This window comes from Coptis chinensis, chromosome 2 (genome assembly GCF_015680905.1).
Source record: "Coptis chinensis isolate HL-2020 chromosome 2, ASM1568090v1, whole genome shotgun sequence".
Lineage (NCBI taxonomy): Eukaryota > Viridiplantae > Streptophyta > Magnoliopsida > Ranunculales > Ranunculaceae > Coptis > Coptis chinensis.
In genome coordinates this window covers 64,493,893-64,565,981 of record NC_141457.1, presented here as the reverse complement: position 1 = coordinate 64,565,981, position 72,089 = coordinate 64,493,893, and the positions used below count along the sequence as shown (strand labels likewise).

Below are 72,089 nucleotides of genomic sequence, written 5' to 3'. Positions count from 1 at the left end.
TAATTTCATCACCCCCCTCCCTAAATATTTATTCATTAAAATTAAAGAAAATACAAATTATGATATTAAAGAAATCAAATTTAATGATAAAATGCTTACCATATTTACACGATGAGAGATGTGAGTTTCATGGTTTTTAGCCAATGTAGCATGTGTTAGTGGATCGACTGGGTCTAGAAATTCAATTACTAGAGGGTTTTGCAAATTATAGACTTCATTGAAGCTTTCATCCTCATCGACGTTTAGCGCTAACGTCGACTCTTGTGTCAATCTACTAACTGATTTTCGACTGAAAAATCATTTACCTTTGTTACTCATTTTACGTGGCACCTGCAATTCATTCAACAATATCATCTTTATAACTTCAATTTAAACAAAATGCACAATTTCAAACTAACATTTTAAAACATCAATTCCAACATTCTAATTCAACAAACAATTCAACATTAAACTAATCGAAATAACCTCACAATCAAAATAACTCACAATCAATCAAAATAAACTCAATAAAATCGAATTTCAAAGTTGTAATAATTCATACCTGGTGAATGCATATCAAAATAATCTAATAGAAATTGAGGTGAGAGAGAGGATGTAACGAGATTAAGAGGGAAGAGATGTGAGAGAGAAGAGAGAAATGGAGAAAAGAAAGACATTCATGTTTTTAGTAACTGCCCTATACAGACAGCATAGTTTCTGCCGTCTGTTGCAATTTAATAGTTTTGCCGTCTGTATTCCGAACTTAACAGCTGCTAAAAAGTGTGATTTGAATGTGATAAGAGCCCAAAAATGTAGTTTCAACCCCTTTATAGTATTATATTTAGGCCAATTATGTTTATAATAAATAAAAGTTAGTAATGTTTACGTGTTTTTGTGTATTTCAGGTCTTGAAATCAATTATGTGAATAAATATGTCACTTTTGTAAGAGAAATGAGTCAAATTGAATGCTAGAGAAATTATATGATCAAAGCTCAAGTTTCAAGGAGAAAAGACATTTTTAAAGCCTAGTCAAAGCTGAAAAGTCAAAGTCAATGCTGGTAGAAAAAAAGTAGAAAAGTCAACAGAACTTTCGTAGGCCGTATCTTTGGACTCAGACCTTGGAATTGGGCCTATTATATGTCAAAACGACCAGCTCGGAAAGCGATTTCTAATCATCTAAGTCTTGATCCAATCAGAGTAGTAAAATGGACGAAAAGAATGTTGCAGTAAATTTCCACAGAGAAACCCTTTTTGGACTTAAGTAATTAGGTTTTGGGCTTGATTTAGTGGCCCCAAACACAGCTCCGACGCCCATGCACGAAATTATAAACCTAACCCTCTCCTATATAAAGAGGGTTAAGGCTAAACAAAACTTGGCTACTCCACTATTTAGTTTAGTTGTAAATTATGGTTCTCTCTCTCTCCCTCCCATTAGTTAGAATACTTTAGCTCTCTCTCTCTCTCCTTTCTTTAGTTTAGTATAGTTTAAGTAATTAGGATTTATAATTGTAGCTGTATACTCAAAAATTACAACCTATGAACTTTCTTGTCTAAGACGTTATTTTCTCTCCTTTCTCTTCTCTCGGTCTCCTTTTTTCTTTTCACCTCCTTTTCTTCTTTTTTTTTTCTCTCTCTTTATAACCTCTCCTCTCTCCAACTTCTCCTCTTTTCCTGTTCGTTGATCTTTCCTTCATCCTACGTCTTCACTCTTTCCACGTGTGTCCTCGGTATTCTCGGTAGTTCCTGACAATTAGGGTTTCGCAGACTTGATCCGCTGTAGCATGTCCTTTCTTCACTATCTCGCATCTGGTCCACCCACTACCAATAATCTCCTATGTCACGAATATGACCACTACAGATGCCATCTCTCGGTCCGATTAATGGTTCGCGGACAGGTAATGGGGTCGAGAACCAGCTTTCTCCATTCGCGGTATATGCCTATTATTTTAAACTGCTCCATCTCTTTTGTGGAACGTGTTCCATCTTTATTGCCACATAGGCCTAACGCATGCGTATCTGAACTTGGCTTTTAGAATTTCGAGAACCCACTTGTCCTATTTCCCTTGGTTCTTTTCCTAGCAATTACTCTTTTAACCCTATTGCTTCAAATCCCGCTCAAACTTCTCATTTCCTCAAAACCCAAAACCCTCAGTTCATTTTCATCTTCCCCTTTTAGCTCCTTCAACTTCTTCCACTTCTTCAACTTCTTCTCCATTGTTCTTCAACCTCGAGGATCCTTCCAGCACCATTCAAGTTCCCTCCCCGTTACTCCGTGCCTTGGCTAACTTGCATCATAGGTTCATTCTTCAACCTCGAGGATCCTTTCAGCACCGTTCAAGTTCCCTCCCCGTTACTCCGTGCCTTGGCTACCTTGCATCATAGGTTCGTTCTTCACCTTCTTTCTTCCCATCATTTAATTTCTATACACATTTTTCGATACTGTTCCGCATTTTTCTCCCCTCTCGTAGCTGTTATTCTTTCCCTTTGCTTCAAATTTCCAAACTTTGTGTATATTTTGCCATGTCGGGATCGGGATCGGGGGATACCTCTGCCACCAGATCCGATGGATCTGAGTCCTCTACCTCCAGATCTAGCAACCACACCACTGATAGATCGGAATCCCCGGCTTTTGACTTCGCCAGTCCAGCCGCCGTACCATCTACTTAAGGGAGGAAAGCTTCTTTTCCTCCTCCCCCCTCCTATTACCGCAGACCTAATTTAGAAGCAGTTAAAGCTGCTTATGGCATCCCGGGTGACGTGGTATTAGAGCACGTGTCTGGCATCGCCCACTTTCCACACTTGGTACCACCGCGACCCGGTTGTCTTGTCTCTGCTGTAGGCCAGATAATGGTGGGTTTGCGGTTTCCCTTGACTCTTCTCGATATCGAGGTATGCAATCATTTCAACATGCCGCCATGTCAAGGTATATGTAACTTCTAGCGTGTTATGTACGCCGCTAACCATTACAACAAAACCCACACTCCTAAAATCTAACTCCGCGACATAATCACTCACTATTATGTTGAAAAGAGCACCAAATTCTGAAGTGTAGGGTATCTGTCTTTCTGTACTCGTCTGTGGAAGAAGTCTTTTGTCTTCCGCATTACAACTTCTGATAAGGTGTGGCACTACTATCCATTGTATGTGTCTAGAAGTTTTATTTCCACGCACCTTCCTTCAAAAGTTTCTCTAAGGCACCTCAATTTCCTTAAAAGTGGTGAGTAAAAGCATTTGATTCGCAGTACTTCTGTGTAACTTTGTTTTTTTAATTTGTCTTTCTTTCTGTGACCCAGGCTGGAAACCAGATTCGCGATCTCAACTCTACGCCGGCATTTTCTCTGAAAATTTCCAAGGGATCCACGATCTAGAGAGTAATCAGTGTGAGGTTCTCGGTATAGACCCCGAAAAAGCCAACCCTCTTTTGCTTGACCCTTCTCTCAAGGACATAGGTAAATACCAAGGTCCCCTCTATCGTCTGCCACCCCCAAAAGAACGAAAGCCCAAATCCTCCCCACCTCCCAAAAGAAAATGCAAAGCCTACAAGTCGTTCGGATACACCACCAAGATCTACTACTCGCAGGCTGTCGCCGCTCAATCCCACACTCAATCCCAAACTACCACTCCAGATACCGCCCCCTCTTCGTATTCTGGTTTAGTAGACTGGGAAGATGATTTTGCTCACCCTTCCTCTCCTGTTCCTGCGGCTACCATGGTCACCAACAAACTCAAACTATGGGCAAGCGACTCAGACAGTGATGAGCCCGTTAAAGTTGCGGCCAAGGGCCTTCCAGCAAAAAAGGCCAGGACCGCGCCTCCAGTCCCCTCTGAAGCACATGTTGATTCAATGAGGTCCTTGGCTCCAGCTCGCCGTCTTGGGAAAGACCCCCACTCCTCTGGCTCTCTTTCTTCTGGTGTCACCGAAAACTGGCACCCCGAATTCAAGGCCAGAGATCGCGATGTAACTACTTGTGATTCAGCCCTAGATAACCCAGCTGTCGCGGCTTCCTTATTCTTCAGCTCTCATATTCCTAGAGACCAAGCATACGACGACTCTGGCTCATTTGCCTCTCACAGAGCATCCATCTACACTGGCTGAGAAACGGTGTTCTCTTCTTTCCTCTTTCTCATTTTTTTTTCCTTATATCCCTTTTTAACAAATATTTTTCTTCAGTTGAGTCTGGACGTCGGTTATGTGGTGCGCGGACTGACCAACACCTTGGAAGCTCTAGAGGTCATGAAAAAGGAGATTAATGGTCCTGATGGTTGGAAAGCCAAACATGCCAAGTTGGAGAAGGATAGGGATGATCTTTGGATCGTGGTGGTGAAGGCCCAAAAAGCTCTCCAGCAAGCTGAGGACAAGCACCGCGACTATATAGCGGGGATCGCTTCCAAACTTGAGAGCCAGAAGGAGGCGGATAAACTTGCCACTCAAGCTGCTGTGGACAAGGCTGTGAAGGATGCTGCGGACCGATTTCGGAGCCTAGCTGAGAAGAAAATTGCTCGTGAGCTTAAGCAACAGCTTGAAGAACTCACTACGGTCGGTCGTCTACTTCCCATTCTCGATCTAGTTCATGACACTCAAACTTCTGGTCCAACACCCGAGGCTGCTACACCAGTGATACCCCTAGCTTCTCCCCATGCGGTCACTTCCCTAATTGAATTGGTTGATGATCTTACCACAACTATGGACGTGGCTGAGGATTCCTTCCAGAAGGACACGACCGAGGGACAACATTGACGCCCTGAACTTTGTATTTATGAAATTTGTACTTTTGTGCTGTCATACTTAGTTGTTCTTTAGAAGTTCACATACTCTGAATTTAGCTCTTCTGTGTTTATATATTTACACTTTAGCCTGGTTTCTGGGTATGCCCAGCAGGTCATTAACACAAATCCATTTTGCCTTTCAATATTTACTCCCCACCCCCAGTTTCATAAATTGTGATTACAACTTCATTAGCCGTGTGGGCGGTCGTAACACCGCCTTACTTCCAATTACTTCACTTTGAATCTTTTGGGTATCTATGAAGTCTTGTGGGGGCATCTCAATTTCCCTCTACTTTGATTTACCCATCTAGTCCATGAAGGGTTCATCCCCCCCCCCCGCTTTCTTGTTAGCTGTGAAACCTTGTGGGGGCAGCTCATTTTGCCTCCAAGTTGATTTGGACATCTAGTCTGCGAAATGCTCATCCCCCCCGCTTTCTTTGGTCAGCTGTGAAGCCTTGTGGGGCAACTCACTTTGCCCCCAGGTTGATCCCCCCCCCCCCGCTTTCTTGTTAGCTGTGAAACCTTGTGGGGGCAGCTCATTTTGCCTCCAAGTTGATTTGGAGATCTAGTCTGCGAAATGCTCATCCCCCCCGCTTTCTTTGGTCAGCTGTGAAGCCTTGTGGGGCAACTCACTTTGCCCCCAGGTTGATTCGGACATTTAGTCCATGAAATGCTCATCCACCCCCTCTCCCTTGGACATCTAGTCCGTGAAAGGCTCCTCCCCCCTGCTCTTTTGTCGACTGTGAAGCCTGGTGGGGGCAACTCATTTTGCCCCCAAGTTGATTTGGACATCTAGTATGCGAAGGGCTCATCCCCCCCACTTTCCTTGTTCAACTGTGAAGCCTTGTGGGAGCAACTCACATTGCCCCCAGGTTAATTTGGACATATAGTCCGCGAAGGGCTCATTCCCCCCCGCTGTCTTGTCAGCTGTGAAGCCTGGTGGGGGCAGCTCATTTTGCCCCCAAGTTAATTTGGACATATAGTCTGCGAAGGGCTCATTTTTCCTCATTCAATACACATGTCAAAATTGGCAGAAATGCGCTATTTATTTCAAGGATCTAATAATCAAAACACAAGATATCATTCCTAGGCTCCATAACTTAATTTAAAAACAAGTCTCTTCTCTCTCAACTGAAAAACTAAACAAGGCCTCCGCTATGAATTTTTTTCAACATTCTGATGTTCCATGGTTTCGCTATCCTTTCCCCTGTTGCAGTCTGTAACCTGTAAGTTCCAGAAGTGCCCTTCTCCATCACGACATATGGTCCCTCCCAATTGGGACCCACTTTACCTTCATTTTCTTTCTTAGTTGCTGGTGTAACCCGACGCAGCACCCAATCCCCAACCTTGAAGGTTCGCGGCTTCACTCTCTTACCATACTGTCTTTGCAACTTCCAATGATATTCCTCCAGCCGTATGCGCGCTATTTCTCTTCTTTCCTCTACGAGATTCAATTCAGTGGCTAAGATTTTCTCATTCATTCCCAATTCCACAGCTCTAGTTCTTGTTGTTTTCTCTATCATCTCCACTGGTATTACTGCCTCTACCCCATACGCCATTGCGAATAGTGACTCATTTGTGGAAGTCCGCGGTGTTGTGCGATAAGCCTACAATACATGATTCAGTTCGTCAGCCCATGCTCCTTTCCGCTCCTCTAGTTTTCTCTTGAGATTGTCCATTATGATTTTATTTGATGACTCTGCTTGCCCATTTCCTTCAGGATTGTAGGGGGCTGAGAACCCCTGCTTCACTTTGAATGCCTGAAGAAACTCTCAGACCTTTCCCCCAGTAAATCGAGTTCCATTATCCGCGATAATTGTATGTGGCAACCCGAACCTGCATATGATATTCTCCCACAAAAATTTCTTCACATGTTCTTCCTTAACTTATTGTAATGCCACCCCTTCCACCCATTTGGTAAAATAGTCGGTAGCAGCCAACATAAACCTCCGTTTACCGCTTGTCATGGGTAGAGGTTCAACTATATCCAGGGCCCACATGGCGAATAGCCAAGGGATGAACACATTGTGCAACGGCTCAGGTAGCGAATGTATCAGTGGTGCGAATCTTTGGCATTTTCACATCTTTTTGTATACTCTGTGGCATCTCTCTTCATATGGGGCCAAAAATACCCCTGCAATATTAATCGGTGTGTTGTTGTTCGCCCAGCTGAGTGACTTCCGCAATCACCTTCGTGCACCTCAACCAAAATTTCTTGAACTTGCTGTGGCCCTATGCACTTTAGCATTGGTCCACTAAAATTTCTCCTATACAACTCCTATCTAGTAATGTGTATCTTTGACTCACCTGTTCCATTTTTCGTCTCTCCTATTTGTCTTTTATCTCCACTCCCCTCAGAAAAGTTTTTATGGGTGTCATCCAACCTGGATCCTTTTCAGCGGTAAACCAAACACCTTCCTCTTCTGAAATACTTGATTTAGTCAATACCCTCACTTTAATAGACCTACCCTTTGTCCCTGGCAGTACTGTAGCCACATAAGCCAATGCGTCAGCATGTCTATTCTCTCTGCGATCTAAGTGGGTAAATCTGATCGTACGGAACTTGCTTGCTTTCCTTCGTAGAACCTCCAAGTATCTTGCCATCCTTGTGTAGCGAACCACAAACCCCTCATTCACTTGACAAATTACCAAGTTAGAATCAGAGTACACAGACAATTCACTCACCCCCAGATCCTGTGCCATATCCAATCCTGCTATCACTGCTTCATACTCAGACTCATTATTTGAAGTTGCAAATCCCAGTTTCATCGACAACTCTAGCCGAGTGTTCTCTGGAGTTACTAGGACCACGCCAATTCCAGACAATTCCGTTCCCTGTATTTGTAGCGGAGCCATCCGCGAAAACCCTCCACCCGTTCCGTGTATCCCAAGGATCCAAAGGATCGCGATTCTGTTCCCCCTCTTGTTCCATGACCATTTCCTCTCCCCACGTTGGGTCCTCGGCAGGGAACTCTGCCATTGCTTGTGCCTTTTCTGCTATTCGGATTTGGTACTGAATCTCATAACAACTGAGCATCACCGCCCATTTTAACATTCTGCTTGATTTCTCTGCCTTCAATGCTTGCTTGAGGGGCAGATTCGTTATTACCACCACTGAATGAGCCTCGAAGTAAGGCTTCAACTTTAAGGCAGGAAATACCAAAGCCAAAGCGTATTTCTCAATTCTGCTGTATCGGGTCTCCGCTTCCAGCATGGTTTTACTCTGAAAGTAAACTGGCTTTTCTATTTTTTCAACGACTCTCACCAGGACTGAGCTTACTGCGTATTCCGAAACTCCCAAATATAAATACAGTTTCTCCCCCTACTCCGGTCGCGACAGTAAAGGTGCCTTTCCTAAATAATTCTTCAAATCCTGAAAGGCTTCTTAACATTTCGCAGTCCATTGGAAATCAGGCGTTTTCCTCAATAGACGATACAGTGGTCGGCACTTGTTCGACGATTTGGAAATAAATCTGTTAAGTGCTGCGACCCTCCCAGCCAACCATTGCACTTCTTTCACATTTTGAGGGGATGACATTTCTACCAATGATCTAATCTGATAGGGATTCGCCTCTATTCTGCGGTGCGTGACTATGTACCCCAAGAACTTTCCTAAAGTTACCCCAAAGGTGCATTTCTCAGAATTGAGTTTCAGCTAATGCGTCCTCAGTATGCGAAAAGTTTCTTGGAGACCTTCTAAGTGTTCCTCTCCTGACATGCTTTTTTCCACCATGTCGTCAATATATATGTCCATCCCCTTCCGAATCATGCCTTCAAACATTTTTTCTCCTAACCACTGAAATGTAGCACCCACATTTTTTAAACCAAAGGGCATCCTGGTGTAACAGTAGGTACCCCCCTCCACCACGAAGGTTGTCTTTTCCTGATCGGGGTCGTACAATTCGACCTGATCGTACCCCATCGACGCGACCATGAAAGAAAACATTTTGAAACCTGCAGTCATGTCCACTAACTCGTCCACTCGCGGCATAGGGTAACAATCTTTCTGACACTCTTTGTTCACATCCATAAAGTCAACACACATTTTGACTTTGCCATTCTTTTTTGGAACCGCAACCACATTAGACAGCCATTTCGTGAACTCTACATCCTTTATTATTCCCGCCCCCTTCAGTCGTATAACCTCCTCGCGAATCCCCTCAGCGTACTTGGGTCTCACGCTTTTCATCTTTTGTCTCACAGGCTTTCCATCTTCATTCATATGTAAGTGATGACAGACAAACTCTGGGTCTAAACCCGCGATATCCTCAATCCCCATGCAAATATATCTGTATTCTTTGCCAAAAACTGCACTAGCTTACTTTTCCATTCCTCAGGCAAGCCGGATGATAATAGTTAAAAGTGAAATAGTTTTACCTACGAATAAATGATAGAATTTGAACGCAAGTAAAACTAAAACTGAACTAAGTCTACGGGACTATTTATCAAAGATTTTAACTCTCAATTCTATCGAAATAGAGTTGGAGTAAAATATTCGTTCCACTCCTAGTTCTTTAGAATTAGCGTTTCCTAAGATTATCAGTCTATCCAAAGTCAATGAGAGATTTACGAATTTATACTACAATGCAAATTATACTAACAAGATATGAATTTATACGATTATGGAATACTAAATTGATACTATGATAAGGAATTAGGGGGGATTGATTCCACCTTAACTCGACTTAATTAACTAGCGAAGATTCGTCATAATCCGAATTGCAATGCTTTCGCATAGCAATTGGTTCTTCCTAATCTCTAGTTGTTCATGGTAATCTCTACCAACTAACATCTAGCATGTAAAACAATCAAACCCATTCTCATTGTGAACAAATCGTTTCTAGAATGGAATGGAAATTACGACTACTCTACGCTAACACAAATCAAGCTTCATCAAGGTTTCTTCAACCCCCTCTAATGGAGGTTTAGCCTAGAATCATTATGCTATCATTTTCCACTGAAATTAAACAAGACATAATATAAAGATTGTAAATTTACTATATTAAATAACGACAGAATTCAAATCTAACTTAACTACTAAGAAATGATTAACAACTAAGTAATTTAATTTAGAGCTAAGTACTTTAATAAATCAAAACCTAAATTATGAAGAACTAACTATTTTATTGATCTAATAAAGAATAAAACAATGATTTAATAACTAAATTAATAATCTACTTTGTTCTAAACTAATTACTTGAACATAAAACTAGATCTAGATCTTATTCTCTAATAGCTACTTTCTACCCTAAGCTAATTTACTTTAGAGCTAAGTCTTGTGTGTTGAAATGGAGGAGACTAGATCCACATTTTCGTGCATGGGCTGAGGAGCTATGTTTCGGGCCGAAAAATCGAGCCCAAAACCCAATTTCTTCAGTCCGCATAGGACTTTCCAGTTGGATTTGACTTCTATAGACTTTTTGTCCACTTCTGCTCAACTGATTGGGTCAAGGCTTAGACCATTAAAAAGCTGATTCCCAGCCGGTTGTTTTGACATAAGGTAGGCCCAATTCCGATGTTTGAGCCCAAAGATACGGTCTTCGGAAGTTCTGCTGACTTTTGTGTGTTGTTTCTACCTGCGTTGACTTTGACTTTTCAGCCTTGACCGTGCTTTACAAAGGCTTTTTCTCCTTGAATCTTGGCCTTTAATCACAGAACTTCTTAGCAACCAACCCTTGCTCCTTTATCTCGCCAAAGTGACACATTTCTACACATAATTGACTTCAATGCCTGAAATACATAAAAGCACGTAATCAACATTAACTCTTATTTATTACTCGCATAATTGGTCTAAAAGTATTATTGTTAAGGGGTTAAAACTATAGTTTTGGGCTCTTATCAAACCACCCCCAAACAGCATTTTGCTTGTCCTCAAGCAAATATGAGAAATTAGAATAAGTGACCAAAAATGGAGTTCTAACTACTCTCGTTTCACCGAGTGCAATTGCATTGACCATATGCAACAAGGCCTTAAACCACTAGAAATTCCCTAGTGGACGAGTTATAGCCTCGTGAGAGTTTTCTAGTGAAGGTACTCACAACTTCATCTATACTACAACGACTAAGAAATAAAACTATTGTTTTCCTATTTATGCCCTCAATTATCTATACATCTCACTAGCAATGAATACAGAATAATCAAGTCGAAACCTAAGCTAATATATGCATAATAATCAATCATCTATGAATAATCATATATACAATGAGTAATACTATGAAATGCACTCGCAGGTCCGTTTATGAAAACTCGGAATAACGTCCTTAAGTAGGTCCTCATATAAATGTCAAGACAAAAACCACTCTGATTTTTCCGCTCAAGTTTCGCTACTCCAGTGTGTAGTGAGCACACTTTACCTTACAATCTCAATGACACACAAGGAAGCTGGAGTCGATCAAACACATCTGCCACTTACTATCACACTAACCTATTCCTAATTGAGCTAGATGTCTTTATTAGGTGTTGTGGGGATTAGGAGATAGTTTAAGAAGGAAGGAAATGGATATTCAAAAAGGACAAGTCTGAGATAATAGAGTCTTCATGTTATGTAACTAGAGAAAACCTCGTTCTTTACTTTTGCTTCTACACTTTGTTTCCATCCTTAGCCATATATATATTTTTTTTTTGGCTTTTGACTCCCTTGATTCTATTTTTGGAGTTCTAACTCTTTATTTTCTTTTATTTATTTATATTTTTTTTATTTGGATGGAAACTTTCTTTTCTTATTTGAAGAGACTAACAAATTCTTGATTTCAAAGGTCTTTCTCTTTTCTATTCTTCATCTATATTCTCAGACTCATTCAAAGAATGGGTAGGCTGATTTTTATTTTTATTTTGTTTTGTAATAGGTTAAAGGATTTGTGGTTTATGAAAGGCTAAAGAAAGGCTCAGAGGGGCGACTAGCGGAAAATAATTTCATAGGTTTGAATTCTTGGCTATATTGATCCAAAGAGGGCCTAAATTCTCGCTTAGGATATGGTATAGTGATCAAGCAAGTGGACATTTGATTTCTCTATCCGGATTTTACTTCTTCCTTGTGTCATTTCTCAAATGTTTTACTCATATAAGACTTTAGGCTATATTCTCACAGGATTTGTAGAATAAGTACTCTAGCCTAGATTTCAGAAACTTACTGCCAACAATCATAGATACTCATGTAACATATTTATAGATAGATGCAAAGATTATTACCTACATATTAACCTAAGTTTCTAAAAACTATTATAATGCAAAAGCTACGTGAGACTTCTAGAGTATTGAGAGCATAGAGAAAGAAACGAATACCAATATTCCTAAGTGTATAGCATAAACTTTTTATTTATATTTTTAATTTTTTTTTGAATTTTTAACTAGAAAACAAATACATATTATACATATCTATATCCTAACATATGCTTTAATTACACGTGTTTCTATGCCCCCCCCCCCCAAAGAAGAAGCATGCTTTGTCCTCAAAGTATTTAAATAAGAAGGATAGGAAATACCATGGAAACGCGTGAAATTCTGGATCATCTGCAAAACAAGGTTAAAATATACTAATATAGAAAAAAAAGAACAGACGCAACTCTATATGAGTTCCATAAAACCTCCATTAAAATACTTTTAAGTTATTATTATTATTCAATTCAATAGTTTTTCTTTTTATTATGTCTTCTTCTCATTCTTTTATTCATGATAGTCCCATGAATCAAAGCTAAACCTCCATTAGAGAGGGTTTCAATGAAGCTTTGATAAGGACTTGATTTGTTAGTATAAAATTGTTAGTTAGAACTTCAAGTTTAGGTTTTTCTTGACTTAGAGATAAGAAGAGGTTAATCTAAACTAGATAATAGTGAGTTTGGCATGAGAATGGGAACAAGCTTTCTCTCATGCTAATTAGTTTATGACTAGAGATAGTATAAAATGATTAGGGATCATAAAAGGCCTAACATTTATGTTTGAACTTTGTGTGAAAACGTAGGGATTAAGGTTTACAACAACTCTATGCTAGCATGTTAAGAAATTAAAAAGTGGATTTCAATCTCTCTCTATTCTTCTCTATATTTTATTCAAGTCATATTCAATTGCTTTAATTAATTTAGTATAAGTTAAATTCATATATTTAGTTTCGTAGTATAAATTCACATCCATAAATATTGTTCTCACCATTGTTTCCTTGTATTTGATTAGTTGAATTCGATTAAGTCTAGAGATTTAAGAGTGGAACGATTCCGTATTCTATATATTGCATGAATTTATATATAAGAGTAGGAAATAAATAGTTGATAACATAAGAATAAGTTAGAGAGATCTAGTACTGTTTTTATGGTTTATCAAATGGCGTCGCTGCCATCTTAAACTCTTTCAAAATAAGAATTCAATTGCTTGAATCCAAGGGGCAATCCCCCATTCTCTACCCACCCACCCTTTTAATTTTTCATTATTGTTTTTCACGTTTCATTACCTTTTAACTTGAGATTCTTATTGTTGATTGTTTTTCAGACGGCCGGTCGGGGAAACGACTAAAGAATTGTTGTCCACCAGTCTGTGGGAGTTGCCTATAAAATTTTCACATATCACTGTGTTTAACTCAAGGGGTGCACGCCCTCCCTTTTGCCTTGTTCAGAACGCGCCCGCTCTCCCTTGTGTCTGCGGAGTCATAGTGAAGAACACTACAGTAAAGGTATTTGTAAATTTCAAAAAATTCCAAAAATTTTTAGGAATAATCCTTAAGGTGTTATTGATTTACTAGAATATTTTTAGAATTGTTCTAGTTGTTTTACTTAGTAAACTAATACTATCTTTACATTGCTGCATTTCAGCTTCCAAACTGTAAGTGTTTAGAAAAACAGACGAGTATGGTTACTTAGACAGTTCCAAAAATTCTAAGATTTTTACAGGACTATCTATAATAAGTCAGCAGTTTACAGTAATTATTTGAAGAGTTTTTTATTTGTTTTGACCACCTAACTAGTGGATTGTTTTCAGTGTGTTTCTGCAGTTTTGCAACATTTAATTTCTGGAACAACAGCCGATAAGGAGGGTTTGTAGAACTCCAATTGCTCTACTATGTTTACAAGAACCCGCTTGATCTGTCAGGAGTCTCCAGTAAACTTTTTGAGATTTTTGGCTTTGTTTTCATTGGTTAACTATTCAGTTGTTTGTATTGTGTCCGAAAACTTTTTCACAAACTTTGCAGGATAGTAGAAGGACTTTTATAACTCCGATTGTTCTAAAATTTTAGCAGGCTACTTACTCGACGTCTTAGCAAACTACTATAAAACTTTCAAATTTTTTGGAGCACGCACGCACCCTATTATACATATATTAGAGCGCGCCCGCGCCCTGACCTCCAGTAACCTAAGTTTGTGTTTTTCTTTAGTTTTCTTTTACAGTGCGCACGCGCGCTAGTTACCTTATATTTGAGTGCGCCCACACCCTATGAAGTAAGCCCGATTTATAGGTTAGTTACAGGTCATATTTTAGTTCGAAATATTTGTTGGTTCGGTGTTCCACACTTCTACAGGACACTGAGATTCGTATTGAAGACACTATTCATAAGCGTAGTAAGGAGGCATTCAGATTCTCCTTCTTTCACTCCTCGTTTCTTCTGTCAGAGGATTCTATTTCTAGTAATAATCAAGCTAATTTTTGCATGCTCATTAGAAATTGCCTATTAGACTTAAAACTTATATGAGATTAAGATCTGGTACGCATAAACCTGTCATATTAGTTGCTCGTAGACGCATAAATAATCACCTATCTAGAAATTTATAGTTAGTGTTTTTGTATATTAACTAACATAGAATATATCTTTAAAACCAATATGGCTTATCAATATGTAGACCAACAATCATGTAGTTATTATGCAAATCCTTCACCATGTTCATGCTGTGGTAGTCCTTACCATTGGGCTTTTCATTGCCTATCATATCAAGAGTTTGAGCCTACTATAGGAAACAATTATAATTATGAGCCTCAATTTTCAAATTTCTATAGTAACGCATATAATCAAGAGTTTCCTAGTCATCCAAACTATTCATGGAGTTCCACTAATAACAATCAACCAGCCATTCAGCCTCAACCTAACCCATCACAGTACGAGATCAACCAGATTCACTCAAACGCCATATACCAAGAGTGCCTCATAATACTTTAGAACCTAGAACGGACAAGATTGATGCTAACTTCACTTATACCAGACCCTTCCACCATGCCAGAAATGACCCACCCATCTAGTTCGCCACCCTTCCTAGACCAAATTTCCCAACAAATGACTGACTCAGAACAAACATTTAGGGAAAAAATAGCCAACAATAAAAAAACGTTTAGAGAACAAAATTCCAAAACCCAAACTATGCTTCAGAATCTAGCCCAAATGATTTCCATGATCCCCTCACCTAACATAGAACTTTCAACCTTGACAGAGATCGACAGACAAGTAGAACAACCTATTCCCATAACCAAACCATTCGACCTAGTTAAGACCTACCCTGAATTTCATAAACCATTACCTTCCCACAACCCTCCCATTAACCATTATATTAACTCGTCGCACTACCTGGATAAGGAAATTCTTGAAGACGACTCTGTAGGATTTGTTTCAGATGACCATGATGCCATTGAGGAAACTTATATTGATTTAGAGGATGAGAGTGAGGAAATAGAAATCAACAATTCTAATCTAAGGCATGAACAAGGTAATGTGCAGGGATTAAATGAAGTAACTTCTTTATCGCAATGTGAATTTCAATTTAGTTTGGCAGCTGAGGAAATAACAATGGAAGAATAGATGAATTTCTTAAAGATAAAACCATGAACCACAACTTTATGGATTCAGTTAAGTTAGATGAAGAATTCTATGATTTCTTAAGAGCGTGTGAGGATCCACCAACTGATGAAGCACCAACCGATCACCATCCACCTGAGTTGCCACCTCCTAAAATCCAACCATCTACCATAACTAAGCCATCCATTCACCCACCTTTTTAGAGGAACCTCGAATTTACACTTGAGCCAATTGCCTCAAAGACCCTCTATAATTTTTTTAACCCTTACGGTGAAGAGTTTTTGCCTAGCACACAATCATATGAGTACACCATTCCTGTAGTTGAGAGCCAAACTTTGACTGAGTGTAGTGATAAACCTAGTTTGTCTTATTTTTCGTCATCTAAGCCTCATAAAAGACATCAGGATCCATACTTCATTCCTTTATCACCTAAAGTATCACTAATTCATCTTTTTGGTCATTCTAACTCTTTAAAATAGCTACAACATGATAGTTTGCATATGTTCATTGATGGGTTGCATAAGTTTTCATTCATTCATCTATATGATTGCTTCTAATTATACAACTTCATTCTATTTGAGGGTGCATTTAGTATCATGTTTTTATGGCTAAACCCCCAACTCTTTCGACTATTAGTTTATAGTTGACCATGTATCATCCATTTTGTGCCACCCTAGTTTCTTGCTTGTTTGGGGGTGTGAACAGTCTAGGGGAATCTGACTTAAAACGACCCAACATTAAGTCTAGAGGAATCTGGCTTTAAAAGACCCATATATTTTTTTTTATAAAATACCACATTCATAGAGTATAGGCCACAAAAATTTTCAAACTTAAAAAGAGTTTTCAAATTTTGTTTGGCCGTATTTTGGTATTTCATTTCAAATCTTTTTGCCACCCTTTGCCTATCATGTTTACTCTAGTAGAGTTTGTGTTAGTTAGTACGTAACAGTTTAGTTGTGCTTCATGTTATCATATCATCTTTATAATATTTCTGTTACAGGTACTGCCAATTTTTGCCACGTTTCTATGGTAAATTCTTTCCTTATATATCTCTTTACACTTTCAGGACAAAGCATTCGATTGTTTGGGGGTGGAATAGAAACATTTGCAAAAATTAAGCACTTTTAGGATGTAAATTACACACTTTTCTTTATAAAATGTTAAAAATCATAAAAATTAGTTAGTTACATAATTGAATTGTGCTATTAAATTATTTCATGAAACCCCTTCTCCCAAATTGTTTAGGGGTTGTATATTTAATTTTAGCAGTACGTTCACATATTAAAATTACATGTATCAATATCGAAATATAGAATCCATAGGCCTTGTTGATTTTATTGGGCTTCATAATGTAATTAAGTACCTTAATTTCATGAAATTCACTATTTCACGGAATTTTGGAAGCTAATCTGATAGGAGCCACGATAGGCGCATGCTTGATTTGTGAACATATGGTATTATTTTATTTACGTTAGAGTCCGTTTATGTCCCAATCGCTATTTATTATTTCATGTTATCTCTATAACAGGAGGAACTCATATAGGAGTTGTGTACGTTTTTATTTCTTTATATTAGTATAGATTAACTTTCTTTTTCAGGTGCTCCCATTTACAAGCACGTTTCTATGGTACTCTCTATTATTTATTTTTATTTCATACTTTGGAGACAAAGCATGATTCTATTTTGGGGTGGTATAGAAACACGTTGTAAATATTTAAGAACATATTAGGTTGTATATTCCGTATTATTTGTCTTATAAAAATTAGAAAAAAAAAAATCAAAAATATAGTTTATGCTATGCACTTAGTGATAATGATATTGTTCCCTTCTCCATGATGATATTAGTCTAGAAATCTCACGTAGTACTTGAATTAATATTTAATTTTTGAAACTTTGATTAATAGATAGGTAATAGTCATTGTATCTTTTCATGAACATCTTGCATGAGTATCTATGATTGTGCTTGACAATATTTTTCTGAGACTTAAGTTATAGTATTTAATACATATCATGTGAGCATCTAGCCAAAAAGCCCATATGAATTAATATTTGAGTGATGGCACAAGGGAGAAGTCAATTCCGAGTAGAGAAATCACATATCCACTTGCTTGATCACCATACTATATCCTAAGCGAGAATTTAGGCCCTCTTTGCATCGATATAGCAAGAAATTCACACCTATATGAAATTTATTATCTGCTAGTCGCCCCACTGAGCTTTTCATTAACCTTTTTTTAAACCACAAATCATTTATCTAATAAAATAAAATAAAAAATAAAAATAGGCTACCTACCTGGATAAGTCTGAGAAATAGGATGAGCGAAGAAAAGAGAAGAAAAAAACATGTGTAAACAAAAATTAGTTAGTTACTTCGAAAGAAAAAGAAATAGAAAAAGAAAAGAAAATAAAGCTTCCAAAAGGATAGAAAAATAAAAGTTAGAACTCTAAAAATAGAATAAAAATGAGTCAAAAGCCAAAACAAATGGGCTAAGGATGGAAACAAAGTGTAGAAGGAAAATAAGAATAAGGTTTTATCTCGTTACATAATATGAAGACCCTATTTTCTCAGATTTGTCTTTTTGAATATCCATTTCCTTCCTTCTTTAACCAATACCTATGCCCCGTACCACCTAATAAAGACCTCTAATATGAAGAACCTAATATGAAGAACCTACTTAGGCACGCTACCCAAATATTTCAGAAAAAGACCTGCCACTGCATTTCATAGAATAGTTCATTATATAGTATTTATCTTAAGATGATTTGGTTATTATGCATGTATTAATTTTTGAGTTAAATTGATGATCCTTGTTTAAATACTAGTTAGATGTATAGATATTTTAGACAAATTAGGGGACAATTACTTTTATGTTTTAGTCGTTGTAGTATAAATGAAGTTTGTGAGTACTTTATCTAGAAAACTCTCACGAGGCTATAACTCGTATACTAGGAAATTCTTAGTGGTTTAAGGCCTTATTGCATATGGTCAATGCAGTCACACTCAGCGAAACGAGAGTAGTTAGGAATACATTTTTGGTCACTTATTTTAATTTCACATATTTGCTTGAGGACTAGCAAAATGCTATTTGGAGGTGATTTGATAAGAGCCCAAAACTGTAGTTTCAACCCCTTAATAGTATTATATTTAGGCCAATTATGTTTATAATAAATAAAAATTAGTAATGTCTACGTGTTTTTATGTATTTCAGGTCTTTGAATCAATTATGTGAAGAAGTACGTCACTTTTGCAAGAGAAAGGGGTCAAATTGCTTGCTAGATAAATTATATGATTAAAGCCCAAGTTTCAAGGACAAAAGGCCTTTTTAAAGCCTAGTCAAAGCTGAAAAGTCAAAGTCAACGCGGGTAGCTAGAAAAAGATAAGAAAAGTCAATAGAACTTTCGCAGGCCATATCTTTGGACTTAGACCTCGTAATTGGGCCTATTATATGTCAAAACGACCGGCTCGGAAAGAGATTTCTAATAGTTCAAGAAGACTTGATCCAATCAGAGTAGTAAAACTGGACCAAAAGGATGTTGCAGTAAATTCCCAAAGAGAAACCCTTTTTGGACTTAAGTAATTAGGTTTTGGGTTTGATTTAGTGGCCCCAAACACAACTCCAAAGCCCATGCACGAAATTATAAACCTAACTCTCTCATATATAAAGAGGGTTAAGGCTAAACAAAACTGGCTATTACTCTTTAGTTTAGTTATAAATTAGGGTTCTCTCTCTCTCCCTCCCATTAGTTAGAATAATTTAGCTTCTCTCTCTCTCTCTCTCTCTCTCTCTCTCTCTCTCTCTCTATAGTTTAATATAGTTTAAGTAATTAGGGTTTATAATAGTAGCCTCCATAAAACCTCCATTAAAATACATTTAAGTTATTATTATTATTCAATTCAATTGTTTATCTTTTTATTATGTCTTCTTCTCATTCTTTTATTCATGATAGTCCCATGAATCAATGCTAAACCTCCATTAGAGAGGGTTTCAATGAAGCTTTGATGAGGACTTGATTTGTTAGTATAGAATTGTTGGTTAGAACTTCAAGTTTAGGTTTTTTTTTATTTAGAGATAAGATTAATCTAAACTAGAGAATAGTGAGTTTGCCGTGAGAATGGGAACAAGCCTTCTCTCATGCTAATTTGTTTATGACTATAGATAGTATAAAGTGATAAGAGATCATAAAAGGCCTAACCTTTATGTTTGAACCTTGTGTGAAAACATAGGAATTAAGGTTTACAACAACTCTATGCTAGCATGTTAAGAAATTAAAAAGTGGATTTCAATCTCTCTCTATTCTTCTCCATATTTTATTCAAGTCATATTCAATTGCTTTAATTAATTTAGTATAAGTTAAATTCATATATTGAGTTTCGTAATATAAATTCACATCCATAAATATTGCATGCTCTCACCATTATTTCTTTGTGTTTGATTAGTTGAATTCGTTTAAATCTAGAGAGTTAAGAGTGGAACAATTCCTTACTCTATATATTGCATGAATTTATATGTGAGAGTAGGAAATAAATAATTGATAATGTAAGAATAAGTTAGAGAGATCTAGTGCTTTTTTTTTTTTATAGTTTATTAGAATGATTTTTTGATTTTGAGCTGCTAAATATGGCTGGGCGTGCTAAAAGGCCTATGTGGCACCTTTTAGCAGCCCATTATAGCAGCCCTCAATTGGACTTGCTCTAATAGGTCAAGATTCATTTATTTATTTGTTTTAGATATAATTTTGATTTTGCAGTTGGGTTTAAGAATGAGGGAATTAAATTTTGATGAGTTACGACTACCAGCATTGTTCAAACAAGCGTTAATAATACATGTTCGAACAAGTGTTAAATTTTGATGAGTAGCATCTAATTCCACTATCAACAAGGTGATACTTTTTTTTTATTATTATATTTAGTTGTAGTTTTTATATTAATTAAGAATTCGTTGTTTGGGTTAATTTTGGATTATGTAGGACATGTACTGGAAGCTATGCATAAGTGTGAGGTTATGGTCATATATCAAGAAAGCACTAGGTTTCTGCCGCTCTGTCCAAGCATCCACAAGTGAATGGTATATGATCCTGTGCAGAACGAGAACCAACACAACTACTAGCGACATTTCCAGAGCCATGACTTGTGCAGCCATATATGGATTATGGAATGAGCGGAACAGTCGAAGATTTAAGTAGAAAGCGCACTCAGCTTTAGCAGTGCGAAATGATATCAGGAAGAGAATGTTACTCTATTTTCTAAGACAGATAAAGAAAGCTGATGATTCCCCAGAAACCAATTATATGCTTACTGCTCTAGGTATGCAAATACAAATCCAGCAATGCACTCCTATCATTTGCAAGTGGACCACCCCACCTGAAGGTACGGTTAAGGTAAATGCAAATGGCTCAGTTACACCAGAAGGTGAAGGGTATGGAGGTACCTTAAGAAATCATGAAGGTACAGTAATCCTAATCTTTACAGGAACTGTAAAAAGTCGATCTGTTATTGTGCAAGAATTGAAAGGTATCGAGTCTGGCCTGATGGCAGGGCATTTTATGAACTGTACAAAAATGATGGTGGAATCAGACTCCCTTAGAGCAGTCCAAATCATAAGCGAAAAGGAGTGTTTCCCATGGTACGCCCTTGACATCCTCAACTCCATTAAGAAATTGATGGCTCAGTTTGACATTATCAAAATATCCCATGTCTTCAGAGAAATGAATAGGGTGGTAGACCTTCTAGCAAGATTGGGATCTAGGAAGGAACATCAAGTTCTATCAAATGTAACTAGTTCTCACTCTACTTTCCTTAACACTCCACCTCTTATGAAAGATTTGAATGTAATAGTAGAGGAAGATGCTAAAGGCACCTTGTATCAAAGAGTTAAATGAATGTATGAATGCAGGTTGGGGGTCGGCCTAACCCCTAAATGTTTCAAAAAAAAAAAAAAGTGTGAGGTTATGGTAAATAAACTTGAGTTGTTTTATGGTAATGAGATTAAGAAGATGTTGCTACCATTAATCTCAAGTATATCCTGGTAATCATTTATTTTTATTTTTATTTTAGTTTTAGTTTTGCAAGTGTGTAGTTGTTTGTTATTTTCATTTGTTTGTAGAGTTAAATGAAATATGCGCGTTCGAGTTGTTTTCTAGAACTATAGAGAAAATTATAGTAGCTAGCTTTTTTCACCTGACGACCTGAATTAGAAAAGACGGGGCTAGAGGCTTGGGATATAGACTTATAGAACAGTTTAGTGCTACCCAAGTTTTCTATTTGGCCCTCTACTGTTACTCCGTTAGCTCACTTGAAGTAATGCCTGGGATTTCGGATTATTGATTTGGAGGAAGTTTATGTACTGTAATGGTATCTGCTTCATGAAGTTTCTACTAAAAGTTGGATTTTTGGTGAGTTGAAAGAAATTAGTTTTATGTATGAGCTTTGTTGGAGCCGCTTCCTATATGGAGTTGGTTCGTATTGTGTTCGCATCCATAACTTATGAAATGTGGTTGGATGAGTTTAGTTTTGTAGAGTGTTCTTTAGTAGCGAAACTCCAGGATTAGTATATTGGTTATAAATAGTTAGATTGAATTATATATCCAGTGGAATGGATGCTACAATGCCCTTAATTGGATTAAGCTCAAGCTATTGAAATTACATGTGGGTATGCCTTGGTAGAAAGAAAAAAGAAAAAGAAAAAGAGGATATATATATATGGGCAACCTTCAAAAAAGTAATTGGCAGAGAGAACACAAAGAAAACAGTTGAATGAGTATTGTTTGCATACCTCCCCAATAGTCACTAGTTCAATTCCCTTCAAGGCCACTGGCGAGGCAGTACCCGGTTGAATTTCCAACCAAGGCCCCGGGATTAGTCGAGGTGTGCGTAAGCTGACCCGGACACCTGGTTAGCAAAAAAAAAGAGTATTGTTTGCATACAGAGCAATGAGAACTCTACTTTGCATAAACAAAATAATTAGCTTCTTTGAAGTTTCCATTAAAAGTGTAGTTTGTATATATTTAATAATGAGAACTCTACTTAACATATGAAAAGTCGTCTTCTTATTTTTACTGTGAAATACTTATGATTGCACTTGTAAGAAATATATTTTTCAAACTTTGGAGTCATTGTCACTTTTGCCATCTTAGGCACAATTATGCTAACATCTCTACTTGCTCTTTTCGGTTTTATACTAAAACAAATATTAGGCTTTTGTTTTTCTTAGTTCATTCCTTGCGTTGTTATAAGCATAGTTCGTGATTTCGACGAAATTCTCGAAATTCTAGTAATTATTTCGGTTTTTGAGAAATTAGGAATTCCGGTTCAAGGGTCGAAAAATATGAAATTTCGGAATGCATTCGGAATATAGTGGAATAGGGCCGGAATTCCGGTTTTTGGATTTTTCAGAATTCCGACAATTTCGAAATCTTGAACTATGGTTACAAGTACCTTCATTGTGTACAAATTTTCATTTGTAGAATGTCTCATGTTTGGAACCCTTAATAGTGCAACTGATTTTGTCGATGTTTTAATCCATATCTCTGCAACTAATTTGTCTAATCATTATATATATGTTCATTAATGTGTGAGTATAATAAAATGATCTATACGCTCAAAATGGAAGAGCGCTCATTAAGTGTGAGGGTGATGGTTCGAATCCATCAAGATCAAATTACAGCTAGTTCTAGATTAATAAAAAATATGGTTTTGATGGTAGTATATATAGATCAGGTAAAACACCTGATTAATGCGGAAGAAGATCAGTTAGCAACAAGAACACTTGATTAAACTGAACTTTTATTTATATTGATGGAAATTTATATTACAGGGGGGAGAGAAAGAGAACACTCTTATCACACTTAAACAAAAAGAAAAATGAAAGGTAAAATGAAAGATGTTCCTCAACAAGGGTGAGGTATCCCTTTTATACTAGTCGGATCTCAAAATATAATTTGGAGTCCGCACAAGAAGTGGCTACGTGTGCTAAAAGGAGTCGCAGTCGACTGGGCCACCTTGACAAGGCATACTTGTCTTTTATTTCTGTTTTAAAAGGATAAGAATACTTTAATGCTCCACTTTTGACTTTAAGGAAAGCAAAAGGTAAAATGTCCCATCCAAGGGTCCCATTTAGACAAAAGCATTGCAAATCCTGCTGTAAGGATAAGAATCCAAGCAAAATAATGCTGATTCTGTTTCTGGTCCTTTTCATGGGCTATCATGTCTGTCCTTATGTTCAGGAGTGCCAAGTTGAGTGTGTAGATTCTCAGCAACTTGGATAAGGATATCATTATCCACATCTTTTGGTTCTGTGTCAGAGGAAAGGTATCCGAGATGATTAAGAAACTCATAAGGTCCTTCTTCATTAATAAGCTTGAAAATGTCCATAGCTTTTGGGCTAAGAGCCAAAGAACTGGTTCTGCTGAATTGTTCATAAAATCTGGTTCTATTGGAATTGTCCAGAGATTCTGTAAGGATCAAGACAATAATCTATCAGATTTAGACAAAAGAGTAAACTTTGGATACTTTTGTATTGAATTATATCTGATAAACCACTTAATCTGATGAAGACCAATAGCATGAATTTCTGCCATTTCTCTAACTCTGTCTTCTGCTGTAATGGTATGAAATTTCTCCTTAGTTTCTGAAAGAGAAAGAGCTTTTGATATATCAAAAGGTCTTTGTTTGTGAATTCGGACCATAAATACTGAAGGATAAGTTTCATATTCTGTGTATTCAGGACATGCTGTGGTAAATTCACAGTAAATAGTTCCATGCCATTTCATCATAGTATTCTCTATGGCTTGGACCAAAGGAGAGGCCAGGAATGTTCTGTCATTCTTTCCAACTTCCAAAGAAACCTCTGTACTGATGGTGATGGATTTAACAAATCCCATCTCTAATAATTCATCAATTAAATACATATCTCCAACCTGAAAATATTGCCAAAATGTGGCTGGAAGGAGGATATGGAGATTTGGGTGCATACTGTGAGTTCCTTCAGTGATATGGACAATCCCTTTAGTAATTAAAAGACAAGTTCCTAAAACAATTGAATTCCAATAAAGAATCCACTTCTGAAAATGTGAAGGAGGGAGGTTCTGAATTACTTCTAGCAAAGGTGCTGGAAGAGATATTTTGGCTTTATTCCAAAAGGATTCTGAAAAGTCTTTGGAGAGAGTACTCCAAGACACACAATCAAGGGATCTCTTTGACTACTGGTTTTATTTTTGAAGTCAGACCAAGGCTTGATTGAATTCTGGTTTATCTTGCTAAAATATTTAGCAGTAGTTTTAAGGATCTAGAGAAGATTCCTCTTATTATTCTGATCAAAGGAATTGATAACATTGTCCAAAATGGACTTCTGAAAGCTATGAAGCTTCTGATGTGTAAAGAACTTATGCCTGTTATCATGGACATAAGGTAACTCTAGATCATCAAATCGTACTTTTCTTTTATTAGTACTGTTAGATTTTCTAGAAGGATTATGCGAAGAACTCGCAATGGTGCTGATATAATCAGACTCCAAGGTTTTACCCTTGTTGATGCTGTCAGATATACCAACAGACTCCTGAGAATAATCCCAGTTAGGGAGTCCTAAATTGTCCTCAAGGATGTTGATGAATTCAACATCAGCAGTATCCTGTAAGGATTCAGAGGCCATTGGGGGCTGCTTTGTGTGATGTCCATATAATGGATTCTCCAATGAACCAAATTGGAGCATTCTGGATTCTATAAAAGACATTAAATTATGTCTTAGATGCACATGATATAATCCCGGAGAAATATTCTCTTAATAATGAAGAGTATGTTGTTTCCAAAATATTTGGATACTCAAAGAAACATCTGTTTTGTGAACTATATTTCACAATCTTGAACCTTCATGTCCTGTAAGGAAAAAGAGATAAATCCGAAGACCAAAGAGTGATCCTCAAAGTTAGTATAAATACCATAATTATCAATTTTATTAATTGGCATAATGGTATTTAAGAAAGGGGTTCCCAGTATAATTTGCTGGGTAAGATCTTTTATTAATAAAAAGGATAGAGGTATATTAACCTCATTCTGACTAATAACAACCTTAGTAAGTTTATGCTAAATAGCGATTTTACTACCACTAGCACTAGTCATAGTTTGAGTAGTAGATTCAAAATATTTGTGAGGAATTAATCCTTCTTGGATGCAATTCATATCTGCACCACTATCAACTAAAGCAATATAATCAGTAAGAATATATTCTTTGTTAATAATCAAAGTTATAAAGATATTCCATTTCCTTGAAAATATAGAGGAAATAAAATTGCAGTGATGGAAGTTCTTATTTGTTTTTTCTGTAATAACTTCTTTGAACTGGTGTTTCTCAATAGCAAACACTTTCTGCTTTAATTGGAGAATCTCTTGGTTAAGATTCTGGACCTCTCTATTCAGGTCCTGAAAAGAGGATTTTGAAGAACTAGGTTTATTGTTTCCTAGACAATTAAAAACCTCTTTCAGATTGTAACCTTTTGAAGGGTCAACAATATTATCCTTTACTGTTTTAAAGCAAGTTTTAATTAACTTTAGCTTAGTGTCTGGATTATCAATAGATTCTATCAGATCTAAAACAGACTGCTGATCATGGGTTAAGACATTAATTGTCAACCCGTTCATATGTAAGATAGCTTCCATGCTATCACATTTTGCTTGCAACATGTTACACTGACATGGTGCCTCATTATCTGAAGAACTAGAATAATTATCTTCTGATTCATTACCTGATTCAAAAGGACTGGTGTTGAGTAAGATCTTACTTAACTGTAATTTAAGATCTTCATCAATCTCCAAATTATTAAGTTTCTGTTTGGTCTGACACCTGTTAGCATAATGTCCAACCTTTCCACATTTTAAACAAGTAACATTAATCTTGTTATGTGGATTTTTATAAAATTCTTTATTAGGTTTCCAATTTCTGTTGAAATCCTTTTTATTCTTTCGAGAGTATTTTCTCTTGGAAGGTTTCTGGGTTTTGTGAGAAGAAATTTTCTTTTTCCTCTCATAAGGAATATCATAAGCAAATTGGTCACAAAATTCTCCTAATTCTTTTCTACCAGAAATATTCTGTTTTTTAAGCTGATGCTGCAGCTTTAGATCATTACAAAAGCTAAGACCTTCCTGAATGACCTGATTAATGAGACTTCCATATGTGTGAGACTCATAAGAAATATTAGATCCTCCATTTAAATCTCTAAGCTTTTTCCTAACCTTTTCTGCAAAGGAGTTAGGGAGACCATCAATAAACTTAGATTTCCAATGCTCACTATTAGCATCATGTAATTGAAGCACTTTGGCTAAGAAGACATCCTTATACCATCTAAAATGAGATAAGGTAGGACATCTAAGATTTTGGAGAATCTCTCTATTCTTTTCAGCTGTCAGGCCATTAGGTCCAATAAAATGATGGACAATAGAAAGACATAAAGTATAAACCGCATAAGATATAGGTATATCTTGGTTTGCTTCTAAATTAAACTCCAATTTGGTAGAGTTAAAGATTTCAAATCTTTGCTCATTAGTGAGAACATTATCCCACCAACCTTTGAGAATACCAACAAAACCATGGGTAATAAATCTACAGACATCCGTATCTGTATTACCATGGGCTTTGCAAACACTCGCATACATGAACATCTCCTGTAAAGTGTGATAAATCTGATAGTCAGATTTAACATCAATATTCCATGTATAAATAGTTTTAGCCTGATAAGACGTTTGGTCATTAAAATAGGCTTCTTCATACAGAATATCTTGGGGAGTAGGACGAGGATAATAATTCCTACTATGGCCTACATGACCCATCTTATGAGTATTTTTCTCATAAGTGACCTTGTTAATATTGGGTGAAACAAAATTTGTTTCGATATCCAAAATCTCATTTGGATTAATATCATCCTCAGAATTAGATTCCTGAGATAAAGTATTAAGATTCAATTTACTTAATTCAGTATATAATTTCTCAATAAAATCATTTTTGGATGACAATTGATCCAACTTGAAGTTTGGAATATCCAAAGGAGGCTGAATAGATGGTCTAATATGACCAGCCGAAATATGTTGTTTTAAAGAAATATTCTTTAAAGGTTATTTATTCCTATTAGAATCTATCCTTGGGATATGTTTAAGGATATTTTCAGTACTATTCTCAATTCTAATTAATTGAGCTCCAATAGTTTGTAAACATAAATTTGTATAATTATTTTGTTTATGAATTTTATTAATATCTTCAATGCGAACACTTGGGTGAGTCTAACTGATTTTGTATCTAGTGTAGATATGTTTGAGAATAAGGTAATTCTCATGCATAGTTATTGTCTAATATCTCCACTACAATATGGATGTTGCACTGTCAACTCTACTGCAACATGAATGTTGCACTGTGAATTACTACTGCAACATGGACATTGCACTATCAACTCTATTGCAACATAGATGTTGCACTGTGAATTATCACTTACCTAAACATTTGTACAACACTTGTGTAAGTCTAATTGATTTTGCATCTAATGTAATTATGTTCGAGAACAAGGTAAGTCCCATGTATAGTTCTTGTCTAATATCCCACTGTAACATGGATGTTGCACTATCTTCTCCTCTCGTGGTTAAATTAGATGCCCTGCAATAGGTTCATAACTTTTGCAAGGTTGTGGTAACTGTAAAAGGAGGATGTGAGTTTGGTCAAAAAACATCATAAAGTAAGTGGGTTTGTTAATTAATATAGGTGATAATTTGAGTCTAGTGTTGCAGTGGGAGTATGTTGACAATGCAACATCCATGTTGCAGTAGTAATAGCCATTACAACGTTCATGTTGCAGTAAAGTTGCTAGTGCAACATTCATGTTGTAGTGGGAGTTGACAGTGGTTATTGCATTAGTATTAAATAGTGCAACATCCATGTTGTAGTAGAGTTAAATTAACAGTGCAACATTCACGTTGCAGTAGAGTTGCCAGTGCAACATCTATGTTGCAGTGGGAGTTGACAGTGGTTCTTATAGTAGTAATAGCTAATGCAACATCCATGTTGTTGTAGAGTTGTCAGTGGATCCATGTCACAGTAGGAGTTAACAATGGCAGGGCCGGCTCTACCCTATAGTAAAATACACAACCGCTTAGGGCCTCACAGCCCAAAAGGCCCCCACTATATTTTTGCCCACAACCCACTATTGTTTTATTAGCAAAAAAAAAAATCCCAATATTGTTTTTTGTTTATTTTACTCCGTTAGATAAATGGTTTTACATTGGAAACTAGAAAATCATGTTAAACCCCTTCGTTTTCCTCGTGTTTTCGTTTTCTCCAACAAAAAAAAACAGGTGCACCTTCATAACTAATTAAAGTTTTTCATCACCCTATAACAATATAATCAAATATTATGAGGCATTGAAGCCAACACTTCAATCTTACCTCTATCATTATTTTGCCTTATTTGGTTTTTCTATATTGTTTTATTTGGTGCAAAATTATGTTTCTTTTTTCTCTCTTGTGCAATTATTTGTTAAATGATTGAAATAAGAAACGGTTGAGATCAATTTTTACAATAATTGTTATCTTCTAAATTCTTTGTTAAATAAACTGATAGTCTGCATTCATGTGAAATAAACTGATAGTTTGCATTAATAGTGGAAGGCCCCATATTTGAACTTTGCTTAGGCCCCTGATTGTCTTAAGCCACCCCTAGACAATGGTTGTTGCAGTAGTAGTAAAAGACAATGCAACATCATGTTGTAGTAGAGTTGACAGTGCAACATCTATGTTGCAATGAGATATCCAGTTTGGGGGGAAATTTCGGGAGAGAAATCAAGATAGAATTTTAAGGACAAAATTACCAATCGAAATTTCGCAAAATTTTGAGAGAAAGTTCACAAGAGAAATTTAAGCCGGGTATCATATTTGACGTTATTTGTTTTGTCTTAAGGGGCAAAGTAGTACTCTAACTAAAAAGTCAACCCGGTAGACTTTACAAATAAATAAAAATCCAGGTGTCTTTTATCTATAATTAAATTGGAACTGTGGGCCTAAAGCTGGGCTGTTGTCCATAAAAAAAACTCTAAAATTTTAATTACGAATTTAAGGAAAATCGGGTAGACCTCATCAATTTTCACTTCTAATTTCGGCTCTAGGACAAATTTTCATTAATAATTTCTGGATGACGTCATCATATGTAAAATTACACAGTTTTCTTTACCTAAGTAAATTTAAAATTTCATATGAAAATGATGTCATCATCCTGGTTCATGTAGTGGACTGAGCGAATCTGAACACCACGAGACCTTTTATCTATTGCCTTCTAAGAGTCCAATCTTTTTATTCTCCCCCCTAGGGGTGTAATACGGGGCGGGGCGGGTCAACTGCGGGTCAAATAGTGATGGGTAGGGGCAGGGCGGGTCTAGGTGATACAAATCCAGTGGTCTCCGATGGGGCAGGGCGGGGCGGGTTGAAGTGTCATGTCTTAGTACCATCACCCGACCTGTTGGGTCAGCTTACGGGGTGGGTTTTGGGCAGGTCATCCGGGTCGGGTGGAAATTACCATTTTAACCCAATTTCACCCAAAAAAAAACTTTCTAATTCTACAAGTAATATATTTTCAATTCACAACATAGAGAAAAAAATATAATCAATCAATAAAAAATAAACAAAAATAAAAAACTTGAACTTGAACCCAAAACCATATTTGCAAATTCGAAACTTCTTTTTCGTGATTTACCATTTGTAAATTGATTATTTTCCATAGCATGATAAAATGAAGATGGGAGCTTAGATCTGTGGTACAAAATAATAAAATATAAACTAAAAGAATTCGAAATTAATACAATGATGAATGATTCATCTTCTCCAAAATTCGAAAGTTGAATATGAACGTTTGATATCTGCCCAATGTTCAAACTTGAATATTTGAAATTGATGTTGAACTCATAAGTATGTGTTCATATCTCCCAAATTCCTACAAAAGTTAAAAGAAAATATAAACAAAATACAAAAATATTAGAGTTAGAGTCTTGAAATTATGCGGGTCAACGGGGTTGGGTCAACGACTTTTGACACGGTGCGGGTCGGGCGGCTTGATGGGTCGGGTTTGAGCATATAACCTACACCTATAGCCCGACCGTGTAAAAACGGTGGCGGGGTGGGGCGGGTCTGTTTTTGGGTTGGTGTGGGTTTGGGTGGCGGGTGAAGACCGGGTACCCTATCGGATGATGGGTCAACGGTTTTTTTTTACACTCCTACTCCCCCCCCCCCCCCACACACACACACACTATAGATGATTATAAAGTCGTCACTATTTGTAATTTCAAGTATACTACTTGTTTTTTAATATGAGGTCGAGGTGTATACGTTAGGAACTAATTCATAGAAAAGAGTTGATAGCCTTACAGGTTACACGTACTTGATCATAGTACAAAATATTAGGATATGGAAAAATATCGACCCCTGATTTATGGATATGTATCGAGGATATATCTCCCTCTATGAGATATATTACATTGGGGCATCTGCAAATATCGTAGATATATCGATAAATATCGACGACTATGTGTGGGTATTTCTGATTGCAAATATTGTGGATATATCGCGATATATCCACAAATATCCACATATATCGAGCAAAAATCCACAAATCATGATCTATATTTTCTTTGAAAGTGGTAATTACTTTTAATATGAACTACTCTAATGCTAAAAAATACTAACTAACTTATTTGCACATATTTAGAATAGTTATATGTCGTTATAAAGTCATATTCTAAGTTTCAAATACAAATTCAAATATTTAAAAAGTCACACAAATTACTACACTGATTGTAACGCCTCAGGATTAAAAGATTAAAGAAAGATTACAGGGCGTTAATAGGACTACATTCAATTTTAATTAAATAAAATCAATGATAAATCATCATTTTTTTTTATAAAATCTGGCAGAGTCTCCTCTGTAATTTCAATATTTAAAACACGTAAACCCTGTCATAACCTGAAAATCAAAACAATACAATTCTCATTGATCAACCTTTCCAAGATATATATATATATATATATATATATATATATATATATATATATATATATATATATATATATATATATATATATATATACTCCACTACTCCACTTTTAACAACAAAATAAATATTACATATATACAAGGGTTTTTTAGACTTTGGTCCTATACGCATAGTTGGTTTATTATACTTTGGTCCAGAAAAGCTTGAATATTAGACTTTAGTCCTAGTTTTGTTTGTTCACCGTTAGTCAACTCAGTTGACTAACAGTCAACATGGTCAATCTGCTGAGTTGACTATTAGTCAACTGAGTTGACTAACGGTGAACAAGCAGAACTAGGACTAAAGTCTAATATTCAAGCTTTTCTGGACCAAAGTCTAATAAAGCAACTATGCGTAGGACCAAAGTCTATATACAACTTACATATCCACTTCCAAGATATTTAACAAACACATAAATAACATTACATATCTACTTCCACAACAAAATACATGAAATAAAATAAAGGAAAGTTACACTACATGAAATAAAATATTGGATTTTATACAAAATGAAATTATAGTACATGAGATACAACAAATTACTACTCTGGTGACATCCTAGACTCACATGTGGACAGATGGTTGATAAACGTAAGGCTTTCTCGGCAAATCAACATCAATAAGCTCGGAATACCTAGTGCTCTTCGAACGAGAGAAGAAAGACATAACTCCTTTGCCTTTGCGAGAACTTTTGCATAGAACATCGGTGTTCTCTCTAGTTGGAGCCCTCCTATCCCACGAACCCTCCTCTTAGAACCTCTGGTACTCATCTCTAGATTGTTGCCTAGCCATCTCAAACTCACAATCATCCTCGTTTGAGTCTTCTCTAGGAGGGTGTGCATACATGGCAACTCTATGATGTTCTTGAGCTTTGTTTTTTTCATTTCTTTTCTCAATCCCAGACTCAACTATTTGTCAGAACATGTCTCGAATTTCCTTTCCACATTTCGAGCATTCTCAACATTTTTGCTCCGTCCGCCAAGATGTACTTTAAGCCTTGTAATGTCACCTGCAGCTAAAATCTTATCACAGTATTTGCACTGTGTTCCATATTTATTTCCAGGGATACGGATAGCGTGGTCCCACCTGATATCGAATCCCTTTGGCATTTCTAATCTCGTTTAACACAAACAAGAATAATTTAATATATACATCGAAAAAATAATTAAATTTGATGATTCCTATTTAAAAATACATGGATCAAGTACATAACCGTCTCGACGAATGCCAAAACAGTTAAATAACATTTACACTCCAAGAAACCAACAACTTAGATACAAATCGATAATAAGGCAGTGTTTTATGGAGCTCTTCATTGGGAAGGTAGTAGATACAAATCGAAAATAATTGTATCTTTTGATATAGGGGATGAGGTGTTCAAAGAGGTGCCACTACCTGATTACAAGGAAGATGAGTTTAATATTACTGTTGGGGTATTGTGTGGGTCTCTTTATGTGGTTCGTGGCTTCTCTAATTTGAGAGTTGATGTATGGGTGATGAAGGTGTATGGCGTGAAAGATTCTTGGACTAAAATGAAGGTGTATAGCATAATGTTTAGACCATTATGCTATTCGAAGAATGACGAAATTGTTCTATTGACGGAGCACTGCACAAGGCTCTCGTTTTGTATGACATGAAAACTAAAGGGGTTAAGATTATTATTCCAAGTAATCCTGTTATCATGGATTGGCATAAGCAGATGCATATGTAGGGAGTCTTGTTTCACTAAACTTTGGTACTTAATTATGTGCAAGGGAAAGGGAACGAGAAGTAAAAGAAGGAGATGGAGCCAAAGTGGCACGCATTCCACTTTTTCAATTAGGAGCATTCATCGCAATTATCTTGACATCATTTTGTAATTAGTAGAGTGTTGATCGTTTGACAGTTAAAGGTGTATTATATAAATGTTTGTAAGAATGGTAGATTCTTAGTAGTTTGTGATATTGTCACACCCTAAATTTCTAGAAAAAAAAAAAAAAAAAAAAAAAAAAAAAACAAAACAAAACAAACAAACAATGATATTCAATCATCGGGCAACCCCAGGATGAAACAAAACCTAATACCATATTATCAAACACGATATAAAAAAAAACTGAAATCAAATGAAAACAAAAGGAACAACTCTTCGTTCGCGAATAAAACTATTTAAGTCATTTCAGCTTGGAAGACAAGTTAGTTCCATTTTCTAAAAACGGCATGTAGTTTCTTCCCAAGTAAGATTTCAATCCTTATATACATTTCCAAGAAACTCATATAACGGTACTAGATATTCCCATTTTCCAAATTAACTCACAATATAAATATCACTTACATTCCACTTATTAAATACACATATAACACTACCAAAAAAATGATTTTACCCGACAGACTCCAGAAAGATTACCCAACGGTTTATAACCATAGGAAGTTACTAACACCTTTTATCCGTCAGGTATTAGTTGGCCATCCATCCGGTAATTTCTCGGGGGTATTCCAATTGTTTTATTATGTCCGACGGTTGCACGAGAGTTTTTAGCTATTGGCTAGTTTGACGGGCTTTAACCATTGTTTGTTTCCAACAGACACCAAAACATGGTAGTACTTCTTAACCGTTGGCATATCTATTCAATTATCAGGCAGCAAAGATTTCACTTCCCACGCTAAAATTTCATGAAAAATAACTAAAATTAAAATAATAAAACCAACTCTAAAACTGTTGAGTTTTCAGCTTCTCCTTCTTCACTATTCACTTCTGCAATAGCTGCTGATTACGTCAGACCATTACCTCGTGAAACTCTTGAATTTCATTGCACCACAGACACCCTTCTCAACCTGAACAAGTAATTTCAATGTTTGAATATTTAGTTGATTTGTTTGAATTTTGACCTCATTCTCACTTCGTTTTCTAGTTTTTGCATGTTTAATCCTTAAAAAATCTTTACTTTCCTTCACTACAAAGCCACCACACATCTCCTCCTCCACTGCCACTACTACCTGTTTGAACACCGGCTTTTAAAAGATGGAAACTTTAGTTATTTATTTAAAGCTTGTGTTCGATAAGTGTAACATGATTTCTTTTCTAGCTGTTTTATTAAAACTTGTGTTTGATTAATTTCAACTTTGAGAATATTCGTCTGTCGCCATAATTTCTGGTAAGTTTGTCCAATTTGATTTGTGTGTTTCGACAAAGGGCTTCTTGCATAATGTCTGATCTTCTTGTTTAAATTGCTTTGAATGACAAGCATGTTCCTTGGTTGTTTTTCTTTGATTTCTGTAAGTGTGTATTCTATATTTTAGTGTCGGTGAAAGTTTAGTATTTTATAGATATGCAATGGCTATCTTCTTTTTTTTGTCTCTTATACGAATTTTGAAAGCTCCATTTGATATATAAGCAACTGTAAGAATGCATTTTCCTTTTTCCCCATATTCTATTTTTCAGTTCCTAATGTGAGTAAAGTGTTTTTATTTTCAACATTGTTTGATGAAACATGTGATAGTTAAGCAGGCTTTATACTAGTGGTAATGCATTTTGTGGAATTAGAAATGTTGTGCTTATATAGCTTTACAATTGTAGAAGTAATTGTAGCAGACTAGTATCATATACCTTCAATGCCGAAAAAATATTCAAATAGAAGAGGTGTATGGAGACTAGTATCATATGTAGCATACTAGTATCATACCTTCAAATCAAATGACTGCATTATATCCTGGATGTGACTTTAATGTTCTTAGATTTGTCGTGAAACTCCTTAACCTGAAGTACACAAATGGGTGGAGTGATAAGAGTTTTACCGTATTGCTTCAACTACTGCGCATGGTGTTATCTGCTGGTAACAAGATACCAGAGAATAACTACAGGGCAGATAAGATGATTAAAGACTTGAAACTAAAATGCAAGAAGATTGATGCATGTAGAAACGACTGCATCTTGTATTGGGAAAATAATGAATTTAAGGTTAGTTGTCCTACTTGTGGTGTTTCTAGATACAAAATTCCAACCATTGAGGATTTGATGAAGCGAACTAGGGTGCCTACTAAGGTCATGCGATATTTTCCACTTACGGAAAGGTTGAAGCGATTGTATAGTGTGCCTTGGGTGGCAAAGGAGATGCGGTGGCATTCTACTGGAGAACCAAAGCTTGGCACGATGAGGCATCCTGTTGACTCGGCAGTGTGGAAGCAAGTCAATTTAAAATATCCAGACTTCTCTGTAGAGCCACGGAATGTTCGCTTGGGACTAACCACTGATGGTTTTACTCCTTATGGCAACTTTGGAGCGCAACACAGTTCATGGCCTGTAATGCTTGTGAACTATAACCTTCCGCCTTGGCTATGCATGAAGTCTCAATTCACCATGCTTTCAACTCTCATTGAGGGTCCAAAGCAACCAAGTAATGATATTGACATTTATTTGCAGCCATTGGTTAAAGAACTCCAAGAATTGTGGCGTGATGGGGTAATGGTTAAAGATGCATTCAAAAGTGAAGAGTTCCATATGCATGCTATTTTATTGTGGGCAATCCATGATTTTCCAGCTTATGGGAATATCTCTGGCTGTAGAACTAAGGGAAGATTCGCTTGCCCTCCTTGTGTTCCGAAAACTGCTTCTATAAGACTTCACCATGGAAGTAAGCATGTGTATATGAGAAGTAGACGATGGCTTCCATTGAGATCCGAGGCTAGAAATAATACAAGAGAAAGCACCTATGATAAGACAAAGGAAGAAGGTGAGCAACCAATAAGGTTGACTGGAGTTGAAGTTAAGAAAATGACTAAGAGTTTGAAAAATCATCAATTTGGGAAACTTGGCAAGAATAAGGAAGGGAAGAAAGGAAATTTGTTGTTTTCGAAGCGATCTATCTTCTTTAAGCTCAAGTATTGGAAACACATTCTCGTTCGTCATAACCTTGATGTCATGCATATTGAAAAAAATGTATGTGAAATTCTTCTTGCGTTGATGTTGAATACGAAAGGGAAAACTAAAGATGATGTCAATGCACGCAAAGATTTAAAGTGCATGAAAAGAAAGAAGAAATATTGGGTGACTAAGCTTGGCGGGAAATAAGTTATGCCTCAAGGTATCTTTTGGCTTCGAAAAGAAGAGAAGAAGTTGTTCATCCAAACCTTGCGCAATCTTAGTGTACCTGTTGGGTTTAGTGGTAATTGGTCTAATATTGTCAAAGAAGATTCAATAGATTTGAGACAAATGAAGTCACATGACTATCATATTCTAATGCAATATTTGCTGCTGGTATTAATATAGCATGCTTATAGAGATGGCAACAGAAAAGAAGCTCGAACAATTATTACTACCATTTGTACTTTCTTTAGTGCTTTGTGTTTGAAGAAAGTAGAGATTGAAACACTTGATGTATTGGAAAGGGGTATGGTCAAGGCATTGTGCGCGCTGGAGAGAATCTGCCCACCATCATTGTTTGTTATTATGATGCATCTTCCTATTCACTTAGCTCATGAGGCTCGCCTTTGTGGGCCTATTTTCTTTAGGTGGATGTATTGTTTTGAAAGGTACGTAGCCTGATTTTTGTTACTTATTTTATTTATTTATTTTCTCATTTTTAAGATTCTATTGCTTCTAAAATACTTTTTTAAGGTACATGAAATATTTCAAGGATTATGTTACCAACAAAGCTCGCCCGGAAAGGTGTATTGCAGAGCGTTACTTGAAGGAGGAGACACTAATGTATTGTGCTGGATATAAAGGAGGAGGTGGTCTTTTAGATAAACTTGATAGGATGGCTAAAAATGAACTTGATGTTTTACCAAATTTTTTGGATAGTGTAGACGACAACCACACTGTCAATGAGGGTGGGCCACTTGGCCCAAGTGCAAAGTATTTATTGGAAGGTATGGAGTATGAACAAGCACGACAATGGGTACTAAGAAGTCATCCCAGTTACGATAGATAGCACATGTAAGTATATCAAGTCGTATTAAAGTTGTTAGAAACTTAACACAATCTAAATTATATACATAATCCTAACTGACTTTATTACTTCAAAAATCATTTAGGAAATACACTAGCTTCATTGAAGACAATAGAACAAGTGTAAGGAGGAGGACTGGGCACACTAGGGTGGCATTGCGTTCTGATGATTTCATCATATGGTTGACAAAATAGCAGGAGTTCCTCGAATCTACTGATGATCACTTCAAGAATTTAGTTAGGGGACCTACACGCTTTGCTACAAAGTACCATAAGTATTGTGTCAATGGGTTTCTCTTCTTCACCAAAGACTATCAGAAAAATAAAAGGAACCAAAACAGCGGTGTTACCACAAGTTGCCCTACAACTTTCCATTCTAGTTCTAAGGATAAAAATCCAATTGATGAAGATGCAGATTACTATGGCGTTCTAACAAACATTGTTCAACTAAATTATCGTGAAGGCTATAAGATTGTTTTGTTCAAGTGTGATTGGGGTAAGTGCACACAACTTGGTGTGAAAGTGGATGAGGAAGCAAAGTTGAGGTTGGTCAACTTATCCAATCAACTCAGTTCGGACCATATATGTAATGAACCATTTATTCTTGCAGAGAAGGCTACTCAGGTTTTCTATTCCCAAGATCCCAAAAATCTTGAATGGCATGTAGTGCTGGAGGTTCCAAGAAAAGTGTATTTTAATGAAGGTGGACTGTGTCTCTCAGAGGAAAGAGTGGTGAATGATTCAGAGATAGGGCCTAACAACCTCGACATTTCTATGGTGGATGAACTGATATTGAACGACCCAGACGACATGTTTGAAGTTGTTGAGAGTAGCAGAAAAAGAAAGAGATCTAGAACATAGTCCATTTATATTTTGTGTTAACTTAGTGGTGTGCATTTTGTGGCATTAAAATTTTGGTAGTTCTTTGATTAAGTGCAACTTTTTGTTTGAACAGGGTATGTCTGTAGTTGAATCTTTTTCTTTTCCGACTGTATTTTTCATGTGTGCATAATAGGCCTTTTATGGAATGCTTTCTCTTGCTAGTTAAATTGAAATTTAAATTAAAAATTAACTGATCTTGATCTTTGCATCATGGACATGCATACTTGTTGTATTATATTACAGCTCTTTGCACATGGACGAGGGACAAACACATAGCAGCTCACATTCACTAAGTGACAGCCTTGGTGATGACTTAGGTAACAAAGATGACTTTTAGTTTTCAGTTTTCCGTACCATTATTTTAATTTTACTATAAAATTTGGTTGATATATGCAGGTGAGACACACATTTCTGGTGCATCAACTTCCTCTTCAAAGGAGACAAGAGGTCCTTCGGTAGGTGTTTTGGAGGAGCTGCCCGAAGGCTATGAGAAGGTAATCATTAAGCTTAATGAGTGGGGTCAACCAGATGAGCCCAAAGAAGAGGTTGACCATTTCATCACCAAGTTTGGTCACATTGCTCGCCGTGACATCCCAATTTGCTATGATAGCTGGAAACTAGTTCGTTTGCATGAGAGCATCATACCCAAAGCTATTAAAACTTTAGGAAGAATGTATGTGTTTGAAAACATCGATACTATTGACATGGATTGGACAATAAGCAAATTCCAAAAAGCGGGAAAGGAGTACAAGCATGAGTTGTTCAAAAAATACGTCAAAGATCAACCTCTTTCCTTTGTGAGGGAACATCCCAAACAAGGAATTCCTCTGCAAGATTGGCGACAATTTGTGGATAATTGCAATTCCGAGAAATTCAAGGTTAATAGGTTTTCTATTTTATTTCATGGTGATTAGGTGTATGTGTTTTGATATAAATTAAAGTGCACTATTAATAACTTTAACATGTGCAGGCTTCTAGTTTGAGGAACACAGAAAATCTTAAGCAACAAAAAAACTCTTCATGTCTTGGGAGGAAATCTGCAGCTGTAGCTAAAGTTGAAATGACAAAGGAGAAAGGGGTCCCTGTGTTATCTATCACTAGATTGGACTAATATATGCACAATCATACAAGAAAGAATGGGGAACACCAAGACCCAAAGCTAGCTGTTAGTATACTGACTTAATAAGACTTGAGATACTAAATTATTTTTAAGATAGCTAGTAATTTGAGATATTTTTGTTTATCTGATTTACTAGGAAAAGCTTAATGGCTACACTGCTTTGCACCCGGAGTCATGAGAGACGTCGGTGAATGATGCCCTCACAAAGGTCTCATATTTAATCATAGTTGTTGTAATTAATTGTTGTTTGACATGATTTTAAGGGTACTAAATCGATTATCCATTAAGTACAGGTTCTTGGGCCAGATTGTAGGTCGTTTTCGAGGCTTGGGTGAAGGAGTATGCAAAACATCAGTGAAGAGGATGAAAGTTGTGGCACAACAGAATTTAGCTTTGAAAGAGATGAACACGGACCTTATGAAGAGGGTAGATGTGCTTCAGAATACAGTGTTGGAGAATTTAGCTTTGTTGAGAGAATTTATGAGCCAAAGAAGAATGCCTATGGCAGATGTTGAATCGCCACGTTCTAGTCACGCTTCCCTGGTAATTATTCGAGTTATTTTTTGAAAAACATCTCTTATAAGGAAAGAATGATAACACAATTTAATTTTGTAGGTTGTCAATGAATATATTGGTAAAGAATGTGATCTGTGTGGTGGTTGGCCACTTAGAGTCGTGGCGAGAGGTATCGTGCAAGATATTGATCCTAATATCGAGTTTGGTAACAGGAGATTGGAATAGGGGAACTTCAAAGTTCATGTGAACATGGTTTATGACAGAGGTGCTGCACTACCATTGCCTCATGATGATTGGAAATCAAAGCTTGGCGAGGTCGCTCAAGGGAGTGTTATCTCGCCCAAAGAACTGCTAATGTTGTAATCATTGGGTCACCTTCTTGAAACACTGCTCATGTACTTAAATGTTTTTATTGGCTTTTACCAGTGCCAAGTACTAAGTAAACTGCTGGCTTTTTGCTATTTCCTTTTGGGTTTCATGGTTGTAATATATATTTTTTTATCACTATGTAGTATGGTTATTAGGAAAGCAATAATTGAGTTGTGTTCTACCAACCCCCTTTGTAACTCTGCCTGTGCTGGTCCCAAGCCCAGATAAAGGAGGAGGGAGAAGGATGGCAGATGTTTTGTTTTGCTAGATTCACCTACGTTAACTGAAGCTGCTGGTGCTATTATAGATGTAAGTAATTTTTTTTCTTTCTTCTACGATTTCTACTTGTTTCTATTCATGGCGAGAAACTCATATTTTACTCCATCCTTATAAGTAGCCCTTGATTCATGATATAGTCCCATCATTTTCTTGACAAGCTTAAAGGCTGGCGTGAACATGGTATCACCGTTAACATTGCCTTGTGGAAGTTCAAGACAACTAAGTACTCTTGCTGCTTGTCATTGATGCTCCCGGACATTGTGACTTTATAATGAGCATGATCGGTGGAACCTCTCAAGCTAATTCGCGCAGTCTTGAACATTGACTCAACTCCTTGGTGGTTTTGAATTTGGATTCTCGAAGGATGGACAAACTTCGTGAGCATGCCAAGCTTGCATTCACTTTGGGAGTGAAGCGGATGATCCGCTCTTGTAACACGGTATTTACTTCACTTTTTTTTTTATTTCCTTTTGTTCATATTACTTTCTTTTTTATCGCAGCTTGATACATTATTTTAGCAAAATTTTCTGCAAATGCTATCGCAATGTCGGTAAAGAGGCAAGAAAGGCGCTAAACTAGTTTCATGCTTTTGAACATTTGACCATCCCCTCTTGGTCTTTGGGAAGTTGTTGTGTTATCGATTCTTGGCTCTTGTTTTGGAGGGAATAACTTTGGTTGTGAGTTCACTTTTAGCTTTGATGGTTGATCGGTTAAGGCAACTCCCTCCAATGATTCAAAGTATTTCATTCTTTTTTAGTAATCGGTGGTTTCACGATTTCTTGTATGTTTTAGTTTCTCTATTTGTATGTGTCTTGTCTTACTTTGGTTGTTAATTGTTTTTTTTGTTTTCGGTCGAGTGAAGAGGCTTGAAACAATGAGGTTACTTCTAGAAGGAAAATAAAAAGTAGACCAACATAAGATAAGTTTGATTGTTAATTTGTACCCACAAAGTAAGTAATATTGAATTTCCATTTCCTCATTCCCACACCTTTTGTAGTGTTTTCGATTTCATTTTTGTTTCTCATTTTTGGTTTTATGCCTTAGATACTTTTTGTTGGATTCTCAACGATAAAACCCGCTGATTTAGATCAAAAGAGAATCGGTTTTGATTTTATCGATTCCCCGTCTCACCTTTTCTTCCTTTCAAACCCGTAATCTCCGTTCCTTTATTAATAAGAAAGATTAATTAGAGATCTTAACTAAACCCGGTTGTATCTTCGTAATCTCCGTTCCTTTATAAACTTATGTACCACAGACGGTATCTTCCAATTGAAGGTTTGTCGCCTTCAATGAAGTTCTTGCTGAATTGCTATTAGGAGCGGACAATCTGTCTATGTACATAAGCGAGGTGCAATCATTTTCTGATATATAATTTTGATTCCTTATTTTCAGGTTGCTCTTTGTTCAAGAACCCCTTGGAGAGATTTTTCATGTGGCTAGGGGTTCCGCTCATCGAGCATCTCAAGAACATGCATTGTCTTCTCCTTGTACCCATTATTATTCAGTGATCATGCAATGGCATGCACATGGATTAGAAGTAAGTTTTACTACGATATTACCTGATTTGTCATGTGGGAAATTTTCTTCCTTAATTTGTTATATGTATGATATACCTGATTTGTTAGAATCATGAACTTAAAAGATCTATTTATCGGTCTTTCACTGCAGGAGGGGAGGGAATTCTGTCGGAGGCATCACACCTTCTTGACATAGGTCTTCTTCCAAATTTAAATTCTGCAACTCGAGCAATTGGTTACAGACAAGTATGGAATATCTAGTCTATTTTTTTTATTGGTTTGCAAATTGGGGACATTGGGACATTAGGCCTCTTGATAGGTGGGAAGGGCATCTTAGTTGCATCAATTGGAAGACTTTTCGGTGTTTCAATGATAGCAGCAATAGGAGTAGGCCTTTTGCTTGCACCTGGCGGGGAATTTGCATTTGTAGCTTTTGGAGAGACTGTTAATCAGGTTTGTTTTTCATGCCTTAGGTACATTTCTTGTAAGTATTATTTCTTACAGTCTGAAAAGAAACTTAAATGCTCATTTGCTCTTTATGGATAATTTCTTCGATGCGAAATTCGTTCGAGTATTGAACGCATACAAGAGAATGTTACATGCATATGTTCTACATGGCTTTGATTCTTTGCGGCTCACCTTTATAGGTCAGAGTAAGACCTTTATGAAACTTAAAATGGGAGATGAAGATGTTTTTAAAGATTCAAGACACCACTTTTAGCACTCTATTCTAATTGTTGGCTTTGAGTCAACCTCAAAATTGTTGGCGTTGTGTTTGCTATCTTCTTATAATGGGAGGACATGGAGTTTCTGAGATGGAGTTTCTGAGAAAGAGAAAGAGAGTGTATGTAAAGCAAAAAGGAGGACATGGAGTTTTTGAGATGGAGAGTCTTTCCGTTGCTTTCACTTGTCATATCTTTTTTGCTCTTCTACATCAAAACTTCCTCCAAGGTAACTTTTCTTCTTTATCTTGTGCTGTTCCTTTTTTGTTGTTACTATATTGATACTTGTTTCTTAAAAGTTTCTTGCCATGAATCTTTATGTATGTATGTAGGCCAAGTAGTTTATTTGGTAAAGTTTATTAGAGTCTTGATGGTTCCTTTGGAAAGAGCTCTACAAAAAACTATGTGAATTGGTGATGATGCTATCTGAAATGGTTCACAACTCCTTATCCTCTCGACGCCTCGAGGAGCTGGTAAGCACCATTATGTCTCAGTATCTTGGATATTCCATAGTATGTAAATGTTATTTTTACAGTCAATGAAGTATGTCCGTACCCCTCCCAACCACACAAACATTACTACTCGTTTGACTATGAACCCTCATATAAAATGTGATTATTTTCAAGCATCGTTATGGATTCCTAAGTTATCTTTAGTAAATAGTAATTCCATGAGCATTTCATTGAGCTGGTGATATAGCAGTAACATTCTCCTTGTTTTGTTTCGGGGAACCAACTCGACCTGCTATCCCAATCTGCGCTTGCTTTGTCGGTCTTTTCGCCAACATCTAATTCAAAATGACTTGCGAATATCGGCTTCCATTGTAGAAGATATCTTTCGGTCTTCAAAGACACCCATCAATTTGCTTGCCTGATTGGATATGGTGTCCTTCAATCTTTTAAAAGATGACCTAGTTTTAGTTTCTTCTAATATATCTCCATTCCAATTTATTCTCTAGATCTTTCAATTTCACTCACATATCAGCAGAAAGCATTATACTGGCACCGTATCAACTTCATGATCATTCTTAAAAATATTTAATGAATTTATTTCTATGGTATTTTTTTCAGTGGTGTATGTCCACACTTGGCACTTGAAAGATGTCGACAGTGGTGATTAAGCAACAAAACTGTGAATCTAATGCGGAATGGAAAAATGCCTACGATCACAATTGAACAAGCACAAAGGAACTTTTCTAAAGGTCGAGAATGGTCTTTGTGTAAGATTAGATGTATATGTTATTATTGATACTCTACTTCAAGTGTTACTATTATTAGATTATTAATTAGTACCATTCTCAAAATGTTTTGTGAATTGAGGCGTGAAGTAAAGGCGAATAGGAATCGTGAATTTCTGATTGTTTTATGTTGATGGGAGTGGAAATGATGAATGCCAAAGACTGACATTCACCAAATTTCCTTTAAGTGGATCAAATCCCACTTAAACAATTGCAGTTGCTATATGTTGATCAAACTTTTTCACCTTATTGGAAGGCATGCACATCTTGATGAGCCTAGAAGAGCCGAATGGGAAGGATTCTCTTTAGGGACAAAAGCGTGGCTGGCTGGTACAATTTTGATCTAACTCACTTTGTAGACTTTTTGAACTCAATCTTCTTTCTTGGGCTCTGTTTTAGTAGAGTATTTATTGCATATCTACTCTACTCAGCAATTTGTTCCACACAAGCATGTTCAAGTAGTAAAACAACTGATTTAAAAATATTTCGCAGGTGGTATAACAACATTGGTTGACATGCCTCTTAATAGTGAACCAAATTTTAGCTCTTACAACAATTGCCTCTTAAGACTCGGGGTGCTTGTTTTGTTGTGGCTCTTTGTCTTTGATTATTTTCATTACCCGATGGGATTGGACCTTCTGAATATCGTTGTCACTATCTTTTTTTGTCAATTGTTAGTTAGTTTACTATGTAATTACCTCCAATATCGTTCTAGAGTCTTAGCCTCTTAGGTCTCACTTCCCATTGATGTATTCATTACTTTGGTACAAAACTTGTTTTGGTGGGTTTAGATGACATATGGTTGGTATTTGTATTCATTCTCCTTTCTCAAAAGCATTTGCTCATTCTTTAATATCATTAGCTCATAATTACCTTCGGTTTAGTTTTTGGTATTATTTTGTTTGAAGTGAATTTGTTTAGAGATGTTAGAATAATCATCTTATGTCTCGACTTAATTATTGGTATCAAATTCTTTTTTCATATGTCTTTGCCAATGTTCTTTTCCCTTTCCGGTGGATGCATTTTTGAAATTTTATTGTATAGAACTTAAACTGGGCAGCATTTTTTCGGACAACATCGATATCTGAATTCGAGAAGCTCATTTCTTCATTTTGCACTTGATATCATCCTATTGATTATCATTCAATATTTTCTCTTGCCTATCTCTACTAGTATTAATTGCTACTACTTTATCTCTACTAGTATTGCTAACGCTTTACCATCTTAGACTCAAAAGATACCAAGAGTAACCCCGGAGTAGGAAGGAAGTTGAACTGAAAAGCCTGGCTAAAACAGAGAATCCAGTTGAACTGAAGAGCAGGTGAACCTTGATGGAGACAACCTTGATGTTTATTGTTTTTATGGTGGTTTTACCTCTCTTCATTACACCTAAATATTTAAGATTGACAATTTTGCTATTGCAGGTCAGGATGATGAAAGGCAAAGACTCGCGAGAGAATAAGGGTTATGCGTTTGTTACCTTTAGGACTAAAGATTTGGGTGCTAAGGCCATCGAGGATCTGAATAATACTGAATTTCAGGTAATATTTTCACTTCAATGACTACATATTTCTTTCTTTGAATATGCCGCATCTTTTCTTTTCTAGGTTTTTGTTTTTTCTATCTATATGTAAGTAGCATGGACATTGTGACTTTATTTGGTGGACAGTTTGTTATAGACACCTCCGGTGATTCTCTCATCGACAAAAAGTTATGAAATGATTGCTCATATTACAAACTCTAAGGCAATGTGTAAGACGACAGTACTTGTTCTCTTTGTTCATCTCATCCTTTTCCTCATGTTGATATATTTATTTACTACTGCGAGTCCTGCTATGATTTATCATCTAGTAATTTGTTTGTCATAATTCATAATAATGTTTTGTAGGCTATTTGACATACCTTTGCGCCGGTCGAGATTTTTGAAGCGATTATTAAATTTTTCTTTTATTTTGTTACTTTTTTGGTAAAGGTTAGATTTATTAATATACAACGTTAAAGATAAAGATCTAAATATACAACGTTAAAGATAACGGAACAACATTGACTACTACTACTACTACAAACAATGTTGTCACAAAAGCAAGCTGAAGAAGCAATTGTTTCAATTTACAATGAAACAGAAAATGATGGTAGTAGAGAAGTAGCAAATTCAAAGGAAGATCAAACTATGTTCAGTGTCAAGAATTTTCTTTGGCATGGTGGTTCTATTTATGATGCTTGGTTTAGCCGTGCTTCAAATCAAGTAAACAACTCCAACGACTAAACAAGCTTAAATGTTTGAAAAAAATGATACTACTTTTTCAAAATGTGTTCTGACTTGTTGAAAATTTTGCAGGTAGCACAAGTGTTGTTGACACTACCATACTCATTTTCTCAATTTGGAATGCTATCAGGGATCATTTTCCAGTTGTTTTAGGGTATTATGGGTAGTTGGACAGCTTATCTTATAAGTGTTCTCTATATCGAATATCGAACTAGAAAAGAGAAAGAAAATGCCAACTTCAAGAACCATGTTATTCATGTAATACTTTCTTGCAATTTTCTAAAAATTCCAAAACCGTGAAAGTTGATATTAGACCCTACTTGATCCTTCTTGTGTTATGAACCCGATTGGTTCAAGTACTTGATGGATTACTTGGTACTTCTTGGAAAGCAATTGGATTGGCTTTCAATTGTATATTTCTCCTCTTTGGTTCAGTCATTCAACTTATTGTTTGTGCAAGGTGAGTAATTCTTTTTGGTTCTTGAATATTTCGCTTGCTTCCAACTCAAAATATGTACACAGTAGTTATATTTTCTCATCAGTCCACGCGTTTGACACGATGGGAAATTTTTGCTTAAAACAGCGTAATTGAAAATGTAACTAGTTTTTCAACAAGCACTTAAATGATCATCATATATGATTGAATGAACGGGTTTTGTGATGTTGGTGAGAACGGTAACAATTTACTACATAAACAATCAATTGGATAAGAGGACATGGACATATATTTTTGGAGCATGCCGTTAAACCATGATGTTCATACCTTCATTTCATAATTACCGGATTTGGGTCTTTTTCATAATTGCGTTGTAAATATACAACGTTATCTTTAAATTTTCTTTAACGTTGTATATTGTAGGCTATTTGACATATCTTTAACGTTGTATATTTAAATTCTCTACTTACTATTTTCAATGTTTAGGATACACTGGCATACGTTCTCTACTATCCTCAGAAGCCTCTTGTTACCACTTGTGCCATGGAGCAATTGCACCGGTATTTGCCTACCTGGTATTGTAAGTATTTGACTAATTTATTTTGTTTTAATTTCTTGCAAGATCTCCGTTCTAAGGACTTCTTACTTATTTATTTATTATTTTCATGTTATAGAATGCTATTGTTGTTATCGCCTGCTATTCTGGATATAATCAAGAAGACTGATTGACCGTGGATTCTTCCGCTCATCATTTTTCCGTTCCTACAGGTAATCAAGCTATCCCAAGTCATTTTGTTTTGTTTGGAAATTTATAAGTACCCTTCATTCTTCATTATCAATTTTTTTTCTCTCCACAGAGACGACAAGGAGAAGAACACAACCATATTAGGCAAGGCTCAACAGGAAAGGTGCATTCTGGTCGATTTACTTTCGTTCATAAGAAATTATGTTTCCCTCCATGATCGGTCGGTAGATTTCTATTAGAGGCATACCAAATACCTCTCCCAGGAGACGTTACTAGTAATCTTGTGATAGTCAAGTGATCTAGTGGCCCATGTCAGAGATGCAAGTTGGTTAGACATTCAATGGTGGCGTTACTATGTGCTTTAGAGTTGACCAGTCCTAATTTTGAATTTCAACAGGTTGCTAAACAATTGATGCTTCGTCATTGCTAGGGTACTAGAGATTGCTAGGACTGGTTGCTAGACAGATGGTGTGGTGCTAATTTTTGGTTTCTGAAGGAAGTAATATGCATACTTAGTGAACAACATGTCTTATTCCTTTTTTTATTTTTTATGAACACATTGTTTCTTTATGAATACATTGGCGTTTGTAGCATTTGAGTGGGAACTTGAAAGAATGTAATTGGTGCAGGAAAGAATGTAATATTGGGATACCTGAAACAATTATTATAAGAAATATTTTTTTTAAATAAAGAATTAATACCCGACAGATAAAAACTGTCTAGTAGCAAACTACTCGACGGCCAATAGCATTCGCCAACTGTTGAAATACCCAACGGTCAGTAGCAGCTGGCATATCTGACGGCTAGTGATAGCTGGTCTAACCAATGGTTCATAACAGCAGAACCATCCAACAATTTTCACCAGCAGGAATATCCAACGGTCAGTAGCAGCTGGCATATCCGATGGCTAGTGACAGCTGGTCTACCCGACGGTTCGTAACAGTAGAACTATCCGACGATTTTTAACATCAGCAATGTCCGTCGGCAAATATCATCAACCCCGATGGCCTGTTTTGACTAATAATAACTGTCGGAAGCCTATGCCGACCGAGCATTTTCCGACGGTCTTGCGGCAATTTTGGTCTGTCGGGTAATACCTTTTGCGACAGCCATAGTCAGTCGGGTAAAGTCATTCTTTTTGTAGTGAAATGTTTCAATGGACGATGCTTTCTTCAGTTTATGTTAATAAGGAGTGATGAATACTAGTTACCTTTACATATTGAAATGGTCTAAAGAGCTGATGCAATAAGAGAACCAATGACGACAATTTAATGTGACTCAGATTTTTGTATGAGGATAAAAGCGTACGAAAAGTAATCATACCTTTAAACCCCAAAATCAATGCCGAAGAAAGAAACTTTCATCTCCGTGTCTTCTTCAGTTCAACAATGGTTTGTTTGAGTTCTTAAAAAAGTGGGAGATTGATCAAGTCAAAAGCACATATGGTTGTCGTCATTTCAGATTGGATATTCGGTTTCGGAGAAGACCAACAGAGGGAAGAGATGGAGTAAGCCCAAAAGTTAGTTTCGGTGTGGCTCCATAACAACAGAGACTTTTGTCTACCTAATGAAGATTGAGGTTTTGACGTTTTGTGAACTTACCCAACTGTAGAAGCCATCATAGAGCTAATAGCGTCGCATTTGATATAGATGAAGAGTCTGAGTATAAACATTTAAAAACAATTGAACTACCATACTTGAAAAACGAATCGAGAATGAGAGCTTGTAACAAATCGAGAATTGAAGAATATTTGTAGATTTATTGTTGAATAAGAAGATGGGGGAGGGAGAGAGAATAGCGTTTTTAGGAATTCCTGTTTCTTTCACATTTTTAAAAACTAAATAGGGAACCATAGCAACCTTCATACCTCTATTTCACTTCACAAAGAATCTTCTGAGTATCGACAACAATACTCTCAGCAACAATAATTGGTTCCCAATGTATTAAATTTACTGTCTGTTAAAAACTTATAATAATACTGCGTTGTTGTTACACCAATATAGTGCAATTTGCATTCGCAAAGAAGTGCGTTTAACAAAGACTCCCAACTTTCCTCACAAAGCTAAAGATGGATATTATCAATGAAGAGAATTATTATTGCTCAGTTGCGTACAAATTGTTAATCTTGTCAGTACCTTCCCACAATCGCCTAATCCAATTTCAAATCATAATTGAAAAAATCTATAAACGATTGATTTAACTCAGAAAAACCATACCTGACGAAGGGATTGCTAGAGCATGCTGGATTTCAAAGAGAATATGGAGAAGGAGCAGCCGTGCAAAGACCCTTTTGGCTTTATGAGTTCCTTTTTTTTCCCCTCCCAACAGGAAAAAGTAGATCTCCGCCGCCAATGTAGACTGAATGTGAGAGGAACTCAGGGTGACTGAGCAACCACTAAAAACTCAACTCAGGAGGGGAAAAAAATTGAAACTTCAGTGTTTTCTTTTTTATATTCTAAAGAACTCAAAAACTTGTAGCAAGATTTTGTACCTTGCTCAAAAATTGGTAGGCTTGGTCCATTGATTCTATATCACCTCTCTTTGAACCTTCTATGCTTAGGAGAGTCTATAAAGATTATGCTGGCTATGTGAGAAAAAAAATCCATCACTGCCATCGAATGGGGGTGGGTAATTGGAGTTGGCGGTTAGTGTTTTGAGGTTTTATAGGTTTTGCTAACATGAAGAGAGACATTTTTAAGAATTGGCCAGAGATATCTCGGATGAAGATAAGGGTTCGGAGACCAAAGGGAAGAGAGGGGGGGTGACTACACCACATGGCCCAGCACAAAAAAACCATCCGAACTCGGCTGTGATTGGTTGGTGGAGAGAGAGAAAAGAGGAGAGAGGAGATAGAGAGATTTTGACTTGTTATTTTATTTCCAACAACCAATCACAGTCGACTTCGGACGTTTTTTTTGTGCTGGGCCATGTGTTTTAGTTTTATCCTTCTCGTAATCCCCCTGTCGACGTGGACACCCTCCACACGCACTAAAAGGGACTGCTATTATATATATATATATATATATATATATATATATATATATATATATATATATAAAGATTAATTGGTCAAAGAGTGGTTCTCGAAATACCAGATTTGATGGCATCAGGGTCGGCTCTGGGAAAGGCCAACTAGGCAACCGCCCTAGGGCCCCATTTGTTGACAAAAAAAAAGACCCCCAATTCTCCACCCACTATATATGTAATTCTAATAAAGTCCATATCCAAAATACATATTAAAGCAATAAAGCCCAAAAATTACATTGACCCAACTAATTTAAGCCCGGGCCAACAAAAAACAAAATCAAACAATAAAGTTTGGTTATTGTGTCTATTCCATCCAGGCCATCAAAAAACAAAAACAAACAATAAAGGTCGGTTCTTGTTTCTATTCGGTCTTCTGGAGTTCTGGTTTTCTCTTTCCTATTTCAAAAAACACGAGGTGTTTAACTGTTTAAGGTTAGTTTTAAGGAAATAGGATGAAAAAACTTTGGCAGAGGAGTTTGATTATGCAAATGTAATAACTGATTTTGCAATTAAAACTGTGAGACGGAGAAATTTTCGATGATACTTTACTTGATGTAATTAGTTCGTGACTTGGTGGGGTTAGATTTCATTTCCACTACTTTCAAAATAAATAACAAAAAAAAGATTTGCCTACATAATTTTTTTTTCTTTATTTTGTTAAAGCTTAAGGCCTCCCTTTGAAAGCATCGCCTAGGGCCGACCCTAGATGGCATCGGGCAGACTTCTTCATCATTTAGTTGAAGGGTCGCCGTATTTACACTCCACTTTATGGGATTGACACCCCTTTGACCAATTCTAAGCTAGGTATTGGTACCCCTATTGGGACACCTCCATTAATCATATAAAAAATCACCCACGACAAGAAGTTGTCGCAAAAAGGTAATGCCCACAACAAGGAGTTGCTGCGAGATGGAAAATCCATAGAAAGTTGTTGTCGTGAGTCATTTTTTGTTGTATTTTTTTTTTTATAGCCACCGCAACAAAAGTCAATTGCCGCGAGATAGTTGTGTTCACCACAATGGAGCCTTTGCTTGTATTAATTACCGAAACTCTTCTTCATCAACTTGATCACAATTTTTTTTTAGAGCGTATGAAAAAATTTGCCACAAGATAGCAAGACTGTCTCGATTGTACATTTTTTTTAATGGGCTTGATGTTGTTCTTAGAGAGTATGAAAAAGCTCTAAAAAAGAATATGAGGTATTCGTATCACGTGTATTTTCAAAATTTAAAGTGAAAAAAAAATAACAAAGAAATCCTTCGCAACAACTCGCTGACGTGGAATGTGGAACTCGTGGCAACCCGATACCGTGGATTGTGGGATCTCGCGGCAACTCAATACCGTGGAATGTGAGATCTCACGAAAACTCACTGGCGTGGAACTATCGAGCATGTGGGGGGTGTAAAAAGACATATAGGAAATAACCATTATTCATGTACCCTTTTGCTAAAGAGGTGTCAATCCCATAAAGTGGGGTGTAAATACCGCGACCCTAGATTAATGGTTTCTAGATCTCTAGAAAAGGAAACATTTCCAGCATAAATAAGTAAATAACTACTTTACAAATGGATTGAGAAAGCTCAGTTGCCCACGCTGGGAGATCTCCAAACCTCATAGCCTAAAGCAAAGAGAATTTGTTTTGTCTTAAAACTAGGGCTGTCCACGGTTCGGTTCGGCTGTTTCCAGGTCAAAATCTTATCCGAACCGAAACATTCAGTTTTCAAAAACTCAAACCAAAACTGAACCGAAGTCTCACAGAAACCGATTTGTAACTGAACCGAAAAATCAATTTATACCAGTTCGATTTCTTGATTCTTACTTGCATCTTTAAGGGAAAAAAATCAAGATCTAGAAATGAGGAAAAGAAGTTTAGAATAGTAGTGATTTTTTTTACGATTGTTACTTAGCAGGACCAAACTCTTGACCATTTAAACCAATTATAGAGATAATTTGAATCAAAACATCATTACCCCAAGTGAAATTAATAAACAAAAATGAAAGATGTGAAATTTGTTTAATTTATAAAGAGAACAAAAAATTAATTTGCATGTTATCCACTCCAAAACCATCCATTTGTTCTTCTTCACGCATGCTATAAACAATCTTTAGAAAAAAAAAATCAAAATTTGGAGAGCGAGAGTGGAAACAAAATCAAAATTTGAGAGAGAAAAGGAATGATATTTTTATTTTCTCCACAAAAGATGAAGAGTGGTAGTTGACTACTTGGTTGTTGGTTTTGAAATGAGAGAGCAAAACACATGCGGTTGAAAAAGACATGGGAGATTAAAAGCTAGGGTTTGGTAGGTTAATGTTTTTATATCCCACTTAAAATCAATGGTTAGAAATTCAGTTTAAGATCCAAAGGTTTACAATGTAAATATAGATTACAATATGTAAAATTTATTGTAAGATATGATATAGAATATCCTTATTACATTACACGAGTTTCTATCTCAATTGGTTGTGTGCCCCTCTCGAATCCCACCAAGTGTTGGTTTGAATTTCGTTCTTGTGTAATTATGTGATGGGCCTTTGGGCCAGGGCGAGTCTTTGTGCTAGTGACAAGGGTGCTACTATGATAGGTGAACTAAGAAGCCAAAGCAAGTCTTCATGGACAAAGGTAAGGTGGAGGAGGTTAGGTCTACTCAAAATAGCGTATCGGTGAGAGCCTTCGGGTTAGGTTCCCTTCGGGGTTGATGAGCCTTCGGGCAATGTAAGCCTTTGGGGTTGATGAGCCTTCGGGCTAGGTCCTTCAATGTAACTGTTGTGGGTCTGCCTTAACCCTCTAAATATTTCAAATAAAGAAAAGGGAAAGAAGATGATCCGAAAATATCACTACCCTTCAATTTGGAGCGTAGATGTCTATCAAGCCCAACTTGACAATATAACTCTTGAGTAATGAGGGTCCAACCGGCTTAGTGAACATATATGATGTCTGCTCTATAGATCGAACAAACACTGGAACAATAACACCAACTCTAACCTTCTCTCGTATGAAATATATATCCACCTCAATATGCTTTGTCCTCTCATGAAGCATGGATTTTGAAGCAAGCATTATGGTAGATTTGTTATCACAGCACAATTTGGAAGATCACATTGGAAATCCTAACTCATCATACAGAGAACGTATCCAAAGAAGCTCATAAATCTCCTGAGCTAACGCATGATATTCAACTTCTATAGAAAATTTAGAAGTAACATTTTGCTTCTTACTCTTCCAACATATCAAGTGTCCCCCAAAGAAAGTACAAATACCATATGTCGATCATCTCTATGTCTTAGAACAAATATAGTCTGCATCAGTATAGTTGCCCGACAACCCCGACTGTCTACTTGACACGAAAAACAAGCCAAATCTTGGCCATGATTTGAGATATCTCAAGATACGATAAACAACATCCACATATATAAGACGTATGGGGAGCATGCATAAATTGACTGACAACACTAACTGCAAAGGCTACATCTGGCCTAGTGTCTTCCAACTAAATGTTGATACTGAGATGGATTAGAAAGCAATTCACCAGACTCTGAAGATAATTTCAAATTAGGATCCATAGGTGGCGATGACGCCCTATAACCTATCATCCTAGTATCTTTTAACAAGTCCAAAGTATACTTTCTCTGAGATAATGAAATCCCATGTCCAGAACGTGCTACCTCAATATCAAGAAAGTAGCGAAGCAACCCTAGATCCTTCACATCAAATGTCTTGCCAAGATCAGATTTCACTTGTGTAATAGCAACAGTATCATTTCCTATAACAAAGATATAATCAACATAAGCAAGCAGAAGGGCACAATGTCCAGACTTGTTCCTTCTAACGAAACAAATATGATCATACTCACAACGACTAAATCCCAAAGAGATAACTACGTGACTAAAACGAGAAAGCCATGCACGTGGTGACTACTTCAAGCCATATAGAGATTTTAAAGATGACACACTTTCCCAGCATACTCCCCCTCACTGCGGAAGCTAGTTGGAGGGCCCATATAAATAGTCTCAAATAAATCACCATGAAGAAATGCATTCTTGATATGTAGGTGATATATAGGCCAAGAATAAGATGATGCCAAAGAAATCAAGAGCCGAACAGAACTAAGTTTAGTCGAAGCAAATGTTGAAGTCCTTCCCTACAATCTGAGTAAACCACTTTGCAACCAGTCTTGTCTTATACTATTATATAGGCCTTCTACCGATCTATAGTACCATCTACCAAGTACTTAACAGAAAACACCCTTTTATTTTCAACTTTTTTCTCCCCTGGAGGTAGGGGTGGAACTAGGGTCGGGTTAGCCCAAGCCCGAAAAACCCGACTTTTGTTGGTCCTGGGCTAACATGTCAGATCCGTGGTCCGGGCTTGGTTTTGTAAAATCAAAACCCGACTCGATTTTGGGTTGGGCTCGGGTTAGAATATCAAAAAATTGAAAAACCTGAGCCAGTGTGAATATATATACATATATCTTTCAATCATTCTATTTTTGTAAAAATAAGGTTGAAAATCTCTATTTTAGAGAGAATAATGTAATCAACAAGGTTAGTTTCCTTTTCAAACAATCAAATCTCTTTGATTTCATTAGAAGATTTCAATTTTAGTGTTTTTTATCTCATAATTCCAAAAAAAACCTGAGAAGTTTGACCAACCCGAATTGGTCGAGCAAGAGCTTGGGCTGAAAATTTAAAGACCGACTAGGGCTTGGTCCCGATCTCTAGTTGAAACATTTGAAACTCGGGTTAGGCTCTGGTTATGCCTCAACCCGACCTAATCTGCTCGAGTTCCACTCCTACCTGGAGGTAAGAAAACCATATCCCATGTGTGATTATGTTCAAGGGCCACCATTTCACACTGTATATCAGCAACCCAGTTAGGATCATTGACAGCCTGAGAAACAGATCGAAGGAATGGAGACAAGTGATGTCACAACTAGAAAAGCTCGATATGATTATGAGAGTCCCTGGTAAGATACAAAGTTTCTAGTAGGATGATGAGTAGAACAAAAGAGAATAAGATGATTAGGTGGATGTCTGTCCTGTGAACACTTATGTGTTGTTGTTGGTACATGTCGTGCAACAAGTGATTTATATGCAGTAGTCGGCTCAAGAACAACATCATAGACACGAGAAGGGGATGGACCTGGAGTAGGGGAATTCGGCATAAATGGCAGTGGTGGAATCTGTGGGTAAACCTGCAAATGTTCCTTGTATGGCTAAGAGTATGTATCAAACATTGGTAAAGGCCGAGCAGATGTAGAGTTGTCCTTCGCAAGCAAATAAGATGATAGAGAATGTCCCTTTAAAGATGGAGTACTTCCAAAGAAAGGTGTGTCCTCCAGAAATGTGACATCCATACTATGATATAATTTTTGTGCTATAGGATCATACACCGATAACCTTTTTAGAAAGAAGTATAACCCAAAAAGATACATTTGATAGCTTTATCGTCCAACTTTGTGTGATTAGGACTCCGATTTTACACGAAACACATACATCCAAATACCAGAGGAACAATGGAGAATAAAACTTTGTAAGGATGAAGAACATGGAGAGAGGATTTACCATGTAAAACTCAGCTCAGAGTGTGGTTGAGAAAATTCGAAACATTAAGAACATCAATATGCCAATAAGATTTGGGAACATTCATGCCACGCAAAAGACAACAAGCAATAGCCATGAGACTCATATTTTTTCGTTTAGCAACTTCATTCATTCTGCTCAAGTGTGTAGGAATTCGAAAGTTGTTGAATAATTCCTTGCTAATTTAGTTGAAACACAAAATCATATATATATATATATATATATATATATATATATATATATATATATATATATATAGCATTGTCTGATCGACTGCCTCTAACCACAACATCGTATTGAGTATTAATCATCTGAAAAATTCAAATGAAAGAGGCAAGAACCTCAAGCTTCTTCTTTAATAGAAAAACCCAAGTACATCTAGTATGATCATCAATGAAAATAACATAATACTGGTGCCTTGACCAAGAGTTTATAGGAGACTGTCCCCACATATCATAATGGATAAGATCAAATGCACAAGGTAAGTGATGTATCAGAGAAATATAAGTATAACGAGTATATGCTTATAAAATGAACATATATGACAGTGAAACTTCTAAGATTTGACAGCTTTCATCAGATCAGGAACCAACAAACAAAAATAGTGGAAGTTAACATGTCCAAACGAGCATGCTGTAAACTCAAGTTTGTGAAAAGAAACCATGTTCTGGCAATTCAAATGCGTGCAAGATAGTAACAGGCCAGTGGTCGGGTAAGAAGTGGATCACCAAAATAGTACAGTCCATCGCACTCAAATCCCTTAGCCTGCTAAGAATCATCCCCGTACCTCAGTCTTATATATGACAACAATAAAAAAGAAAGATTATTGCACAGTTCAAGCTTTTTGCTAATCTACTAACCAATAACAAATTCATAGCAAGATAAGGAACATTTAAGACAAACTGCAATGTGATAGATGATGAAAAGGGAATCTCCTCTTTACTAAGAACATGTGTGAATGACCCATCAGCAATACGAACATAACGAAGATTGATAAACACATAACGAAGATTGATAAACACCAAAAATTGTAATATAAAACCCCATAGAGACATATTATTTTGGTTAATTATGTGTTTAATAATCATGAAATAATTGTATTTTCATGCTTTTACAGGTTTTCACACTCAACGTAAAAATAATGACAAAACCAGTATTTAAGCACGGAATAGTGTGTATGCATGTAGTATTTTGATTAAGCCCACGTGAAGCTCAATGAAGCCTGACTAAAGCCCAGGGACTCAAACATGATATTTTTAGGTTAGAACAGGATTAACGTGCCGACAAACATCAAACTTCCGACGCTCATAACTTATGAACCTGGACTCCAAATTCAGCAAGTGAACAATCAGAATGATCAGTGTGACGAGCTCTGTCCAATGCCAAATTTTGCAGAAATCAACTTTCAGACCCGCCACTAGTCCGAGTACGTGGGCCCACTATGCGGGCCCACAAGATTTGGTTCTCCATTATTGATCAAGTCAAGCTTTCATAATTTGTGCCCAAGTCAAGCTTTATGTCAAGCTTGATAATTGATGATTGAAGACTTTTGTGCACATGTTATTAACTGCATTTTTGTCTTGATTAGGAAATGGATAAGAAAGAAATAATTAGGATGGATGGAAATTAAATGAAGGTGGATTATTTCGCGTGAGTGGAAGGGAAAGCAATCCCTTGATATTCTTAAGGAGGTTGGCACTTTACTCCATATCTAGTTTTATAACGTTACTCCATAACTAATTTTTAGATTTTACTCGATTTTTAGTTCTTCACTTTTCATCAAGAAAAATTTCCAGTTTTGTTAGCTTTCTAGTTTTGTAAACTTAAGCTTTGTAATATCTTTTACTCTCAATTGCTAATAAAAGTCTTTTCTTCTTGTAAAATTAGGATTTCTCTCTTCTCTTCTTCTACTTCATATAAATCATCTATTAGATTTCTCATATAGGATCATGAGCTAAAACCCTCCTTGGTGGAGGGTTAATGACGCTCACGTGAAGAACAGGCTCCGTTTTAGAAAACCTAAGCCATTGCTTAGGTACACAAGTTTTATTTTACATCCTGTCACAAAATGACAGTGTTGGACCATGTTTGGAGTCTAGAACTCTAGACAAGGTTGCGTGCGCGACCCAGATAACAGTGGGTCTAGTCGTGCACGCGACCCTATGGTACAATCATACCTTAAAATTTGAATGACTGGCGTGGAGTAATACTAGGAATCGAAAATGTATTTCAAAGCTGAAATATCAGTTTAATTCCTCATGCTAGCAGGATGAACTTAGAGATAGGTGCATTTTGTTAGGGATCAACGCTCTAATCCGTTTCGGGTTTGTCTATGAACCCAAAACATATTAGAGACAGCAGTGATGAAGTCTTCTAATCTATGGTAGCTAATTTGCATGAGTAGATTTAACTCCCCATCTTTCTTTCTCTCTATCTCTCTCTTGAATTATGTAATTTAGTAAAATTAAGGGCCGGGGTATTAGCACCCCCATAAATGGGACTAGTACCCCTTTGACCAATTCAATGGTACTAGCACCCCTTCATTAAATGAACAAAAAACACTAACGGCAAACAGCTGCCACGGGATCGCACAATCCACGGCAAGCAGCTACCGCGAGATCCTATATCCCACGGAAGGTGGTTGCCATGGGTCCTTTTTAATTTTTTTTTTAATAACCACTGTAAAAAAAAGTTAGTTGTCGCGATATGATTTGTTTACGAAAAATGGAGTCTTTGCTTGTGTTAATTATCAAAACTCTTCTTCATTAATTTGATCACAAAATTTTCTTATAACATGCATATGAAAATATTTGCCGCGAGATAGCAAAATTATGGCTCGATTGAATATATTTTTTGTCATGGTTTTGGTGTTATTCTTGGAGTGTATAAAGAAACTTTAAATAAGAAAATGAGGTATCCATATGTCGTGTGTGTTCAATACGCAAAATTTGAAGTGAAAAAAAAAACAAAAAACACAAAAAAACAATGTCGCGGCAACTGCCTGCCGTGGGATATGGGATCTCGCGGCAACTGCCTGCCATGGATTGTGTGATCTCGCAGCAACTGCCTGCCGTAGAACTATAAGCATGTTGGGGTGTAAAAGCACATATAAGGAATAACCATTATTGTTTTACTTTTTGCCAAATTGGTGCTAGTCCCATTTATGGGGGTGGCAATACTGCGCCCCAAAATTAAAGCTTTTAGCAACTTGCAATCCAAGTAACGTAGTAAAATATGTTCAAACCACAAATCAAAATCCTTCTTACAAGTTCCTTAAAGAGTAGGTTCCAGTGAACGATAATCAAATGTTCAGGTATTTAGGTTTGGGAGGAAACCCTTGCTCGAACTATATTTCAACTTGAACGAGAGCGAGGTAACTTGAATAATTTGTATTTGAGTGTGTGTTGGATCTTTAATCATATATATCAAAGTGAAAACATCAAAATGGCGCCGCTGCCGACCTAAAGAGTCAAGGAACATCACACCAAGCTGGAATCGCTCAAAGGGGAACCCCCCCTCTCCTACCCTTTCATCCCTTTCATTTTGCCATTATATTTTCATTTGCGTTGTTTTTCACGTTTCACTACTGACTGTGATACTGTCATTTTTTTGCGCATACAGGTACCTCTGGTCTAGACCTGAAAAAGGAACTACAACAACACATAAGCCCGCCGTCCAAATTTGAGGTGTTGTAGTCTGGAGGGAGTCGCAGACGCAACTGGATTAGTCGCTAACGCAACTGTAGTCGCGCGTTACTAATCAAGCCATTCATACCTCCTCTTATCATAGTCAGAACCTCCTGTTCAGTATCATATCAGTGTTGCTTTTGGAATCGTGCCCCTGTATCAGATTCTTCCAGTACGATCGCGAACGATTCTATTTTCTTTGGCGGAGTTGATTGAGCATAGAGTTAAGAAGAAGAATATTGATATGGTAATAAGGAACTGTTGTCATAGGTGGAACTTAGAGACAAACTATTAGTTCTGCGAGAGAGGAAAAATATGGGTCTGCTGGAACCCAAGAAATTGCACAGCGGTGATTAAGAAGAAAGAGAAACAGTGTATCACGATGGAGGTCACGACAGGTTCAAATGAGAGATTCATGGTGTCATATGTGTACACAAGCACTGAATTGGTAGAGAGGAGGGAGCTATGGAGAAGTATAGTAGACTTGTCTATAACGATACAAAAGCCATGGCTGATTCTGGGGGACTTAAACTCTATCTTGAGTCCGATAGAAAAAGTTGGAGGAAATGATGCAAGGACCAACTTCTCAGAGTTTTTAAACTGTGTGACACTGGCAGGGCTGGTAGACATGACATATAAAGGAAACTTCTACACATGGAATAACAAACAAGAGAATAGAATTAGTTGCAAGCTAGATCGAGTGATATGCAATGCAGCATGGGTTGGCCGATATGATGACATGGAAACAAATTTCATGAATCCTGGGGCTATATCTGATCATAGTTCAATGGTAGTATATTATACCATACAGAAAAATCACAAGAAGAAAGCCTTTCGATTTTTTAACTTCTGGGCAAAAGAGGAGGGATATATGGAAGTGGTACAGAATGCATGGGCCAATAGTGTGGTGGGTAATCCAATGTACAGATTTAGGAAGAGATTAAAGCTCATGAAGGTGGTGCTCATAGAATGGAACAAATAGAATGTAGGAGATGTAACAAAACGAGTGGAAAGGACAAAAGCAGAGTTGGAAGTTATACAAACTGAGCTGCAAAATACACCGATAGAGGTGGAGCTGGTAAGAAAAGAAAGGAGTGCCATCACAAATCATGTTAAGGCAGCTACAGCAAAGGAAGATTGTTATAGGCAAAAATCATGAGATCAAGTTATAGTGTCGGGAGATAATAACACTATCTATTTCTTCAAGTTTGTTCAAGCGAGGAGAAATGTCAACAAGATAACTTGCCTTGTGAAGCCAGATGGGACCATCATAGAAGATTTGAATGTAATAGGGGAACAATGTGTTGCATATTACAAGGAGTTATATGGGCCAGAACATATGGAAGAGGTGGACTTCTCTTTGTTTGAAACATTACCTCCTAAGCAGCATATAAATGATGATCAGAAGGAAGCACTGCAGAGAAAAGTTACTAGAGATGAAATCATAGAAGCATTGGCTAATATTGATAGTGATAAAGCACCAGGGAAGGATGGCTTCTCATCTTACTTCTTTAAAAGTGCTTGGAGGATTATTGGGGATGATTTTCGTCAAAGTAGTTCAGAATTTTTTCAGATCAGGTATGATGTTGGGAGAAGTTAATGCTACTTGTATTACACTTATTCCTAAAATCACAAGTCCCACTTCTTTGGGGGATTACAGGCTGATTGCATGCTACAGTGTAACGTATAAGTGCATAACAAAAGTTTTAACTGGAAGAATGAAGAATCTTATAGACATGGTGGTGGCAAACAACCAGTCAGCTTTCATTCCTGGAAGATGTATTCAAGACAATATTTTGTTATTACATGAGTTGTTGCATAACTACCATAGAGATGGGGCGCCTCCTAGGTGTGTTGCTAAGATTGATTTGAGAAAGGCCTATGATTCAGTTAGATGGGAAGCAGTAGAGTTTGCACTTCAGAGAATAGGGCTGCCAGAGGGGTTCATACAGTGGGTAAAAGTGTGTATACAAACACCTTGTTACTCAATCATGATCAATGGGGATCCTTATGGGTTCTTCAAAGGCCGAAGGGGTATAAGACAAGGTGACCCCCCCATGTCACCTTACCTGTTTGTGTTGGTAATGGATTTATTTTATGAAATTATGATGCATTCGGTAAGAAATGGTGAGTTTAGACTACACTACAAATGCAAAGACCCTATAATAACACATCTCTTTTTTGCGGATGATCTGATTGCATTTATGTATGGAGAAGTGGGTGCAGCAGCATGTTTGAAGGAAAACTTGAAACTATTCAAGAAGTGTACAGGACTGGAGGTAAATATGAGTAAAAGTCAGTTGTTTTGCTCGGGAATGGAGTCAAATGTGATAACAAATGTTCAGGCAATACTAGAGTTTCAAGAAGGCACACTACCAGTTAAGTACCTAGGGTTGTCACTGATAACTACAAGGCTAACATCTGTGGATTGTGGGCCTATGATAACATAGCTCACAGATAGGGTGCAAAGTTGGAAGGGATGTTTTCTCTCTTATGCAGGAAGAGTTCAGCTCATAAAATTGGTTCTTAACATTTTGAGCGTATACTGGATGTCATCGTTTATTATCCCACAAAAAACAATAGAAGAGATGAACAGAATATGCAGGAACTTCCTTTGGAATGGTACAGATTGTTCTCTATCACATGCACTGATAGGATGGGAGGAAATATGCTACCCATATGATGAAGCGCTTAGCAATTCGAGACTTGGCAAGGGTAAATCAAGCAGCAACTATGAAGCATATATGGAACATAGTAAGTGATAGAAGCAACTTATGGGTACAATGGGGAAAGAGGAACCTCATCAAGGGGAGAAACTTCTGGCAAATCACGATACCAAGTGATTGCTCTTGGGCATGGCAAAATATTTTGAAGCTTAGAAAGGATGCGGCTTTCTTTGCTATGCACCTAATAGGGGATGGAAATAACACAAGTATGTGGCAAGATCCTTGGCACCCAGCAGGAATTCTTAAGGAATACTTCCCACAGGAGCTACGATACAGATCCACATGTAACATGAATGCTACAGTATCGTCTATAATAGAGAATGGGAGATGGAGGGTGCCAAGCCATATTCGTTTACCTGGAATAATAACAGGTCTGTTAGATGAAGTAAAGATCACAGGAGAGGAAGACCAAATAGTGTGGGCTCGGGCCTCAAAGAAGGAAGCTACACTATGAAGGACACATATGACAGTGTCAGAGGTACAAAAGTTCCAGTAAGTTGGTATAGCATTGTGTGGTTTACAAACCGAATACCTAGGCATTCTTTTATAACATGGATGGCACTCAAAAAAGGAATGAAAACTTTGCAGAAGTTGAGAGAATGGAAGACGATACAGGATGATACCTGCGTGCTATGTTGGAGAGAAATAGAGACAGAAGACCACCTGTTCTTTGAATGTAATTATGCTCAGTATGTATGGGCGGAACTGATAATGAGAGTGGGATACTTAAGGAGAAGATCAGCAATGTGGAATGAAGAGATACATTGGTTTATCAAGGTGAGTGAAGGTAAAAGAGGGAAACAAGATGCATTTCGATTACTGTTTACAGGATACCATTATTGGATTTGGCGGGAAAGGAACAACAGAATATTTGAAAACAAAGTTTCATTAGCAGCCACAGTAGTGGAGCTTGTTATCAAATACGTCAGAACAAAACTCATATCCATGAACATCAAAATGGACAGAGGGCCTGAAAGAGATGAATTCATGAATAGGTGGAATATGGAAGTGATGGAAAGACGAATCAGACGAACCAAATGCAAGTGGGAAAGAGATCTAGAAGGAATATATAATATGAATTCAGATGGCACGTTAACAAGTAATGGAGGGGGATGGGAAGCTGCTGTACGTAATGAGAATGGAAAGGTGATAGCAGCTGCACATGGAAGGTCAGAGTACAATAGCATTGCGATAATAGAGCTTGAAGGTGTAGAGCAAGGATTACAACTGGCGATGAAATATAGAGTTACAAGACTAAAGGCACGAACTGAATTGCAAAATGTGGTAGCATTCATCACAAAGAATGTATACCCATGGGATGCAATACATCTGATGGTGAGCTTGAGAAGAATGGTAGCAACATTTGAAGTTTTTTCTATTGTCCATATTTATAGAGAATGTAACAAGCTAGCAAATGCGCTTGCTTCTAAAATCCCAAATGTTAGTTGTATACAATTAATTCCTAGTTCCTTTGCAGACGATGTAAAAAAAAAAATAGTTTTTGAGTATGCAGCAGGGAGAGAGTATGTGAGAGAATGTAATGGAAACTAAGTTCTTTTATTTTATTAATAATATAGGGGTAAGGGACCTCTAAAAAAACCCTACTTTCTGATAAAAAAAAGTAGTGGGATGCTCACAGGTTCCAAATTCTTCCACTCCTTTTAACAACTATTAGCGGAGTTAATTCTTTCTATGAACTACCTGTGTTGACTCTCGTATGTGTAAAATAGCATGATATGGACTATTATTTGCATGTTAGCATAGATATATGTATGAGTGACACATATATACGCATGTTAGCATATATATATACAGAGTTAATGATATGAACTATTAGCATATATATGAGTGGAATGTTTTGTATAATGATTTGATTTTGTCAAAAAGGAGGAGAACATTCCAATGAGGGTTAAAATCCGAGTTGGGTAAGTTGTTTCTATGCCCTTTGGAATGAAGCTGCTCTCTATATGACATTTATGATCTCAATGAGTATTGACAAAATCAAATTCTTATGCAACACAAGCATAAATTAGTATTGTCTATTATTTCGTAATAAGCCGCCTGTTTAGTCCTATGTTTATATAACATGATTAGCTTTTGAGTTGTTACGCATGTTAGGAACTATTGCCTATAGCCTCGTTGCATGATACATGTTTTTTGTCAACGCCTACATTGTGCTATATATTGCATGCTTGTGCCTTTATTGTATGTATAATTCGTAAATAAATAACCTAAAAAAAATAATAATAATTACATAATTAATTAAACAGTAATTGCATGCTTTGTGCCTTTTTGTCTGCATAATTCGTAAATAAATAACCTAAAAAAAACATATTCCAATAGTGTCTAGGAAGCTTGAAAGATTGAGGTTCTCTAATTAAGGAACATGCTTGCACGAAAAACCTCCCTCATATCTCTCCTGTGACCTGGCTGTTGGTATATGCACACGTATTCCTCGCTTCACTACTACCATTAGCAGCAGCTCAGGCTTATGTCGTTCAACTCCGATGCTTACGTCATTGATAAAATACATGTAAAATTCTTTTCTTGTGTGTTTTAGATTAAAATTTTGTGCTTTCATAAGATTAAGGTCTGTTCATAGTAAGGAATTTGAACATAATTATCATAAGAGAAAATACGATAGGCAATTGCGTAAATTAGCACCTCAACAAAGTTCTTCATCTATTAATATACCTCGTCAAGGGCCTCTGTTGCCATTAACTCCCATAGTTATGGTCAAAGAAAATCCTCCAGAAGAGAAACCCTTTTCGGACTTCTATACTGCTTTACAAGAAGGACCTTTTTCTTGTAACAAACTCGAGAACATTGTGGGTGATTTTTGAATCTCGCCCAATGTTTTTGGATTGTTATCTGTTTATCATGGTTAACCATACAATCACCTTAGTCGGATCCACCAAGTAGCCACCACATTCCAACATCTGACCATTTCCAATGAACAAGTCTTGCTCAAGTTGTTTCCTTTCACCTTAGCTAATAAAGCTTCAGTTTGGCTAGCAGGTCAAACGCCACAATCTCTTGACACATGGGTTAAACTCGTGCAGTCATTCATGATCAAATTCTATACTTAGAAGAAAACTACTTAACTACTTTAGAAGATCCAATAATTCTTTCGCCAGTATCCTCATAAATCCTTTACGGAAGCATAGAGTCGATTCACTAATCTTCTTTTAGAATGTCCCCATCATCAACTCGACACCGCTGTCCTCATCCGTTCATTCTTTAACGGTCATTCCGGTCATCAAAAAGAAACGCTTGATATCATGAACAGTGGTTGTTTCATGGACAAAAGAGCTACTGAGGCATACACTTTTCTCGAAAAACAAGCTTCGAGAGGTACCCATTGGGGTAACACTGATTCTTCTAGATCATCTATGTCAAGACAATCCTCCCAAAACTATATCTATGTTTGAGATAAAACCTGATCCAGAATTAAAAACTCTGATCAAGTCCCTAACCAAGAAGATTGATGCTCTTATGGTTCAAGTAAATGATCAGAAACCAAAACAAGTCATGAACATCAACACTTCCCCATGTCTTCTTATCCTAAGTTTTGACCATCCTGATGCATTTTGTCCATTACTATATGATTCCACTTCATTACCATTTGAAGAAGCTTGTGCTTTCAACATCCCTAATGCACTTTGGAGACAACATCTGAACTTCACTTGGAGACCGAATACACAACTAATGGCTCCTCCAGGTTTCACCAATCCGCCTGTTTGACCATCCACCAACTACAATTCATACCGTCAAGGGAATAATCAGCAATTCCAACAAGGGCACAATTAGTTTTCGAGCACTTCAAATCCAAGCTACTAAAACAAGGGCAGCCTTGTTCCCATTAATCCAAATTATGCTCATCAACCCCAACCCATCAACAATCCCCGTAAGCTAGTTCCTATCGCACCACCTGTGCAATCTTCCACTAATAAGACGAGTGAGACTTTCCTGTCTTACATAAATCATGAATCTTAAATCCTAACATCTATTTAGTAATCTATTCAGCTTTTAGCACAGGATAAAAGTCAGAACAGCGTGTTTTCTAGACAAGCGGTTCCAAACCCCAAGCTCGCAAACACTGCCTTTGAAATAAACAATGCACCAGGTACAAGTAATCCAAACTAGGGTGAGGTGAATGCAATCACCACTCTTCGATCTAGCAAAATTATAGATAATCAAATACGTATGCCGGTTGTTCACCCAACTGCAACTGAAAATCATAATGTACCTGCTTCTGATGAAGAACTAATGCTTGAAGAGTCGGTTCCTACCAAGTCACCATCCACGAAATTGGGAAACGAGCAAGCTGATCCGTATGCCCAATTTTGACCAAAAATGTTGTTTCCAGCACGTTTGGCAAAGAACAAACCTGATGAGAATTTTGATGAGATTTCGAGAAACTTTCAAAAATTTGACCATCAACTTACCCTTTCTGGATGCCCTCAAACAATTGCCAAAACATGCAAAGTTTCTGGAAGATATGTGCACCACCAAAAGGAGAACCAATGTTCCTCAACAAGTATTCCTCACCGAACAGTTCCCTTCCATCACTGAAATCAATGGTATAGCAAAATACAAGGACCCAGGAAGACCCACCGTTCCATGCACATTGTGAGACAAGTATACCGCTACTACACTATTAGACCTGGGAGCAAGTGTCAACTTACTTCCTTACTACATGTTCAAACAGTTAGGTCTTCATGAGCTAAAATCTACCACCATGACTCTACAGCTAGCCGATCGCTCCATCAAGTATCCTAAAGGCATTGTGGAAAACGTCTTTGTCAAGGTCCAAGACTTTTACTACCCCATTATTTTGTCATTTTCGATACCGAAGTTGCCTGTGACTCCATTCCTATCATCTTAAGGCATCCTTTCCTTGCAACTATAAATGCCCTAATCAATTATTGTGATGGTTCCATGACCATGTTCTTCGGAAATCTTTCTATTGAGGTAAATTAATGTTTTCAAGTTATGAAACGAATTCCAGATGGTGAGATTAGCATGATTGACAGTCTCGCGCAAGAGTATTTAACAAAAAAAATTCCTGATGACGAAGTGCACCAATTTCTTTCTTTTGGTGTTTTCGAGTTTGATGTTGACTCATACATTAAGGTAGGGGTGTCAACGATTCGGTTCTGGTCCGGTTCTTAGTATTGTAAGAACCAAGAACCATTTAATTTTATGGTTCCAGTTCTGGACGGATCTTAAAATTGTGGAACCATACCCATAACCATCGGTTCCTAACGGGTATTTCCGATTCCGATTCTTCATTTTGGTTCTTAAGATATTTACTATTTACACACATTTTTTATTGGTTTTATTAAAAAATATGTAATAAAAACACAAAAATACCTTAGGAACGACTCGTTTTTTTAAATATTGATATAAGTAATTATGTCATTCAATAATAAGTTAAATAAACTCATATATTTGAGGTTTTAAGCTATATTTTTATATTATTTAAAACATTAAATACTATAAAAATTATATATTACACTAATAAATAAAATTTAGTAATATATAAATGAACATTTAGATTTTTATATTCTTTATTTCGATATATTTTATGTTAAAAGTATGATAACGCTCGGTTCCGGTCCGGTTCTGGTCTGGTTTTTGTTTAAAAAACCATTCGGTTTCGATTTTATATGGCCTGGTTTTTTTAGTACCCATTTTTAAACGGTTCCTAAAAATAGGAACCAGAAGCATGATTTTTCTACGGTTCTGATTTCGGTTCTGGTTAAACGGGTACCCATCGACACCCTTACATTAAAGACGTCAACGCGTTACTAGAGTCATACCACTATTTGACCCTACTACCGTGATATCTAGTGATTTTGAAGAACATCAATCCGTCTTTTCTGTTGAAGAAAACATTCCTCATGAATCCTTGATCCCCACTCCTCCCACTCTTGATTTAAAACATCTTCCTTCCGATTTGAAATACATACATCTTGATCCGGATGGCACTCACCTAATCATCATTTCCTCCCAGTTGACTGCCGACGAAGAGGCACGTTTGATTTGTGTCATTCAGGAACACCATTCCGTTATTCATTGGTCTTTGGATGATATCAAAGATATTAACCCTAGTGTGTGCACTCATCGCATACATCTTGAAGAAGGAGCCAAGACATCACGTGAACCGCAATGTCGTCTGAACCACGCCATGCAAGAAGTGGTTCGGGAGGAAGTTTTAAGATTGCTTGATGCTAGTATCATATATCCTATCTCTGATAGTGTTTGGGTAAGTCCAGTCCACGTTATCCCCAATAAGTCTGGCATTACAGTTATGCGAAATAAAAATGATGAATGCATCTCCACTCGCATCCTCGTGAAATGGAGAATTTGCATTGATTATCACAAACTTAATGCAGTGACACGTAAAGATCACTTCCCTCTTCCCTTCGTTGACCAGATGCTTGCAATGATTAGCCGACCATGCTTATTACTATTTTCTTGATGGATATCTAGGCTATTTTCAGATTGTCATCGATCCAGCTGATCAAGAAATTACCACTTTCACTTGTCCTTTTGGCACCTTTGTATACGAACGAATGCCTTTTGGTCTTTATAATGCCCATGGTACTTTCCAACTTAACGTTGCATGCTTCATATCTTCAGTGATATAGTTGAACGTTTTATGGAAGTTTTCATGGATGATTTCTCCATATATGGTAACTCATTCGATAAATGCCCCTCAAATCTTTCTCAAATCAGGTTTTTGCGCGTTATGAAGAGAAAAATTTGGTCCTTAACTGGAAAAAGTGTCATTTTATGGTTACCAAAGAAATCGTTCTGGGTCATGTTGTTTCGAAAGACGGAATAAAGGTTGATAAAGCTAAGATTGATAAAACTGCATCTCTTCCTATACCACGAACGGTTCGAGACATCCATTCCTTTTTAGGCCACACCGGATTTTACAGGAGATTCATTCAAGATTTTTCCAAAGTTGCTCGACCTTTAACCAATCTCCTGATTAAGGATGTCATCTTCGATTTCAATTTTAATTGCAAGCAAGCTAGCTTTTGAAACTCTGAAAACGTCCCTGACTACTGCTCCTATCATTCAACCACCTGATTGGTCTAAACCATTTGAACTCATGTGTGACGCTAGCGACTTTTCTATTGGTGTTGTACTAGGTCAATGACGAGACGACAAAACCATTGTCATTTACTATGCTAGTAAAACTCTTAATGAAGCTTAATATAATTATACCACAACTGAGAAAGAGTTCCTAGTTGTTGTTTATGCCTTGGATAAATTTTGTCCTTACCTAGTTGGATCTTCGACCATCATATACACTGACCATGCAACACTTTAGTACCTACTTGAGAAAAAAGATGTGAACCAAAGATTGATTCGATGGATCCTTCTCTTGCAAGAGTTTACTCTAGAAATTAGAGACAAGAAAGGTTCCGAAAATGTTGTTGCCGACCATTTATCTAGGCTAGTCGGTGATGTTGATAATGATTTAGACCCCATCTATGATTCCTTCCCTGATGAGCACTTGTACTTAATTTTTTTCTCTCCCTGGTACGCTGATATAGTAAACTACCTTGTTACCGAGGAGGTCCCTTTAACTTGGTCTCGTTCTGATCGTAAAAAGTTCTTATCCACTGTGAAATATTATTTCTGGGATGAGCCCTACCTTTTCAACTATTGTTTAGACCAACTCATATATCGTTGCATTTTCAACTGGGAACATAGTGACGTGTTATCCTTCTGCCATGAACAATCTTGTGGTAGTCATTTAAGTGGCAAGAAAACCGCGGCCAAGGTTTTACAATGTGGGTTTTATTGACCCACACTTTTTCGAGATGCACATGAGCATTGCAAAACATGCATTCGCTACCAGCAGCTGAGTTGCATTACTCAATGCAATATGATGCCCTTAAATCCAATTCTAATTGTGGAGATTTTTTATGTTTGGGGCATCGATTTCATAGGTCCCTTCCCAATTTCTCATGGCTTCCTCTATATTCTGGTAGATGTTAACTATGTGTCAAAATTAAATGGATTGAGGCAATAACATGGCGTGCTAATGACCGTAAGACTGTCTTACTTTTTGTAAAAGAAAATATTTTCTCTCATTTTGGTGTCCCCAGAGCTATCATCAGTGATGGGTGAAAACATTTTTATAATAAAATTTTTGAGTCATTAGTAAAGAAATATGGAGTTACCAACAAGGTAACAACTCCATATCATCCTCAGACCAATGGCCAAGTGGAAGTCTCTAACAGAGAGATAAAGTCTATTATGGAGAAAATAGTTAATCCATCTAGGAAAGATTGGTCTCTCCGATTATCTGATGCCTTGTGGGCATATCGAACGGGCTTTAAGACACCTATAGGGATGTCTCATTACCACCCCCATTTTTGGAAAACCTTGTCATCTGTCGGTTGACCTTGAGCATCGAGCTCTATGGGCCATCAAAAGCTTTAATTATAATATCAATATTGTAGGTGAGAAGTGAACATTGCAACTAAATGAGCTTGAGGAAATAAGGAGTAATGTATATGATCTCTCAAAAACCTATAAAGCCAACATGAAAAGAGTGCACGACAAGCACATTTTACGGAAGGATTTCAAAATTGGTTAAAAAGTTTTGCTTTACAACTCAAAATTACACATTTTTCAAGGAAAATTGAAAACACGATGGTCAGGTCCATTCATTATATCCGTTGTCACCCCTTACGGGGCAATCTCTTTGAAAAATCTAAACGATAACATCAAATTTTAAGTAAATGGTTAATGCCTCAAATATTACCACGGGTTACACTCTCCAGATGTTGAAAAGACTTTTCTACAGGATCCAGTCTACAAAAACTAATATATTTGCTTGGTGTACTTCAGCCCCTGTGTTTTCAAAGGGAATACACCATTTTGGTAGCCGATCCCTCTTTTGGGAGAAAGAAATTATCCTGCATAGTTTTTTTAACTCTTTTTGTTATGGTTTTAAATTCCTATTGTTGTGAAGTGTTAGGTATATTGTATTGATTGTGGGTTGTTGGTTTATGGGTGATTGTTGGGTTTAAAATCGGTGGTTTAACTGTCGGAGTGTATGGGTGAAGTGTGTGTTGATTGAACTGTGTTTGGTGAATGGAGATTTGAGGGAGGGGGGGGGGGGTGCTTTTAAAGCTTCAAGGGGGTTGTTAATGCTGGCGCGATTCAGTTGGGGAAAGCCTGAGTGATGTGAGGAAATTGATTTTTAGGTTGTTATGTTTGTTAAAGTTGTAGGGGTTTTGATAAGGAGTGAAATTGTTGTGATGAGTGTGGCGGATGAGTGGTGGCTGGTGGAGGAGAGCTGCTAGAGCTGCTGGCGCTGGTGAGGAAGATGACCCTTAGTTGGGCTTGGGCTTTAGACTTGTTTTGTTTGGGCCAAAAAAATCTATTCCTTTGTTTTCTTTGGGCCGAACCAGTTTAAGTTTTGGGCCAGTTTCTTTTATTTTTTTGGGCTTGTTTTTATT

At 36.9% G+C, this 72,089-nt stretch overlaps 4 protein-coding genes and 4 long non-coding RNA genes across 8 annotated transcripts; 6 read left to right on the top strand and 2 right to left on the bottom strand.

Moving 5' to 3' along the window:
• Nucleotides 1-5,886: 5,886 nt before the first annotated feature.
• On the bottom strand, nt 5,887-6,306 carry LOC147517157 (uncharacterized). The gene has a single exon (XM_086593497.1). The coding sequence runs from the start codon at nt 6,304-6,306 to the stop codon at nt 5,887-5,889; it is 420 nt and encodes a 139-aa protein (XP_086449623.1).
• Nucleotides 6,307-7,075: 769 nt separating this feature from the next.
• Nucleotides 7,076-7,450, bottom strand: LOC147517156 (uncharacterized). Its single transcript, XM_086593496.1, has one exon. The coding sequence runs from the start codon at nt 7,448-7,450 to the stop codon at nt 7,076-7,078; it is 375 nt and encodes a 124-aa protein (XP_086449622.1).
• Nucleotides 7,451-20,742: 13,292 nt separating this feature from the next.
• LOC147517155 (uncharacterized) lies at nt 20,743-21,393 on the top strand. Its single transcript, XM_086593495.1, has one exon. It carries the CDS (start codon nt 20,743-20,745, stop codon nt 21,391-21,393), a length of 651 nt encoding a protein of 216 aa, XP_086449621.1.
• An 18,438-nt stretch (nt 21,394-39,831) lies between these two features.
• Nucleotides 39,832-40,881, top strand: LOC147517154 (uncharacterized). Its single transcript, XR_015213813.1, has 3 exons — nt 39,832-40,032; nt 40,105-40,683; nt 40,791-40,881. It is a non-coding gene; the product is annotated as an uncharacterized LOC147517154 (long non-coding RNA).
• A 1,225-nt stretch (nt 40,882-42,106) lies between these two features.
• On the top strand, nt 42,107-43,292 carry LOC147517153 (uncharacterized). Its single transcript, XR_015213812.1, has 3 exons — nt 42,107-42,190; nt 42,322-43,121; nt 43,225-43,292. It is a non-coding gene; the product is annotated as an uncharacterized LOC147517153 (long non-coding RNA).
• A 2,191-nt stretch (nt 43,293-45,483) lies between these two features.
• LOC147517152 (uncharacterized) lies at nt 45,484-47,411 on the top strand. The gene is made up of 3 exons (XR_015213811.1): nt 45,484-45,670; nt 46,468-46,855; nt 47,318-47,411. It is a non-coding gene; the product is annotated as an uncharacterized LOC147517152 (long non-coding RNA).
• Nucleotides 47,412-47,454: 43 nt separating this feature from the next.
• LOC147517151 (uncharacterized) lies at nt 47,455-48,270 on the top strand. The gene is made up of 3 exons (XR_015213810.1): nt 47,455-47,599; nt 47,689-47,739; nt 47,974-48,270. It is a non-coding gene; the product is annotated as an uncharacterized LOC147517151 (long non-coding RNA).
• A 14,880-nt stretch (nt 48,271-63,150) lies between these two features.
• Nucleotides 63,151-64,146, top strand: LOC147517150 (uncharacterized). Its single transcript, XM_086593494.1, has one exon. The coding sequence runs from the start codon at nt 63,151-63,153 to the stop codon at nt 64,144-64,146; it is 996 nt and encodes a 331-aa protein (XP_086449620.1).
• The last annotated feature ends 7,943 nt before the right edge of the window (nt 64,147-72,089 follow it).

Bases quoted from the DNA above. Each gene is read 5' to 3' on its own strand.
- LOC147517150 (XM_086593494.1), top strand. From the start codon at position 63,151: ATGGCACTCAAAAAAGGAATGAAAACTTTGCAGAAGTTGAGAGAATGG.
- LOC147517157 (XM_086593497.1), bottom strand. From the start codon at position 6,306: ATGGCGTATGGGGTAGAGGCAGTAATACCAGTGGAGATGATAGAGAAA.
- LOC147517155 (XM_086593495.1), top strand. From the start codon at position 20,743: ATGTTACTCTATTTTCTAAGACAGATAAAGAAAGCTGATGATTCCCCA.
- LOC147517156 (XM_086593496.1), bottom strand. From the start codon at position 7,450: ATGGCACAGGATCTGGGGGTGAGTGAATTGTCTGTGTACTCTGATTCT.